The sequence below is a fragment of the Parasteatoda tepidariorum genome, chromosome 9 (genome assembly GCF_043381705.1).
Source record: "Parasteatoda tepidariorum isolate YZ-2023 chromosome 9, CAS_Ptep_4.0, whole genome shotgun sequence".
Taxonomy (NCBI): Eukaryota; Metazoa; Arthropoda; class Arachnida; order Araneae; family Theridiidae; genus Parasteatoda; species Parasteatoda tepidariorum.
The window spans coordinates 10,183,044-10,255,132 of record NC_092212.1 but is presented as its reverse complement, the minus strand read 5'-3'; the positions used below and the strand labels follow the sequence as shown (position 1 = coordinate 10,255,132).

General features: G+C 28.5%; 2 protein-coding genes across 5 annotated transcripts in view; one reads left to right on the top strand and one right to left on the bottom strand.

The window, feature by feature from the left end:
• The window catches only part of LOC107438370 (ankyrin-3), a 15,722-nt gene extending 6,385 nt beyond the window's left edge, over positions 1 to 9,337 (top strand). For all 3 annotated transcript variants that reach the window (XM_016050649.4, XM_016050648.4, XM_043051924.2), the window contains 3 exons: positions 1 to 119; positions 3,818 to 5,314; positions 8,002 to 9,337. The exon at positions 1 to 119 is cut by the window's left edge and continues 278 nt beyond it. In XM_016050649.4, the coding sequence (XP_015906135.1) occupies positions 1 to 119; positions 3,818 to 5,314; positions 8,002 to 8,337 (1,952 nt within the window). In that variant the 3' untranslated portion in view covers positions 8,338 to 9,337. The remainder of the gene's footprint in view (positions 120 to 3,817; positions 5,315 to 8,001) is intronic.
• Positions 9,338 to 21,181: 11,844 nt separating this feature from the next.
• On the bottom strand, positions 21,182 to 62,388 carry LOC107438368 (S1 RNA-binding domain-containing protein 1). 2 transcript variants are annotated; one of them, XM_043051927.2, is made up of 22 exons: positions 62,318 to 62,388; positions 59,096 to 59,225; positions 57,703 to 57,896; positions 54,780 to 54,920; positions 51,965 to 52,060; positions 50,751 to 50,953; positions 49,523 to 49,637; positions 48,920 to 49,064; positions 47,891 to 47,987; positions 44,941 to 45,097; positions 43,272 to 43,480; positions 41,683 to 41,840; positions 36,957 to 37,062; positions 34,181 to 34,288; positions 32,804 to 32,895; positions 31,481 to 31,563; positions 30,836 to 30,942; positions 30,114 to 30,287; positions 27,251 to 27,361; positions 26,484 to 26,569; positions 24,583 to 24,681; positions 21,182 to 23,472 (listed from the first exon to the last, which is right to left on the bottom strand). In XM_043051927.2, the coding sequence occupies exons 3-22, from the start codon at positions 57,871 to 57,873 to the stop codon at positions 23,222 to 23,224; spliced, it is 2,709 nt and encodes a 902-aa protein (XP_042907861.1). In that variant the 5' UTR covers positions 57,874 to 57,896; positions 59,096 to 59,225; positions 62,318 to 62,388; the 3' UTR covers positions 21,182 to 23,221. The 2 variants fall into 2 exon arrangements, with proteins under 2 accessions (XP_042907861.1, XP_042907860.1); XM_043051926.2 differs by lacking the exon at positions 62,318 to 62,388 and adding an exon at positions 61,970 to 62,134.
• Between the last annotated feature and the right edge of the window lie 9,701 nt (positions 62,389 to 72,089).

Here is a 72,089-nt window from a genome sequence, read left to right as displayed (position 1 = left end):
CTGGAACATCAGAGACCACTAAGAACATAGTGCTTGCCCTTCTTCAGGACATGAGGGAGAAAGAATTATCACATATTGAATGGTGCCACATCGAAACATATATTAGCAATATTCCTAAAGTGAGTAGTGTATGAGTTAGAATTTATTTATTTTAATTTAGGTACTTTAGTTTCCAATCGTGGTTTTTGCAATATTCCCTATTAGAGATGTTATTGATAAATAATCGAAAAGCTGAATGGATAAAGATTTTACGTGCCATTTTAGCGAGCTAAAGTTAATTAGCTTTGAAATTTATTTGAGTCATTCTCTATAAATGTGTAATTCACTCTCTATAAATGTGTAATTCGCTCCCCCATGTTAACAGCAAACTGAAAGAAAATTCCTTTTAATTCGTTTCTATATATTTGGCACTTTCTGAAGAGCAAAATAATATGCAGTTAACAGAGCTATATACTACCTACTTTTGTCCAGGCTAAATATATATAAATATATTATTACCTTACTCTGTCCCTTATTAGAATTTCGGTCTTTCATGATGTACTTCCTCTATATAAAAATTAAAATGGGTCAGGAAATTTTTTTTTATAATTGCTATGTGTATTAAACATGAAAAACTATATTTTTTATGTTTCACTGCAATTTAGAAATAGTTATGCTGTCAGAGTTAATCTTGTCTCTTGCATCATTACCATCCTATAGTTGTTATAGCCATTCACTGCCACTAAATGTCACTGGTGACTAGGACTGGGCGATATTAGAAATTATGTATGCATCGTCAGTTTTGCATCGCGATATAGCGATGCATCGCGATACAGTATTTTTGAATTTCATTTACTTGTAAGGCACAGAAAGTCATATTTCTATCAAAACTCCATACTCAGATTCAGGGCCCGATTAACCTCTGAAAATAGGGGAAGCATAATAGGATTTTGGGGCCCCCCTAACTTGAGCAAAAGAAACTTTTGATATTTTTCGCCCATAAACAATACATTTTAAAGAGGGAAGAACCATGTGAAAACTATTAGAACCTTGGAAAAGAATACAGAGATCCTATGCAATCATGTTGGACCCTTCTTTACGTGCTTTATAAAGCACGTAAAGAAGGGTCCAACATGTATAGTAGCCAACTATATATCGTAACAAAAACATGAGGGAGTAGCTAGCACATATGTTGACAAAATTGAAATTATTTCACTAAATTAAATTATAAAATTACTTGTTGTTATACGAAAGGTTCTTTGCAAGATGAGTCTCTTTTTTTATGCCAATTTTTTTACTAGCGGCAANTGCATCGTCAGTTTTGCATCGCAATATAGCGATGCATCGCAATATAGTATTTTTGAATTTCATTTACTTTTAAGGCACAGAAAGTCATATTTCTATCAAAACTCCATACTCAGATTGATTTAAATCAATTTATAAATTTGAAGTATATATGTTTTGCTCAAGAAAGATATTAAATAAATTGACTACAATGTACAAATCTTACTTAAAATAGTTATTGAAATATTTGTTTAGAAATTCATAATACGCTTAAAACAAAGTGTTAAAAACTGTTTTTTTATAGCGTTTTTTACAAATTAATATTTTCTTGTACTATTATGCGTAAATAATTACATAATTATTAAGTTCGATCGTAATGTTCAATTTCTAAATGAAAAAGTAAATGCAAGTTTTGTTACATTTTGTAAAAATGATCACTCAAATAAACGAAAGATTTCTTAATTTAAAAATAAATAATAAGAAAAATAAATAAAATTGAAATTTATCAATATATTTACCTAACAGTATAAAAAGAAAATTTAAAAAATAAGTTCGTTAAAAATTATTTGTATGTTTAAAACAAAGTGCTAAATAAATTTTAGAAAAAAAACGCTTTTAAAACACTATTTATTATTATTATTCCAGATAAATAATTAAATTAAATTGAATAATGACCGAATTATGAACGAAAAACAAAGTAACGTTTAATTTCTTAAAATTAAAAACAAAAGAATTGTGATATTCGATAATATATTTAGCTAATTAACAAATAATATAAAAAGAATATTTTTGAAAAAACAAACTTTTCTACGAAAACAAAGTGCTTAATGATTTAAAAAAAATGAATAAAATACGCAAACATTTCAAATTTTTTTGAATTAAACAATGTTGGTTGACTTATGTCCAAATCCAAATGACAAAAAATAAGTTTTGTTTTAACTTTATTTCTAAAAATAAAAACAAGATTTATAAATTTAAAATCAGTAATAAAAACCTATTAAATTATTAGAAGTTTTATCCAAAAAGTTTTTAATAAATTAAAAGAAAGTAAAAAAATAACCTAACAAATTTAATTCTTTATGGGCGCCTTAAATTAGATTTCCGATAATTTTCACATTTAAAAATAAAAAAAAGTTTTGTTAAAAAAAACTTATCTAATTAATGAAGAAACTTTTATTTATATATTCTTTTCAATAATAGATTGCCTTCAGAACAAGGTAACATTCGCGATCACGAAGTTAGTCCCACTGAAAGTAATTTACAAGAAACGATATCAAGTTGCAACAAGGAAAAAAAACTAAGAGGTGCGAAAACGAACATGCGATATTACGATATATGTTCTCAAAACTCTGATTCTACAGCTCACCAATCAAGGCCATTTCAACGTTACGAAACGAACATCGTCTTCCACAGCGCTAGTCGACATCGGAACGTAAGAGAAGAGTCTTATATCGATTATTGTTATCTTATATCCTTGCGTGTCTTATATCGCTATATCGTTTTGCGCTCGTTGTCTTTACTCGACGGCTTAAATCAGATTTCTGTTGCATCGCCTGGAATGAAAGTCGCTGTATCGTCTTGTCGATATATGCGTTAAATTGATATGTCTCGATACATCAATTTATAGCCCAGTCCTGCTGGTGACCCAAATAACATTTATTCTTAGTAGCAGCCAATTTAGGGTCAGGGATGTGAACGAAATTTTTGTATGGAACTGAGGATTATGTTTAGTATTGAATAATACAGTAAATTGAAAATTTTTATTTGCTTTCATTGTCAACCTTACTTATATAATTGTTCATTTTTGTTTTTTTATAAGTTTATGTTAGATAAATCTTTGTTTTCCTGCGAAATAAAGTAAAAGCACGTCCATCTGAAACTTTATAAACGTGTGAAGGATAATGACAGGCTGGCGACAAGGCCTGCAAATAAAATAATAAATTGTATTTTTTTTCTATTTTGCAATTTAAATTTGGTGCAATGAATTGTGTAGGAGTCATGGTGGCTTAGAGAATAGAGTGCTCGCCTCTCAATGAGGCGAGCCTGGTTCGAATCCAAGCGTTGGCTGATCAATTCGATTTGTATACCCAGTTTGCACTCACCACCACAGTGCTGGCTTAAAATATCCTCATTGGTAGACGTATCCTGGTTTAAAGAGCCCTTGCCATCAGACTAACTGTGGTAAGTTTTCGTGGTTAATTAATTAGTATCTTAAATTGTTTCCATTTTATAGTGTGCAATCTTGGTGTGCAATCATTTTGTTCCAAACTTTAGGAAGCACAACAAAAGCAGCTATTTCTTTTTTTATAAATAAACTTCAACGGCAAAATTCTCAGTTAAGTATTACAGTTTAATTCGTATTTTTTTCCTTCTAATTTCAGTTTTTTACCATGTTATTTACTGTTTACTTAAACTTAACAACAATATCTAGTTTTAGACTATCGCTAAACGTAATGTCCCACATTGTTAAAAGATAAGTAATAGTGTATACTGTATATATAGTTGCTCTTTAAGTTTTAAAGCACACTAAACTCATTTGTTTTGCATTTCTTAGGGTGAAAACATTCTCTCTGTTCAAAGTGCAGATGGATATAACTTGCTTCAACGCGCTATAGGATTCAATTGCGTTGAGCTTGTTAAATGGATCTTGAACAGAGGCTGTGATGTTAACAGAGGAGCTTGTAGCTTACCTTTGCATATTGCTGCATTTCATGGAACAGAAGAAATTGTTGAGCTTCTGTTGAAACATGGCGCCAGAGTGGATCTGGAAGCAAGAATGTGTTTTCCGGGTCCTCATAATCAAAATTGTGAGTTAAGATTTTATGTTGTTCCCGGTATGGGAATTGAAGACCGGACGTCCGATCGGCTACAGTCTGCTGAGTATTATGCCATTGACGGTGACCAAGCTGAAATTTTGGAGCTTCTTTTGGCCCAAGGGGAAGATAATTGGCTACCTTGGCAACAAAAGCGACCCTTGCTGCATCTAGCTTGTGAACGGGGGGCGTGGAATTGTGTACGATATTTAGTCTCTGAACGCTCTGATGAAATCAACCAGTGCTATGATGAGTATTATCCTATTCATCAAGCTGCTATTCAAAATCTAAAGTTTCTTGGATTGTTGATTCAATGCGGGGCTGATATGATGGTTCGAACCGCCACACAGCAAATGACTTTGCTTCATGTGGTTTTGTTGTCAGGAAGAAAGTCTGCAGAAGAAACATTAAACACATTAAAAATGCTCCTCGACCACGGTTGCCGAGAACTCATGAACGAACCAGATACTCTGGGCAACACTCCCTTGCATGCTTTAATAGTGCGATATGCTTTAGAAGAATCACATTATGGCTACAACCAGGAGCCTAGGCCTTGGAACAAGTGGGACATGCTTCATTTAATGCGATACTTACTTCAAAATGGTGCTCTTCCCAGCATAAATCATCCAGGAAACAGTGCTTTAGCTTGTGTCCTGAGACATATCAGGGACTGGGAATTCCGCTATGAACTGTTAGAGATGCTTCTTCAGAACGGAGGCAATCCCAACTCCGTAGGTAGAGATGGTTCTGTACCCCTTATGGTTTGTCTAGTACCCCTTATCAACAAGGATCCTTTGCACTATCTGACTCACACAAAAAAAGTTTTTTATCTTAATTGTGTCCGCTTACTATGCAAGTATGGTGCTAATCCTAATTGTTCTTCTCGCAGTAATCTGACGCCTCTGCATGTCCTGATCTTTACTGCTAGTGAGTATATCAATCTGAGTAATAAGGAGGAAAAAGACAACGCTCTGTCTTTTGTGAGACAGCTACTAGTCATACTTTTGCAGCATGGACTTGATCCGAATGTGAGATTCTCCCAAAGAACTCAGCATACCCTTTTAGCTTTGATGGATATGGTGCAGAATGCCCGTGTGCCATGGGACTTGGATTATGTTTATGATTTGACTCTTGTCTTGCTTCAATACGGAGCAAATCCAAATACTAGTATTAGTAGTACTGAACCTATGATATATCATTCTCAGAGCTCTGTTTATATTAAGAAACCATCTAATTGGGTGAGGACATTTATTAATATTTTCATCTCTTGTATCTGACTTAAAATCTTTCATACATTATTTATTTTACAGTGGCATCTACAAATGTTTTTGAGTTGTAGCTAGGTGTTGTTCATCGTAAAAGTAATGAAATATTTTTAATATATATATATCAAAAGTCGTTGCCGAGAGGAAGGATGAAATCAGGGCTTAGGCAGGGGAAGAGGACCCTATATTTATTTAATTATTATTAGAAAGAGAAAACAACAATCATCCAAGTGACACAAAATTAAGCTCTCAATTAAAAGTTAGAGATAATCTTGCAAAATCCTTAAATTATTTCAATTAAAATAAGGGAAACATTAATAATTATAATTGGTCTTTTTAATAGGTCAAGGGAAAAAGTCTTTCTCACGGTTCAAAAAAAGGGAAAAATCAAAAATGTTAATTGATGCATAACTTGAAGTCAAAAATAGATTTAATGACAGCATGCGAATATTAAAGTGTTAGAAAGCATTTAGTTTTGAATATTAAACTAAGGAAAAGATTTAATTAAAGAAATAACATAAAAAGATTACTTGAAACTTTTTATGTTATATCCCCCTCCCCAAAAATGTTTTAATTACCATCTAAAAATTTAACAAAAATTATCTATTTTACGATGCTTTCCGTATGATAAACATAAAAAGATTACTTGAAACTTTTTATGTTATATCTCCCTCCCCAAAAATTTTTTAATTACCATCTAAAAATTTAGCAAAAATTATCTATTTACGATGCTTTCCCTATGCTAAACATAAAAAGATTACTTGAAACTTTTTATGTTATATCCCCCTCCCCAAAAATGTTTTAATTACCATCTAAAAATTTAACAAAAATTATCTTTTTAAGATGCTTTCCCTATTATAAACATAAAAAGATTAGTAGAAGCTTTTTATGTTGGATATATACCCAGTGGCAGAATTACAGCGACACGGCGACATTGTCGCAGAACGTTACACAGTTCTTGCAGAAAGATTTTGCAAGTAAAAAATTTTAGTTTTCTTTTTGTGATGATTATTTATGAATTGCGAAGACGGAAATAAATAGTCTATTTTCCCCTCAACAAAGTGCATGAATATCTCCCTTAATGTAAGAATAAAATTTTTTTACTTGTTCAATTAAAAATTTTTTAAATTTTTTGTTGTTGTAAACACAGTGCTTTTGTTACTTTAAATGAGTAACATATATATTTGTTATTATTAAAAGTATCTTGCAGAAAGATATTAGTGATAGAATTTTGTCGCAGATAGCTCGAAAAAATTCTGCAACGGGCATATATATATATATACAGTGCAGAACCTCTTAGGGGCCGTTCAAGAAGTACGTACACAAAAATGGATACATTTTAACCCCCTCCCCCTTTGTACATTACCGTTAATAAGGTCTTACTCCCCCCTCCCCTTAGAGTACGTACATTTTATTAGTCTACCCCCCTTTTTTATAAAAATTAAATTAATTATGTTTTAAATAAAATAAAATATTTATTTAAAATAATTTATTCATTTAAATTATTTAAACAATGTTTTCACCCGGTACCAGAAAAAGTTTCCAGGAAAGTTTGGTGTTAGCAATTTTTTATTTTGCGAGACAACTTTTTTTGAGAACTGATTTACTCATTCTAACAAGTGGTCGCCGTGTGAAAAAAAATACAAGAACAAACATATGTATAATACATGTGTAGGAAACAGTCAAATTTAAATTTGGTGTATGCTTATAATGTACATACTTTGTATAATACCTCCCCATCGTACAAAATGATACAAAATAGCAAATCCCCTCTCCCCTATCGGGATGTACATACTTTTTGAACGGCCCCTTAACTGAAAATCAGAAAACCAGAACGAAATTCGATACATTTCCCTTCCGTTTTTTAGAAAAATAGGGTTTTTTTCCCTCATAAGATTTTTTTTTTCTTTGTTAAAAGATGTTTACTTTACCATAATTTCAGAAATAATCATTAGTTCTCTGCACTGTTAAGAGAAGTAAGAGTCTTGTACTATAAATATCATCAATCATTCTCTTTCTCACCCCCTACATAGTTGTTTCTTTTCAATCATAGCTCAGTGAGAAAGGGTGACTCATTGAACACCTGTTTTCTTATCATCTGGCCCTTAAGCAGGGAGAGTTTTTTTTTTGCACTTTCATTCTGTAAGCTTCTTTTTTGTTTGAATTTTTATCACACCTCCCAATATTTATGTATATATCTATATTGATAAATTAATTATAGTGAAAAATGGAAAAAGTTTTTTGAAAAAATTTATCAGTTTTTTTAGTTTTAAATGATTAAAAGTAATTAATTTTTTGCAAATATATTATTAACTTTACTGATAAAAAATATCTGATGCTTAGAACACTAATGTTTAGATAAAAATCATTATATTTGCCGCTTACATGACTAAATATACGTGCAGCCCTTCGTTAATCTATGTGCTGTGCAAGTGGCCCTTCACTCAAAAAAGTTGTGCACCCCTAGTTTAATGTTTTATCGTATTGTTTGCTAAAAATCTTTTTCTATGTTAAAAATGAGTCTTAAATTATGTTTGCTTAGCATTTTCTTCTATGTACTTGTATTAAACTCATATGTAGTAACTGTTTTTGTAGTTAATTTTTTTAATCAGTGTTTTTCAATAATCAGTTAATAATTCTTTTCTTTTTTCACCTTTCAGGTTTTGTATCATTATATTAAATTGATTATTAGGAAAGAAGAACTTCTAAATGATGAAGAGCAAACATTTACAAAATTAATATGGCTCTACTATTTCTCAATGAGTCATAAAGAACTGTACAAGTGCTTTAAAATTTTGAGCACTCAAACAACACTCATACCGATGAATGGGGCTGTCAGTACGCTGCTGCGCCAGATGCGTTCGCAACCTAGGACTTTGAAGCAGATGACGCGCGTCATCATTTACAACGCGGTGGACAACAGGGTTGCCCAGAACATTAATAAATTGCCTTTACCCCAACTTTTAAAAGAATATCTTTTAGACTGGAAACCTTAAATGTTTTGAAAAATGTATTTAATAGAGCATTTTCAATGTGAAGTCATTTTTTTTTTGTGAAATATTCTAAGAACTGTTGAGCTTTAATGGTGTAAAAAATAAGGAATTTATGACTGTGAGTTTTTCAACATATCTCAATTGATTATATTCTTCTGATTTTGTTTTGTTTTTATAAAAAAGTGAAAAATAAGGGAGTTCTTTAACACAGAGCCTGTGGAGCACCCTCAGAATCTTATCAACTTGTTCCCTAACAATTTTATAGTTCATAGTTTTTACTTAGCAACAAAACTCTTTTTCTGCTAAATTTTACTTATAAAGTAAAGTTTGGTATATTGCATATTACGAGATGTCCACTATTAAGACAAGTTTCCTAGTCGTCATTAAAAAGCTAATATTAACAATGCGAAAAATAATAAATGCAATGTGCTTATAATGAATTAAAAATTATTAACCTCCTGCTATTACTAAAAAATTTTTTTGTTGATAAAAGTACCTTTGCTTTGCACGAATTAGATTCTCTGTTCGAAAAGCGCTCCACTGGTTCTGTGCTGCATAACTTATCCGTTGATTTATTAGAAATAAATGTTCTAGATGTTAATTCACTACAGTTAATAGTGACTTATAAACTATATAAATAGTCTTGACTATTGTATGTTAGTTTGTTTTCAAATCTTTTTCCTCTTTTTAATCCATCGTTATTGCTTGTTAAAGTCATTTATGTTTTTAAAACTCAATAATAGATGTATATGATGAACTATAATACAATTCATTTGAATGCATTGAAATAATATTTTTACGGATCCTTAAAATTATTAATAAACGATTGTAATTTAAGGTGGGAATTTTAAAATGATACTGAAAAATTATGACCATAAGCAATAAAGTAAAGACAAAGAAACGTGTCTGGTATTGAAAAGAGCAACCTCAATCCTTAATTTTTTTTTTTAAAGAGCCCGGCTTATGCAATTAAATGAATTTTTAATCTATCAAAAGAAAAAAAGCTAAGTTTTTAAAACGAATATTATGTGTCAATTATTATTGCTGAAATGATTTGAGTGATCATTATTATTATTGTTTAATTACAGATTTGAAAACTAATCTGTTTCTGGTGCCATATTAGTTGACAAATTCTGAATGGATTTTGTTAATAAACCATAATATATGGATGTAACATCTTTCTTGTGACAATTTATGATTTATAAATTTAAATCACTTCTATTGCTATTCAGTTTTTTTTAACATCCGGACAAAACATCCTTATTGGCACAACAGACCGAGGTGGGCCTTAGTCTTCTCTAAAACATTATTTCTCCTTCTAGGTTTTGTTAGTTCAATACCCTGATTGTTTTGAAATCTGCATTAATAAAGTCCAACAATCAAAGTTTCGGATGTCCTCTAGCTTTACTTCTAATTGGTTTGTGCTTGATTATATTTTTTTTTCATACAATATAATATTTTGGACACTGATGTAAGGAAATTTATGAAGTTTTACAAATTAAGATTTACAGGATATATATGCTATTTAAAAATATTCCCAGGGAAACAGAAACCTAAATCAATGCTTGTTTTAGATTATCCAAATTTGAGTTTGCTGGCAAACCCACTCTGAACCAGCGGATTTCAGAGTGGGTTTGCCAGCCTAATACCTGTATATTTTTTACATTCATAAAAAGGTCTGAGTGAATAACAACATTTACTAGTTTCAGTCTTCAGCAAGTATGTATTTACTAAAACTTCCGATTGTTTGTAAAAGACACAATATATTTAAATATATTTTGAATTTTTTAGTCATGTTTAGAGATTGAGTATTTTATAAATTAAAATCTTTTTTTTAAGATATTGTCTTTACCTAATACTGAGGTGATTGTGCTCCTGAAAAAGTCTGGATTTTTCGCTAACCGCGATCCGGAAATCCAAGGTCCAGAAGTTTCAAGAAATCATCAATCACATTTATATATAAAAATTCTTTTCTATTTGATTTAAAAATATTGGAACTAGAAGTTATACTTGGCATCTCTTTCATTTGTAAATATTTTTTCTAGCAGAATAATAAATGTGATTAAAGATAAAAATTAAACTTATAGCAAAATTATTAATTTAAATTACGCTGCACATAATTTATTTAATTGTCTTTTACATGTTGTGAAAATATCAACAATTTAAATTTATAAAGACATTAATTTTTTAAATGTGTCATTAATGATTTTACGCAAGAAACTTTTAGGATTTTTGAGTTGGGCTCACAATCACCCCTGCTAATATGTTCTTCTTAACATTGTGCTAGTAAGATATATGTGAATATTTTCACTGCAAACTTTCTCCCATTCATATTGTTAGTAACTTAGAGCAATTTTGTTAGAGAAATCATATTCACATGTAGTTGAATGAATTGTGCAATTAAAATCACTTTAATTTGAATTTTTAATTAGATATTATTTTTAAGTTCTTCAAAGACAAAAAAGATAAACAAATTATGCAGAAAAGATGCATATACCATATGTTTTATCAAGTGCAAGAAAGCGTTCAACAGAGAAAGAAAAAGAGATTCTTGAAAAAATTTTCGCATAAATTCTGGCTAACAGGAATTTAAAAAATAGAATTTAGAAAAAAAGTAAAAACAATAGCAACAGAAACATAGACTATTGCAAATATAGAAGACTGAAGCTGTATATGAATCAGATAAAATTTAATATCTTCATTTAAAGCAGCAGAGTTCTTCAACTTTATGTGTCATGGGATCATATTAATAAGTTTGGAAAAGTCCATGCATCACTCAGCTGTTAGATGGTATAATATAGTTATGGTGGTTCCCAAAAGGTGACAAAAAATTATAAAGATTGAGACTTTTTTTTCACCCAGTAATAATTTTTGAAACCTGTAATTATAATTAGATTCAATCAATAACGTTTTTAATTTTAATTAGTATTTCCCATTGCAATTTTCAAATCAAGGCTATCTTTAATTTTTTTTGTTATAAAGTCGGGGGTGCTCCGCCGAAAGGTCTATTTGGGGTTCCATAGATGAAACAATTTGGGAATTTGATTAGCAGGAGTGAGCTAGCCTTTAATTTTAGCCTAGATTATAAAGTTATGCAATTTATAACATGTTAGTATTTTCTTAAAAATTGAAATAAAACTAAAGTAGACTAAATTATTTTATCCATTTTTATTTCTGTCTGATTCAGGCAAATTATGTTTAACTGAGATACTTGATATATTTAAAGTACTATGCAAAAAAATAATTTAAATTTCTAAACAGATGAATACCATTTCTGACTTATATTTAAACTTGACATACAAAATATCTGAGCACTCCTAATGATAATTAAGTACTGAGAAATGAGAATGGCATTTGAAACTACTCTTATTAGAAAGGTATGGGGATGCTCAGGTTATGAGGGACATTCAGAAGAAAGCCTACCAAATAAATAAATAATAATAGAAAAGTCACAGTTCAACATTGTTTTCTAAATTCAGTATTGATGCAAATGTTATATATACAAGAACGAAAATTAACATTTTCCTATTTTAAATATTTGCTTTGTAACGTCTAATTCTACATGGATTCGCTAAAAAGTGAAAATGTTAAAAAACCTATAATTTCTTAAGCAATATCTTTTGTTCAATCTAATATATATTGAAACTAATTTATAAAAATATACGAAATTTTAATCTTCCAGCAATTTTTCTTTTACTAGCCATAAAATACCCCAATGATCTTTCCATCTCGATTGAATTTTAAATTGCTTATGCAGTTGAACCTCATTAATGCAAAATCACATATGTGTGGTTCGATAGTCAGCAATCAATTATTATTGTATATTACATGTTTAACATGAAATTTTCAAGCTGGTTATCGTTTAACATGAAAGGAATGCTATTTTTTTTTATCAACCTTTGATAGAAGTAGCAGATGGGCAAATAAATAAAATAGTTAAATTAAGTTAGGGATGCACAACCTATGGCCCGCGGGCCACATGTGACTCGCCTACTGTTGATGTACGCCTTCGGGAACTTCTGAGGCAATTTTTTTTTTTAAAAATTTGGTTCTAGTTTAAACATTATAAAATTTTCTTTAATTAAAATATTTAATTTAAATTTATATTATTCTATAAAATGCGTAGATTTTTTATTTTTCGCAGTTTTATTCTGTAAGCTTTTTGGTTAGAATTTATATCTCCACTCCCAATATATATATATATTTGATAAATTAATTATTGTGAAAAGAGGAGGAAAAATTTAAAAAAAAGTATAAGTTTCTTCAGGTTTAAATAATTAAAATTATTTAATTTTCAGCAAATATGTTATTAAGTTTACTGATAAAAATATTTAGCGCTAAGAACATTAATGTTTATATAAAAATTATCATATTTGCTGCTTACATGACTAAATATGAGTGCAGCCCTTCGTTAATCTACCTTCTGTGCAAGTGACCTTTCACCCGAAAAGAGTGCAACCCTAAATTAAGTTATTAAAATTTGTAAGCTTATTTTAATTTGTTTGGTACATACATGCAGTACATAATATGTATTAATAGTAGGTAATAAAATGTTCGCATAATGTATCTGATAAGATGAAATCTGGTTAACATAAATAATTATGATAGTCCTGCCAATTTTGTGTTAACGAGGTTCCACTGTATCAAGTATGTATTTATTGTTTAAGCTTCGTGCAGTGCAGTTGATTCTGGCTCACTATCCATTGAAATCTATATTCATCTTAATCCTTATCATTATTCAAATCTTTCAAGTAGTAGATTTATTAAAATGTATGTGTTTTTATTCTTTTTTTTTACATAACAATAAAAATATTCATAAAAGTTTTGAAATGCATCTAATGATTAAATATTTAAAAAAGTTCAATGTCTTTTTTTTTGTATGATTTTACTATTTGTAAATATTTTATTTTTCTCTCTTAATGATATTGTTATAAAAAGAGATATATCTTCAAGGTTAAGGAAACATTAGTGCCATTAATACCAGTATTACATGTAATGGAAAATGATTATATTTTTATAAATTAAGTTAATTAAAGCTCTCTCAGTCTGTCTGAAATATATATATATATATATATGTTGTGCCTGTTTGTATAAATTTATAAAATTAAAGAATATGTATTATAATCTGTTTTGAATTTATGAATATTTTGTTAAAAGGAAAAGCTCTTTTTCACAAATAGCCTTTAACACTTCAAAAAATTATTATTATTGATTAATCGTAATTCATTTTATTCCATTTGGTTCCCACTATTTAAAGTTCTTGTTGACAATTAGTGGACCAACTGTACTTTTTGGAATGTTAGTTTCATTTTTATGTTCATAGAAGTCATTTCTATCTTACAATGAAACCTCTCGGAAGCTACCACTGTCTGTTCTACTGTAAAATGGTCTTTAATGGAGGTTGGTCGTTCTTAGGGGTGACCTCCCTCATTGACTTCAAAATGATATTGAAAGTACATGATTTTTCACAAACAATTTTAATTGTAGTCAGTGTCATTTTCTTGGTGCAGAAATACCACTTGTGTTGTCATCATGAAAATCAAATCAAAGAATAAACTTGCAAAGCTTCAATAAAAATACTCCCTATTGATAGTAATATGTGTAAAAATAACTTTACCAATTATGAAATATAGAACTACTTTAAATAAACAATTACGTTTTTTGTTTATGTTAGCATTTAATTTTATATGATAAAAATTAGTTAATAAGCTTGTTTGTTTGAGATACTTAGTTTTATCTCAGATAACTTTTTTTTCTTCTAATTTAACTTTCAACTGTAAAAATAAATTTTTGACAGCGTCATCTTTAGTGCACTTTGACTGCAACATGAGGTTGTAGATCTCTTTCGGAGATAGTCAAAAAGAGCTCTCTAAATAAGAGCCTCATACAAAAATAGTTTAAATACATTTTAATCTACTTGCCTTGTTTTGTTAATATTTTTTCGTGCTTTCTTATCTGACCTTTTATGCATTTGGTGCAGAGGTTCTGATGGTCTCTTCTAAAGGTTTACTTCAACATGAAATGTATGGAAAAAATTCTGTGCCTCCCAAGCGTGGTCATAAATAGAGGGGGTCGCTACATAGAAGTGATTTTTCCTGGAGGTTTCACTGTGCTTTGAAACAGAAGACATTACAAATCATGCAAGATGGAAAAAAGAATACATCATTCATTAGACTTTTAATATAATAACCTACTTCGAATTTATAAACAAAAAGTATTTTTTTTTTAGTTCTTTGTAAATTATTTAATATTTACTCTAAAATAATTTATTATTCACTTTTTCTTTGCTAAGTGCTAATGCAAATTCAAATATTTTATATTCAAACAGCTGTATTTTGATTTTTCATGAAATGAGAAATTCTGTATATATAAATAGTTTATATTATATTTAGTATCTATGTTATAACATTGTATAAACAAGTCTATATTTGAATTTGAAATGCTATTGTTATATAATATGATCAATCAATTAAAAAAATGTTGAGTGTTAAAAATGTAATGACTGAGTAATATTTAAAGAAACCTTCCATAGGAGGGTAGTAGGAGTCAGAGCACAATAATGTCAAAAATTATAAAAATATTTTTTGAAAAAAAAAAAGTCTAATACTACTTATACACATATGGCCACTTTTTGACTCTCTAGTTTTGCAAAATGTTCAATAGAATGAAATAAAAATTTGTATAAAGGTATTATAATAAGCATGTGCTCAATAAAATTAGCATCCCGTGGCAGAATCGCAGCAACACAATGACATTGTCGCTGAGCATTACACAATTTTTACAGAAAGATTTTTCTTTTGTGAAGTAATAAAAAAAAACTTTTTTTTCTATAAAAATTACACCTAATATTTGAATTATGCATTTAGATAATCACATTTTGGCGCGCTTAATTAACGCTGATATTATTGTAAATAGATGTTATGTTTCGATTGTATTTTCGGCAGTTATTGATTTTCAAGTGGATTTTAAATTTCCTGATATATTTCAAACAATGTTGAAAATTCAAATTGTGCATTTGAGTATTTACTTTTCAAGGCAATAATTCTACTGATTTTTTGGCAGTCATTGGTAATGATTTCCCCATAGTTTTTAAATCGGATGTTTTTTTGTACGATATTATTTATTACAATTACCTAATCTCGAAACGAAACACGCATATGAGGAGTCCGATTCACGTGATTTCGTTTTCAGGCTTTTTCAGCAATTACTTATTCGAATTTTATGATTTTTTAATTAAATCTGGAGTTGGAAATTGGATCAAATCGTGGCGATGTTAGACAGAGATCCACGATAAAAACCACTGTGTTCTTTTCCATTGTCATCATAGTGTATTCAATAGAAGATTCAGCTAGTTGAATTTATGTGACAATAACTTTCCTGCCTTGCGTTGCCAATTTTAATTCTAAATATGGGATTTCAACCCAATTTTAATTTTTTTACATTAAAGATTTTGTTGGGAGGGAAAAAAGTAGCCGTTACCATTCAAAACTCTGTACTTGTAACCGAGATTCAGATAATAGTTTTTAATATTATTGAGTGCATATTTTATGTGTTTGCAAATGGTATACACAACATGGTGTAATATGTTAACAAAGTTATTTTATAACTGCTCTTGTCATGGATTTCTATCCTAGGCTATCTTAGTGCTACCTTTTATGAATTTAAATCCTGCACTATTTTGCTTTTGCAAGATGGAAGGAACTGTTATGAAAATGTTATTGCATAAATCTACTTTAATGATAAATAAAACTAAGCATATTCTGTGATAAAAGAAATAGTAACAGCTTTTAAAAATATTAATTCCCCCCCTTCAAAACTGTTCAGATATAATATTGTGAAGAAAAGAGATACAGATAAGATGTGGCAATCTTTTTTTTTTTCTAGAAGGAGGAATTTTTACTGTACTGATTAAAATTTAAGGCATTTACGTTTAAATGTATTATTAATTATATTTTTTGAAATTACGTATGAATCGTAGAGCTGTATGATAAAGAAAATATGCTTCTACATAACCACAAAGGCTGTTTTTTTAACTTACCATTTGAAGAGCAATTGCTGTGAGTATATTAACTTTAAATAGTTAAGTGTTAAAATGTGTAAGAATTAGACTTTTTTAGTTCCAAAAAAAAAAAAATGTTTTAACAATGGATAAAGAGCAACATGTTAACATTTTCCTGATAATTTGCATACAGTGGGACTTCATCCAAAATAATTAGGAATGGACCTACCTTCTGTGAAGTAGGTCCATCCTCTATAATCCAACTAAATCAAAATAGTTGGACGAACCTTGTTGTTAGGACATCATTCATTTTAAATAATTGGGAATAGACCTACTTCATGAAATCAAAATATTTGTATTGTGTGGCAGTATCAGATTTTAATTTATTTAAATTAGTAAACTGTAAAATTTACGACACTGGGTTATTTACATTCTGATAATTTACATGCAGTAGGACTTTGATTATTCAAAATAATTGGGAACAGACCTACTTCATATAATCAAAATATTTTTATTATAGAGGTATCAGTTTTTAATGTATTTTCTTCAATAAACTGTAAAATTCTTAATTTATTTTAAAGAATGCTGCTATATGATATTTATATTTAGCATAACTACATTAATGCCTTTTTGTCAAACAGGAATATCATTATTTTTATAAATTCACACTTACTCTATTATCCCAGGATAACAGTAATTTTAGCAACTTTTTTTTTTGAATAAGTCATTTGTACAAAGTAGTATGTAATCTGGAATATTTGGTAACTGACTTTTTTTACGTCAAAATTATACAGGTAACCTCATGTATTTTTGGTAAACTATAAAATTCCTAATTTCTTTCAAAGAATGCTGCTATATGATATTTATAATTTACATAACTACATGAAAGCCTTTTTATCAAACAGGATTGAATATATTTTTTTAAAATTCTCACACTTATATTATTCCAGGATAACAGTACTTACTTTTTGTTTTGAATAAGTCATTTGTATAAAGTAGTATGCAATCTGGAGTACTATTTGGTAACAGACTTTTTTCAGTAAGCTGTAAAATTTGATTTTTATTAAAAATAAAGCTCCTATTATTTATTAAATGCTTTTTTGACAAAAAGATATGTTTTTTTTTTAAAAAAGAAATTCACTTACACTATAATCCCAAATAACAGTACTTAAATATTATTTGAATAAGCCACTTGTGCAAAGCAGCATCCAATTTCGTATGTTTAGCTACTTCAACTAATTTTTGATATTTTATTGATTCAATAGCAAGCTTTTTCGTGATTTCAATAGCCCCAGTCCCGTATTGCACTGATCGTTAAGACACTGTTCCCAGCAGATCACCGAAGTCAAGCATCACTGGCTGCGGTCAGTGTGCGGGTGGGTGACCACTTGGATCAGTCAGCGTAGGGACCGAGGGTGTGCGGTATTGGTCCTCGTTAAACTGTTCTACCATAAAGTGCTTGAGTTCGGGTGCAGGTTACCGAAGCGGGGCTGCCATCCCCTCTGCACAGGATCAAAATTGCGATGGCGTGTCTTCGGATCCTCCTCAGGGATGTTTCCCAGACCGTCGCCAATAGCCCATTGTGCAGCTCTAGTGCGACGTAAATTAACTACAACAACAATTCAATAGCCCCAAGTTATTATATTTTCCTTGCATAGATACAACAGGTTTTCTTTCATTGGCGAAAGTGGAGGCATCTGTTACCAAAGTAAACTACACTAGTAACAATAAAAAGATTTATGAAACTAAAATTGCAGCTTTCATATTTCTTTAATAAAACCAAAACAACCAGCTATCAGTGATGCCCTCTTTACTCTGCTTTGTAGATAATGCTTTCCTAGTTGTACCATAATTTTTAATATAGATTGATTCTTAATTTAGAATAGAAAGTTTAAGCTCAAGTAATTTTTCTCACCACTAAATATAAAAATTGCCAAATTGAAGCAACAATGTTGTAGTGGGACTTAGTTAATCCAAATTTTCTTTATCAGTTAGCTCATCGTAATTTTTAACGCAAAGTTAATCTAGATTCTTCACGATTTAATTCTCTGCCACTTTTGAAAAATTTTTTTTTTCGTGGAAGGTGGAGCAGTTGGCATCCCTGACAAAGGGTTACTTGTTTTAAAAGGATTGATTATTTGTATTCGACCAATACCAAAAGTGTTTTTTATTTTAAAGGTTTTGCGTATTGCTAAATTTTGAGAGCCATATTATTTTAATTGAGAAAAGAGAAGTAAAATAACTTCGTAATCAACTTAGATTAACTTAACATAAGTATTTGAATAATCAAGGTTCCATTGTACTTGTAAAGAAAATATATATAAAGAAATTTCAATAATGCTAAAAAAAAACATTTTTTTATTAAATTATTAGCAGTGCAATTAGTAATTACTAATAAGCAATTAAACTAAGAAAAGATATAAATTTTTTTTTTCTGTTAAATATTTACTAGATGTCAACCTTTTACACTTTAAAATGTTGATGATGGCTGTTGTATACAATTTTTTTTTCTTTGCAATAACAGGCATAAAATTTCTTTCTACATTTATCAAGTCTTAAATGTTGTTATGCCATGTACACTTTTTCATTAACTGTTTGTATGCATAATATGCCACGTATTTTCAAATTAAAAATTCAGAGTAAACTTATTTTATTATCCAGACCTAAATTTATTATAATAATTCGAATAAATTTTTATAAACTTTGAATCAATATCTTACTTGAAAAACAAAATGTTTCATATATATTTATCATTTCCTAAATATATTCTAGTTTATATTGTGTTTTAAAAAGGAATGTTTAAAATTTTCTGCTACGAAATGATGTATGTACTATGTACTTTGTTTATAAAAATCAGAAATAAAATTTATCTCATTACTGAAATTTGTTTTGTTTTTAATACTCTTAGCTTATACTTCTTATTTGTAGAATAAGAAACAATCTGATTAACATTATGCTTAAGCTTGGACCAGAAAAAGGGGCAATTCAAATAATCCATAAATATGTCATTATTTCAGACTCATTCCCTTAGTCATCATAAAAAGTAAGTCATAGCTATTTTCTTCTTATGTAAGAAAATAGCTATACACTCTTCTGTTTTTTGTTTCAGTTTCGGCTTTTACTAAAGATAATCTAATTTTAGGATTAAATTCAAATAACAGTAGTAGCTAAGCATAAAATTAAAATAACATTTTAATTCATTTTATAACATTTTGAGTAAACTATTCTTCGGGAATTACTTCTATGGTTAATTGTCTTAACCTCTGAAACTATCTGTATTTAACACTTATCTAACCATACCAAAAGACCGGTAATTCTATGTCGTATCATAAAATGTTGGTATGTTTAATTGTAAAAAAAGTTTTTTACCAACTTTCCTTATCCCAAATTTAACTTTTATTTCAAATTTAGAATTTTTCCAAGTGCAATTTTCCACAAATTTTTTTTAATTTCTTGCATTTAAAAAAAATTTATGGGATTTTAATATTTTCCTAAGCATAGATATTACCCCTTTTCTCCTATCATAAGCAAATCAATAGCGTAATATTGGGAAGTAATAGGCTTTAGCATACTGAGCGTTTTATTAATATTCAAAGGGGTAAGCAAGTGTATGATTTAGTTTTAGTTAAATGTGAAATAACGTCAAAACCAAATAATATTTAATTCAATGTTGATTTACAAAGATTTAAAAAAAAAAAAGAACAAAAGGTGAAATTTTGTAACTTTTTTTTCTACAATTTCTCAATTGTAGAAAAAAAAATTTGCATTTATGACTGAGAACTATTTTGATTAATACAAGAACTGCTTACAAACATAAAGCTGTTTATGCCTATCAGCTTTTTAATTCTTTTGATAGCTGGACAATAGAAGCTTAAAGGTGGAGTAAGGGAAAATTTTAAAAACTCTAATAGGATGAGCCAAAATAAATTAAAGTGTCTTAAATCCTTTTAGAGGTAGTGCAAAAAAATATTTTTTGAGTGCTAGAAAAATCTGTGTGAGTTCTTAAATTAATAAATTCCATTTACGTTACCCACCAATACATTTAAGTAATTAGAATATTCATTTAACATGCTAAATTGTTCAAATAATATTGTAGTGAGCCTTCTAAAATATTGGCAAAAATAATTAAAATTATGTAACTTTTAGTTTTGATTCTATACCACTTTATAAAATCTTTTGCCGAAAGCGGAGTAGTTTGCATCACTGTATTCCTAGCGTGGAGACTTCACATCGTTTGCATGGTAATGGTAGCAACTTGCACTACCACTTAAAAGTTATCTTTTCTTAACAAGAATATTTGCATAAAACTTTTAGAATTATAACTTAGTATATTCTGCCACCTAATCAGCACTGAATTTTGGATCGTTCATTGAAGTGGCAGCATTATATCTTTTGAATTGCCCTTCCATTAAGGTGACCAGAAGATATCAAATTAGAGTTTAAGATTTGCCATACAATTTAATAATGATAGTTGACCACTCAACCACATTAAAATATTTAAGAAAATTCGTCTTTTATGGCCCACCCTGCAGTCAAATTTTAATTAAGTAAAGATTTTTTTTAATGGTGGGCACTTGGACTTTTTTCCCATCGACCCCACAAAAGCCAGAATTGCTACTCTCTCATCGTTATGGCACCTGTGGCCAACCCACAGAGGTGGAGTAGCCTTGCCCAAGTCATACAACCACAAGCCCGTTTATAGGGCAGGTTACATTCACACAGAAGAAAGGACATAAAACACAGAGAGAGAAAGTTACATCCATGCCTACAGTGGGATTCAAACCCACAACCAGTCCAGTACAGTAACCACTAGATTAGTAATCGGCTAATTAATTAAAGATCACGCAATTAAAGAGTGATGTTTTATTACAATGTAAGATTAATATATTCTTTGTTTAAATGCAAGTAATGATAGAAAACATACTTAAATTATGTACTAGAAAACATGTAATGAATTGGTTTACTGCATATTCTGCAGGGAAAAAAAAGTCTTCACGTCAATGTGAACACATTTTGAAGTTGAGCAAACAATAAAAATATTTTCCTTAGATTTTTGTAAGTAAAATATTTTTGTAACAGATAAACTCCTATAAGTACATAATGAAACTTATACAATAAGTAAACAAGTGTAAAATAAACTATAACAGCAAAAAATAATAAGGTAGGGTCCTGACTATCTGGTTTAATGTGGCGGAAAGGCAGCAATTTTAACACTCGCTCCTATATAATTAACAACACATGTTACGCAACTTAAGATAAATGATTAATGCAAAAATATCCACTAATTATTATTAAATCACACAAATCTAATAAATTATAACTAGTAAAAGTCAAACTTCACAGTGTTGCATACGGTAGGCTGATTAGTAAGGGGTTTGTAGCAGAGCACCACTTTATTGTTTCTCATTTTTTATTAGATCGGATAGTACGGAGGTAGGATAGTCACAAGCCAGATACTCAAGACGTAACAATTGCGTAACAATAACATCACACAAAATGTCACTAATTTTATCTTATAATTTTTGTTGATAGTAAAATAAACATAATTAATCACAAAATAATTTAAAAAAAGTAAAAATTAAATAAAAGTTGGATATTTTTAGAAATTTAATACAACTTTCATATTATTTTTAAAACATAAATATCTTTACACATATTCTGTGCCCAGGTGTCAAATCATAAAGTATATGAAATAAACAAGTTTTACATAAAATACTTTCGATATTTTACTTTCAATAGATTTGACAGCACTATTAAAAGAGTACACAGATGGCAAAATTTAAATATATATTTTAGAAGTATATATTTTAGACAATATATTTTTTATAATGCAGCAATACTTCAGAGGTCAATCCAGGATTTCTTGCCAGCATCCAGAGTTTGGAAATTTGAGAAAAACATTTGTTAAAAAACAACATTCTCTCAAATGTATATGTCATACATTTAAAAGAATACAATATTCATAATGTTCATTTAAGACTGTATAGCAAGATATTAATTGGCTAAGATATTACAATTAATTAGAAAGCTGTTAGATCAATTAGCTGTTAGAAAAATTAGTTCAAATTTTTCGTCTGTTAGTTTTTCTGGTGTATGAAAATAAATTTTTAGTTATTAGAATTTTAACAAAATTCGATTTTAATAATACGTTATAGAAAAACGGGTTTTGTGAAAAAATGGTTTTTGAAGTTTAAAACTTCATGAAAGATGCCTCTCAGTAATTTAGAATTTCGTCAAAGGCCCTTTTTAAAAATTTTGGATTCTTCTAAAGAATTTTTAAACAAACCCAATTCTCTTTTTATATTCACACTTTCAAAACTTTTGAATATATTTGCCATAAATAATAATAAGGCTCAGCAAAACAATTTTTTTTCAGTATTAGAGCATTAATAAGCATTTTTTTTTAAGAATAAGGCTCATTTTTTAAAATTCGAATTAAATAAATGCACTAAAAATGTATTAAAATAGTTTTTTATTTTTTATTTTAGAACAATAACATTTAAATCAAATGGAATATGTGGTGAAGAGTTTTAATTTTCTAATTATTCTTACATTAAAATAATGCCTACACTTGAAAGTATTAATTCATAATTAGTCATCACACTTATCGTTTAAAAAGAACAGAATTTACGAATTATCCTTTAATCAAAATAATGCCATATTAATAATATTTGATATTATTAACATATCATATCATTAAAAAAATTAATTATGCAATTAGATTAATACTCTTTATTTGAGAATTGTAGCATTTAAAAAGAAAAGAATTTTTGATTAAATATTTTAACTTATTAATTATTCTCTAGTTAAAACAATGCCTGCATTTATTAATATATAATTAATCTCACTGTATCATTTAAAAAATTAATAAAATATTTAGAGAGTATATCACAGTTTTATTTCCAGCCCAATTCTCTTTTTCTGAGCATTGACTTCAAGTACTTTAACTGTAACTCTATCACCCACATTTAGTTTTTGTCCTTTCATTTTACTAACATGAATTAACCCATTACGTTCTACTCCAACATCAACAAATGCTCCAAATCCCGTCACGTTAGTCACTCGACCAGTAAGCTCTTGATTAGTTGCAAGGTCCGAAAATGTTCTGATTGCAGTACGAAATAATGGTTGATCAAATTCTGAAAGTGAAATAAAAAATATATTTGTTAAAATATTACAGAAAGATAATTTCATTGAATTAGGAAAGTAAAGTGAAATAGAACAAAAGAAATATAAATGCAATACATTCAAGTAGGAGCCTTTCTGTTATTAAATTAAAGAAAAATTTTGGATTTATGCTGCTTTAGCAATTTCCAAATTTGAGTTTGATTTTTTTTTACCAGATTTTTATCTGATAAAAAATATATTACTCGTGTAAGCTATTCTGTAATGATTTCTTTAATCTATAATTTTAGAAATCTTCAGTCAAAAAGGAAATTAACAAAGCATACACATTTGGGGTGGAAAATTAATGTTTAATTAGGAATCAGAAACAATTCCAAATTTGCTGATAAAGGAAGGCGGGATGAAAAACATCAAAATAACTTTTTTTTCCATGGAGGTGCATCGAATTGTCACCTTTTAACTCTTCTCTGCTTCCTTTGGCAATTAAATTGGCCAAAATGTTTTCAGTCACAGCTTTCTAAGTAGTGATATTAAAAGTATTTTTGCCTTTTCCCTGCTTCAATATTAATTTGTAATTCTTAATCAGACTTTTAAGTTCTTTTGCCATGCTTTTTGACAAGGATAAAAAACAAGAATATTAAAGAACAGCTTGTATAGTAACACCATCATTTTTCCCCCAGGTACAGTAGAGAACCATTTATCCGGTATCCAGATAACCGGGAGAAATTTTGCTCGATTTTCCCGCCATTTTTAAACTAGAACGATTTTAAACTAGAACGAAAAAAGCGGAAATNACTTTTAAGTTCTTTTGCCATGCTTTTTGACAAGGATAAAAAACAAGAATATTAAGGAACAGCTTGTATAGTGACACCATCATTTTTTCCCCAGGTATTTGGCAAAAAGTTCTTTATTTTCCCTCATATTTTTTATCCTAAATTCCAAGTTTTTTACTGAAGAGTATAAACCCTGCTTTGCAAAAAAATAAAAAATAAATAAAAAACATCTTTAAGAAAACTGTAAAACTAAGTTTCACTATAAAACAAATAACAAAAGGGCATTATTATTATATTCATTACATTATTATCAACATAGGGAAAAAGTGATAAAATCCAGAAATCACTTGCCTGCTCTGATATCATAGTCTTGAAGCTGTTTCAAAGCATCAACAATTAGCTGCATAACAGTCACTGGGACTGAATATTTTGTAGCTACATCCTCAATACCTAAAATGCATTCAAATATCTTTTTTAATAGTGTTTCATATATTATGCAATAATAATAAAAAAAATAGATAAAAGTCAGTGAAATAAATCACTACTTTTTTTTAAACGTTTTTGTTAATTACCATTGATTTAAATCTGTAAACTTAAAAAATAATGATTAAGAAAATTCATTAGACTCATAAAAGTCTGAACAAAAATATAATTATAATAAAGTAAAAAAAAATAGCTAAAATGTTTTTAAATAAGCTTATACAACATTTTAATATATCTCTGAAAAACAAGATAAAAATAGGCAGACATTGGCTGTTTGTTATATCTTATCATTTTTACATTAGAACAAATTCGTAAGGCAAATTTTTTTTCACTTCTTATAAGTATACATGAGTGTTTCATATCATAACAGAGTAAAATATAATTAAACTAGGAATTGGGTAATACAGTCGAATTTTGGCATCATGAACTTAGATTTGTTCATTAAAAAAATCTGAATTCCCTGCTTGTTTGATAGAAAATATGATTAACANAAAAAAAAAAAAAAAAAAAAAAAAAATTTGTATATATATATATATCTTTTTACATTTCTTGGCAGTGTTATCCAAAATATAATTTTTCAGATAGTAACTTCAATACTCCAATAATTTTTGAAGAGTGACATTAAAAATAGATAATTTCAAAAGAGAGGTTATAGTTGTAAATTACAGCCTTTTTAAAATGCAGATTATATTGTGACTAACAAATAAATTATATAAGGTTTAATTATTTGTTATCTAGAATTATTGCTACCTCTAAAAATATTAAAACTAAAATTATTATTTTTTTCTCACCATTTAAAATTTTTAAATATAATAATTAGTAAAATATATGGAATTTAATTTTTTTGCACATTTCTTTGGTTCTATCATTGATCAGCATGTTTAAAATTCATGTCACTTAGTTGCACTTTACCGTTGCACTAGAGCTGCACATTGGGCTATTGGAGATGGTCTGAGAAACATCCCTGAGGATGATCCAAAGACATGCCATCACAGTTTTGATCTTTTGTGAATGGGAAGGCTTTCCCACTTTGGTAGCCTGATAATCGAACACATTTTAATAAGGACCAATACTGCATTTCCTTGGTCTCTTTGCAGGCTAATCTAAGTGGTCACCCATCTGCTCACTGACTGCAGCCAGCGATGTGTAACTTCTGTTCTTTGCTATTTAAACGATAATCAATAAAGCATTTGGTTAGTTATCCTAGCAGAATATTTGCCATCTGCTTAATAGCAGAGCAAATTAATAAGTTCATGAGGGCTTTTCTAAAAATTGCTAAAAAGCTCTTTAGGGGTCAGATTTTTTCCAGAATGAAAGTTTCTTATAATTTTATGGTTGAAAGTAAAATTTGTAGAAATCATAAGTCCCGCAGTGGACTGATTGTTAAGACACGGTTCCCAGCAGATCACCGAAGTCAAGCATTACTGGCTGCGGTCAGCGTGCGGGTGGGTGACCACTTGGATCAGTCTGCATAGGGACCGAGGGTGTGCGTTATTGGTCCTCGTTAAACTATTCTACCGTAAAGTGCTCGACTTCGCGTGCAGGTCGTCGGGCTACCAAAGCGGGGGTGCCATCCCCTCTGCAGAGGATCAAAATTGTGATGGCATGTCTTCGGATCATCATCACGAATGTTTCCCAGACCATTGCCAATAGCCCATTGTGCAGCTCTAATGTGACGTAAATAACTAGAACTACAACAAATCATAACATATTACATTACTTAATTATAAACCAATATAGTTAGTTTGTGACCCTAAATTTATACTCACTTGCAAATCTCATGTAAGAATTCACTTTATCAATTAAAGATTGCTGTCCTATTGAGCAAGGATCTGCTCCTAAGTCTTGCAAAAATCTAAATACAAAGGAGTAACACACAGTATAAATAATCCATTATAGATAATAACTATCCAAAACACTAATTAGCTTAGACATTAGGAAAGTAGTGATAATAAAAGTCTAATTATATTTAAAAAGAAAAAAAAGTTATCATTAGTTAAATTTTTTGTAATTTTTAAAGGAAGGAGTAGCATAAAATGAAATTCAATTTACTTTCTAAAGTTGCTATTTATAATTATTATTACTAAAGTGTAGGATTAAATTTTCACTTTCAAATACAAACATAAAAAGTAGCATTTGTTTTAAAAAAATTAAAATTTAAAAAAATAAATTAGGAAACGGCAGTCAATAAAAAAAAGCATATTTAAATAATAAAGTTAAATTTTTTTAAATCCTAATCAGTTTTAAAACATAAAAAAAGTATGAAAAATAACTTCAAACAAACCAAATAAAATAAATATAAAAATAAATATACATAATTTTTAATGAAAATAAAAAATTCTGAACAATAATTTCAATTGTGAAAAAGAGCTTAAATTTAATTTAGATAGAAATAAAATGTTTTGCATAAATGGTTAAATTAATTTATATTTTAAAAAGAAAACAATACAGTTCATATTTTCAACACATTATTATAAGCATAAAAATAAAACATTACACGTAATTTAAGTATTTTATAATAAAGAAACTCCAATACTTGTCAGCTGCATTATATGATTCAGGGTGAATGATTGTTCTGTCTAATGGATTGGGAGCATTTGAAACATCTTTCTTAGTTTTGGCTACTTTCTTCTCAGCTCCAGCAACTCTAAGAAAATATTCATTATTACTAAAAGGTTTAAAAGTAAATATTGTATTTTTCAGAAAACCTAACCCAAACAAATAATTTTTAAAAATTTTTCAATTTTAATTAATGTTTGAACTATCCTGTCTTTCAAAAACTTTAAGTCATCTAGAGTTCAAAATTTTGATGCTGGATAGTTAAAAACCATTTGGTATTTGAGCACAACATATGAAGATGGTATTCAAGACATTATTCAAATTTTTAAATTCTTTGTGACAAAGAAAATATAGTAGTAATCAGAATTGGTAATAAATGTAAAAAAAAAGTTTAAGAAAGAATATTCCTTATGACATAATTTCAGTTAATTTAAATTTAAGTTCACAATTTTAAATTTCAGAACACAACAATTTCAAGCCCTTTATACTAATATAAACTTGTAAAATGCAAAAGAACAAAAGGAAAAAGTAAGAAAATGGAAGGGAAAAAAAAGCATAGGTGGCCGACGTAAGGTAAAGTGCATCTCACTTGCATTAATTATGAAACATAATTAAAACTAAAATATGACTCTTAATTATTAATCAACCAACATTAAATTAATGAGCATATTTGAAACTAACTTATAGAACAATTTGTTAACAAAGTTTGTTTTCTTTTAATCTTTCATTTCTTCCCAAATCAGAGCTCAGTCTGTTTCAGATTTTTAAAACCCATATGATATACGAAGTTTCATTCATTAATAAGTAATCATGTATATTTAAGTGTTCATGATTATGACTTTCAATCCTATGACATTTTAGTTCTTATTTACAAATGACTAAAAGAAATATCTGTTTTTTAATAATCTCCCTGATCAACTTTTGATCCAATAATCAAGATTTTATGCACTAGGACAAAATCTTAATGATTAGAGGGGATGGCCACAACTTTTACATCATGTTGAAAGAGATAAATTTACAAGGTAAAATACAAATTTTGAATGGAATTGGTTGAATAGTTCCTGAGAAACCAAATTTTAGATGTATGACATTTTAAAATTTAATTTCTCATGAGCTAGTAGACCAATTTCATTCAAACTTTGTTTTATTCTTTTACACTCTTTAACATAATGTATACATTTGTATACCACACAATTTAAAAAATTTTCGACTATTTGTAAATAAAAAAAATTATAAAATAATAAATGCCTAGTGAAAATTATTTTTTGCAGAAAAATATCTTTGGATAAATAAATTTTGTAAAAGTGAGCAAAAAGTTTTTTGATTTGCTTAAAAAATTCTCGAGACATGGTGAAATACACCAGAGAAGTAAAGTTAATATTTAAAGGTCCAAGGTTCGTACCACTCTCCTGACCAAACTGATGGATATTTTCCAGATTGCAGCTACCCTTTCATTTAGAAAATTATTAATATTTTATCTTAGGGTCAGAATTTTAAATCCAACAGAAAAGTTATGTTTATTCAGAGACAGTACCATTGAGTGCCTAATTTCATAATTTAAAATTTAGTCTGCACTAATTAATTAGGATATGTAAGGTCACCCTCTCATATCATTAAGATTGAGTCCTAGTACATGAAAATCTGATCACTAGATCAAAAGTTATTCAGCTAGATTTTTTTTACACATTGTATATACAGAAACATGGATTTCTATTTATAGTGGAACCAGAGTTTAACATTTTCCATTTCAAACGTTATCCTGCTACCATTTTTTGCTGGTCAGTAAGAATTGCTTATACTGTTAATATTAAATTATCCCGGATGTTACTTTATTCAAGAAAATCCCGCTTCATATGTTTTTGTAACAGATTTAAATAATTTTTTTCCTACAAAGCTGGCACAAACATTTTCGAGTTTGTTCTTTCTTTTAAAAACAAAGAGAGACTTGTTTGGAGCTGCTCTATTCTTTCTATTCTATTTTGTCTGTGAGAAGAGATTATTCCTTGAGTCAAAATCAGAAAGGCGGTGGGATGGAAAAGGCACAGGAAGGGTGGTTAAAGGAAGTATAGGAGCTTAACTTGTAAAATTTGTGAGAAGAATTTTTTTCAGCTAACTTCAACCTTTGAATCTGGGAATAATTCCAGAATTTAAAAAAAATTACACTAAACAACTTCCGGAATCAAGAAAATTAAACAGTTTCTTGATACTGGTAAACTGTAAGATGCTTCTAAAGCACTGATAAATGTTTTGGAAGCACTGAATCGGATTTTTACAGAGATAGACAGTATCAACAAAAATGCATTTAAAATGGGCTTAATAAAGCCATTTTCTCGGTATTCAAAAACATTGGCCTTTTAGGATAGAATTGGAGTGACTGAAGATCTTTTGAAGTCGATGATGCATTTCGACTTCATCACACATCCCCATTACTTTTCAATTCGTTTAATATCTGATTCAACACCTGCTTCCGATGATGGTGATGAAAACGAGTAAAAAATATCACAAGATATACCCAAAACTAATCAAGAATTTCAAAAGCATACAAAACTCTTGAACAATATTTATTTGCAAACGTATACCAAAAAGCAAACAATAGTAAGTATTGAGACGGAAATTGTATTTAAAAACAAAATAAAAGTAAAGATTACACATTTTTTCAAGTAGTTCATCTCTGGTAAATTTTTGGAAAATATTCTTATATCTTTTTACCCCAATTTTACGGTTTCCCGTTTCGAGCTCTTCTTTAATGCTAGTCTGATGGAAAACACAAAATTGGGGTTCCAGCGTAATAAGATTCTTTAAAAAAAGAGAAAAACATTCATAAACAGAAAAAGGTATACTTTGCACAAGAGCTAGTCTCTGGTAAAATTTTAACAAATCCTGCACACTGTTCAAATGATTTTTGTCCCAGGCCTTTAACGAGCAACAATTGCTGCCTATTCATGAAACAACCATTTAGAGTTCGCCATTCAACTATTTGCTTTGCTCTACTGGCAGACAGACCAGAAATTTTCCTATAACATACAAAAATAGTATCAGATGACAGCGCAAACTAAAATAACTTTGAAAGAAAAATGCATACACATGGAGAGAAAAAAAGAAGGTAATTTTAAGCTACAAAGTGAATTATATTTATGCAAGATGAATATTTTTAATTATTTAGTAGATAAATTTAAGAACTTTTAGCATAAATCACAATCGCAAATTATTATCATCACATATTATCACAATCACGAAATATTATCATTACAAATTATCACAATCACAAATTATCACCATTTATATCATTTTATCACAAATTATCATAAATAAGATTATAATTAGTTTATATTATAACTCAGCAATTTTGTGCCCAATGTCTGCGCATGAAGGAGAAAAAATAAGCAGATTCCACACTACAAAGTGAATAATATAAATGAGAGATGAATATATTTAATAATTTAGTAGAGAAATTTAGGAGGTTTTACAAATTATCATAAATCAGATCATAATTAGTTTATATCATGGTTAAGAAACATTTAACTTTACATTAAAGAAAAAAACAAACTATTATGTATATTACCTAAGCATAGTTTCTGGACATACATTTAAATCAACTCCCACAAAACTCACACATTCTTCTACTATGCTATCTAAGGCCTTTTTTAGTTGAGATTCTGCAACGTCATGCTAAAAATACAGTCAACTATTAGTAAGGAATACATATAAAATAATCTCAATAATTAACATATTCAATTTAAAATTTTTTTTAAGGAATAATAGATATTTAGCTTATTTTTTGTGAAGATTGACACTGTTGCATGTGTATGTGATGTTTTTATGTGATTGACATAATATTTTTAGTGGTTTTAAACATTCTAATGTTCAAGCAACATTAAGAAATAAAGCATGTATAAAGTATAATGATATCTAAACAATATTAGTGGTTTCGTTGAATTATAGCTACTCTAATGGTCAAGAGTCTGGAATTTATCCACAACCCTTTCTGGTCTAGTCTGGTTACACTTATTCCAAAAATATTACAGAAATGTAAAATTATTTACTTCTAAAATTGACCTTCTTTTAATAATCACTATCCTTTAAATAATTGAGAATCCAAGATCGCAGTTGTTAATGTATTGGCCTAAATTTTTCAAATGAAACTTACTGTTCCAGAAAGGGTTTATTCTGATACAATTTAAGTACAAGTAAGTATTCTACAGTATACCTGATACATTCCAACTCCTAAGTGCTTGGGTTCTACTTTTACATACTCTAATAGAGGATCTTGAAGTCTTCGTGCTATAGAAACTGAAATACAAATGCTAACTTTAGCTAGTAAATAATGATTTTACATGAAAAAATGCTCAGAGAAATCAATATTGAAACTCTGAAAACGAGAAGACAATTCCAATATTACGTAAAAATGGAGTTAAAAAGATTTTTTCTCATCCTTAGCCTATCATCCAAGGAGAATCAGCCATCTTATTTCAAAGAAGTTAAATTTTATATTATCAAATTTTACGAAAGTAATATTTTTCCTTCCTTGCTTATTATCTTTCTCATAATTGTTCGTTTGTGTCAGTTTATGAAATAATATAATTCTTCACATTAAAAATCGAATTTTTAAATGAAATTACAAACATTTTAATAATTTACAATTATTTTTTTTATTTATTATAAGTGATTTTTCAAATTAAGTTGGATGCATTACTACTTTAATAAATGTGCAATAGTTTGTGGATATATGTTACAAAATAGGAAGAAAAAAAAACTCAAATACTTAAATAATTTTAATCTAATGAAATTTTCATTTTAAAGCAAAACATTTTAATTGTTAGAATGGTAAACCTTAAAAATGCTAATTAATTACAACAGTCTATATACATGGTAAAAATGAGTTTTTTAATATTATAAATTTTCATTAATTTTCTATTTGAAATTAAACTTTCTTTTTCATTAACCCTTTGCTTACCTAACCTTGATCCTATAAGTGAACCAGTTAAGTAAAATAAAGCATTTTTGAGCCACGGGGGTTAGGGAGGTTAAGGCTCCACGATTGCACGATCAACTGCATGATAGAGGCAATGTGGTCAGTATTGCACACAGGCTACTTTTGCTTCCCAGGCAAGATTGTACCTGAAGCTGGGTGGGCTTCAAGCTGCCATTGGGGATTGAACCCTGATTCTTCACCTTGTACCTTAGACACTTAAGTGCATTAACAGCAGAGCCATCATGACTCAAATACACCAGAATTACAGGTTTTACCAAGCCAAGCAACATACATAAAATGTTAAATTTCACACTTAAAAAAAAAAAAAAAAAAAAAATTTTGTGGTCCCTGTGTTTCCTTANAAAAAAAAGAAAAAAAAAAAGAAGAATACTCCAAACAATGTTCCAAGATCTCTTATAATTTGTAATTTAGTTTTAGAAGAATCTAAGAGCATAACTAATAAAAATTGATAGGAAAAAAAACATATAGTTTTTGACGATTATTTTTATCCAGTTATTTTTATAACAATCAAAGAAATAGTTGAAACAAGTACAATACCTGCACTTCTTAGATTTGGATCCATTCCAGGTAGTTCTGCTTCAGCCTCTTTAGTCACACTGTAAATGGACACTCCATTTTCATTGACAATGCTGGAAGGGAAAAAAAAAACATATACATCAATATTTTAAAAAAAATTTTACAGTACTAAGTAATCACCACTGATGAATCTGTCATCTTAATACAATATTATAATAATTATTATAACCGTTGTTGAACAGTCGACTACTAATGTTCAACTACATAGCCTTGTAATTTTGAACCCAATCCAGAAGACAAGGAAACTCTCGGATCAAGTATTGTCAAGTAGTCTTCAGCATTCACAATTTTGAGTATAATAAATTATGCAGTGCAATAAAGATAAGAAATAACTTTCGGGATGCAGAGGGCCTTAGAGTAAGATTAAGTACAAACAATCTATAGAGTAAGACAACTTATGAGATGCCTACCATTCATGTCAGCACTCTTCTAACATCTTAAAAAAGAAACAGTGAAGAGAGTCAACAAGTTCGAGATGATATGAAATTCATTGTAAATAGTCATGTCCAATCAGCATTCAGAACGATGAAACTCTGGCAGATGTATAAAAATTTTCTTACCAACCAGAAACCTGCTTATTTTTAAAAGTAGCTTGGCGAATATAAATTTCTTGCTTGATTTGAAGCTTAACGTTTTGCAGATTGGCGGGTGGCAAGTGGTTATTTTCAGGTCTATTAAGTACATAATTTTTTTTCAATTACAATGCTTGCATACATTTTCAAATCGTTATTTGATAATTTATATTGACCCACATTTGTCGTTTTCCCTTATGTATCATTCACAATCAATGATTCCTTGAGAAATCATCAATTGAGGCTTTACTGTATTTTGAAACATTTCAAAAAATCAGTTTAGAAAGAAAATTAATATTATGTTTGACTTCCATCTAGAAACCTGAACTTCATGGTTTTAACATAGAAATAACTCTTTTTAAACACAAACATAATTTGATAGGTAGGTATTTTATTTACATCCCACTAGAGTTGCACAATGGGCCATTGGAGAAGGTCTATGAAGCATCCTTGAGGATGATCCAAAGACCTGGTCAAAAAATTTGGACTCGCTACAGAGGGAATGGCTTTGGTGGCCCAACCACCTGTGCGCAAAGTAGGGCACTTCACGATAGAGCAGTTTAACGAGGGTGGAAACCATGCACCCTCGGCCCCTACGCAGGCTTATCAAAGTGGTCACCCACCCACTTACTGACAGCAGCCAGAGACGCTTGACTTCAATGTTCTACTAGGAACCATGTCTTTACGATCAGTCCACTGCAGGACAAACATAATTTGAAATTCAAACTTTTAAATGCAAATAATTAAGTGAATAAAACTAACAAACCAGTATTTAACTTCAAATGGGTGGAAAAAACCTGCTTTTATTAGATTTGACAACCAGACTTCAGTTTCCCTGCAGGCTGTTCCATTTCCTATAGCGAGAATTTCAGCCCTTGAAGAAAAAAGATCATTTAGATAAAATTTCTAATACATTTAAAACGTTTTTTTCACACCAGTCAACAATTCTTATCGATAGAAAATAATATTATCATCACTCATTCCAAAATTTAAAAAAGAGATAATCAATAGTTCAATTTTGCAACAGAAGAAATAGTTTATAGATAGTATATAGGTTATTTATAGATAAAAGTAAAATATGATTGATTTGCTAACATTGTTTTAAGTTATATGAGGGTAATAATTTTTTTATGTTAATCCAGTAATGAAAGAAGAGTTTAAATATTTAAAAAAAATGTGACAATATAAAGTGTATTACAAAGTAAAGAAATTTGTGCAAAAATTGTTTTGTTCATGACTCATTTAAAAAATTTGTATTTATTTGAGTTGAAAAATTTTTAAAACGAATGAAAGATGCTAAACTAATCATAACTTCCACCAAAAAAATACACAAATTCAAAGATTTTGGGGATATTTTGGAGATATCATTTTGGAGATTTTGGAGATATCATTTTAAAATATTTAAATTAGAAATGAACAAATATACTGAAAAAAAAAACAACAACAACATAAGTTTTGCGTCTGTAAACTAACAATTGCTGACTCAATTAGAAAAAAGTTTGGAAATAATTAACATATGATACATGTTCAATGAAGAATTATATTCAAAACACTGTATACAGAAGTTTAAAAATTAACAATAGTAAAATGTTTGCTTTAATTAAAAAAAAAAATGGTTTTTAAAGGTTCAAGGCAAGTTCTTCTGATTTTAAGTGTTCTCAAAAGTTGAAATCAAATTCAAGTATTTTCCAAAGTTATGGGAAATGGAATGCTGTGGGTGCTTATGGGAATGCTGTGAAATGTAACTGGATTATAGCAGAAGATTTATGTAACACAATTCTATAAACTGAAATTCTCAGTAAACCACATAGACTTTGTAAGTGTAAACAATGAAAATTAAAGTTAAGAAATTGTTGTAACTAAGAGCTATAAATTTTTGAAATAATTTGTTTAATTATTTGCAAATAGTTCACAATTTCAATAGCTAAGCAAACCAAAATTGCTAAATGTAAGTGTTATTAGTTTGATGTCTTTTTCTGTAAATAAGAAAAACTTAGGTGCTTATTTTTGTGCTTTTTAAGTATTTTTAACAATAAATTATTTGAAAGCATTTTAGATTGATTAGTTCCAGACCAATACTGCCACGAACAAATATTATCGGACTAATATTGCCTTGATATCAAAAAATTGATACCAACATATCAATTTATATACCAGTCATGTTTCATATTTAACATAATTTTTTGAACTAGCATTTACAATTACCTTACCTACTAATGAAGAACATCACACATTTATAGTAACTAATTCAAGAATAAACTTTTTACAAGAAACACGCTATTGTATTTTAAAATTGCGTGAATATGAATAGCAATATTGGATTAAAAAATCACGTGAATATGGATCACAGTATTGGATAATAAAAACGCGAAAATACAAATTGAGATATCGAAATTTTAAATCACGTAAATACGAATCATGAATAGCTTTTTAAATCGCGCATAAACACGAAAATCGATGCTTGATATTAAAGCCATGTGAATACGAATCACGACATTAGATTTTAAAAACGTGCAAATTCAAATTGCAATATTGGATTTTTAATTCCCGAAATAACAATCGCGATGAATGATTTTTAAAACGCGTGAATACGAATCACAACGCCTAACTTTTAAATCAGGTAAATATGAAAATCTAAGTTTGATATTAAAATCGAGTGAATAAGAATCGAGATGTTAGCAGATTCCGGTGCAACCGCAAAAATCCAAATCAAATTGGTCGAAGAATCACATTTATGTAAATGTTTTAATAACAGGGTGTAGGGCAAGTTTTAAAATTTTGTTGAATAATAAAATTTTAATTCACAGAAGTATGCAAACCAATGGCTTTGACATACGCTGAATACTACGAAGATTCGTGAGAAAATCACAGGCCCCAGTTCTAGTTTTTTAAAACCAATGAAGTCCAGAATTCCAGGGTTCACCCCTAAATGGTCTATATAACACAATATTCTATAAGCCACAATATTTATGACATAAAAATTTTTTACAATCATGCCATGAGTACCAAGTCGGAAATATCATTTAAGAGGACTGAAGAAAATCACTAAGAAACCAAGATGACAAATAATAATCAAATCATAATTCTAAATTATAGAGAAATAAAGAAGTACTAAAAACTTAAACACAAATTTACAAGTACACAAATTTATACTCATAAAATTATTATGAAAATCCCTAATGTTTGCAGTCATTCAAAAGATATGAATGGTTAATTTACATTTAAAAATCGATACAAGCGAATAAAATAAGTAAAAATAAGGCATAAGCTATCAATTGACACAATAATCACAATAACTCACATTAACAATTCATGGGGTGCAATGGTTTAGAGTAATTGTAATTGTAACTACAAATATGAACATTATTGCTTTTTTGTTGTACAGTAAGAAACCAAAGAATTATTTAATAAAAAAGGCAAAAGAAAATATTCAATTTTTGTTTAGTAAATTTTAAAAGCAATTTATATGCATAGAATGAAGAATAGCATTTTCTTTCTCATCTTATTTAATCTATATAGTTTTAAAACTAATTTAAACGTACCTATAGTTAGAAATTAAGCCTAAAATTTTTTCACCATTTGGGTCAGGAAATTTTGTCATCTTACTCTTGGTATGTGGATAGATTACGTCAGTACATAACACCTCACCTAAGCAAAAACATAAAAAGTAAATGATAAGTTTTAAATTTTCTATGAATACAGTACATCTATACGATTCACAACTACTTGTACTCCTTTGATTAAAAGTAAGTATCATCAAAAGGTACTGAGAAAAATGCTGATTAAAATGCATAAACAACTAATGGTGCATTTCATATTAAAACTTCGGTCAATAAATTTTTTATGATGTTCCATGATTCAGGATTTTTTCATGCGGTATTGAAATAAAAGTATATTGTATAATTTATAATTTTAGAAGCAAATTTAGATTCAATAGTTCATTTTCATTTTGAGGTAAAATAACACTAACTTTTTTTTCCTCAATTCTTTGTTATTCAAAGTGAGAAACAGTTTAATTTCTTATTTTTAATAACAAAGTTTCTGTGGCTAATTTTATCCTAGTTCCGGTCCCAGCGCCATTGTGGTAACGTCTACATACTTCCTTACTGAGAGCCCTGATAAGGGCTGGAGTGAAATGTCAGACTCTGGAACATTAAGTTCCAAAACCGGGAAGCCCGACAACCCGGGGGACTTGCCCCCATGGAACTCGGAACATGTGGTAGAGGAACTTTGTCTGTGACTCATTGTACTCATGCTAATAAGCTTAGGACAGCCTTCTCCAATGAAGTGAGGAACCAAAGTGACTGATTTGGCGACGATTGTTTAAGATATAAGTTTAAAGTTGATGCCGGTAAGCTGGAGTAGCGGTTTTTTAAAGGTATTTTGTGTAGTCCCAGGGTTCTGTGGAAGAATAGCAGGGGTTTCGATAGTAAGGATTTTTTTAACCAGTAATAACCTTTTTTTTAACCTTTTTTTTCAAAAACAATATATGAAATAAATTATGTAAAGGATATGCATTTATAAAAACATTCTGAAAGTATACTTTATTGAACATTTCAAATCAAAATGAAATAACCAGTCATAACATAACTGTTATTGTTTATAATAGTTCTTTTTTTGAAAACCATAATTTAGCCTATTAATTTATTCATTTTCAGCACATGTATACAGCAAAAATTCATGATCATGTAGAGCTCCATAGCTGAAAAAGCTGTTGCGCTAGAAACCTGATGTGAAGGGATTAACTCATAGATTACAATAGTAGAATGCAGAATACTTATTTCTTAAAAAAATATAGATACAGATTTTTCCTGTGCATCTAACATCAGAGAAAAACAGACTTAATGAAGTATTCAAATATAATTAATAATGAGCTGGATATTCATACCTTTGGAAGAAACAACACCAATTTTACAGCCATGAGTGAAGCCAGGGTCAATACCAATCACAGTTTTGCCTCGAACAGGAGGAGTTAGAAGCAAGCTTCTGACATTAGATCCAAAAACAGATATAGATTCCCTCTCAGCCTTTTTCGTTAGTTCACCTCTGAAACAAATGCAGTGCATAAGATGTAATTAATTTCAGTAAACTCCTGATTATCCATGGAATTGAGTGGCCCACAAAGCNTAGTTTAAATAAAAGCAATAATCATCAAAAGGTACTTCGAAAAATGTTTATTAAAATGCATAAACAAATAATGGTGCATATGATAATAAAACCTTGGATATTCATTTATGATGTTCCTGTATTTAGGATTTATCCATACAATATTAAAAGAGAAGCATATTATTTAAAACTATATAATTAAAATTACATATTAAAGTATATAATTAAAAGTATATATTGTATATACTAAAAATATATAAAGGTATATAACTTATAATTTTTGAAGCAAATTTAGATTGAATTGATCATTTTCATTTTCAGGTAAAATAACATGTTTACTTTTTTAAAATTTTTTTGTCATTTAAAGGGAGAAACAGTTTAATACCTTATTTTTCATAACCAAGTTTCCATGGCTAATTTGATCCTATATATAGGTACAATTCTTGAAGAAAAAAAAAAAGACATTTGAAATAAACTTCAGATAATAATCATGAATAGGCAAGATGTAATTAGTCAATAACAGTTTTGCCTTATAACATATTTAGTCTTTTATTTATTATAAGGCATCATAGAAAGTCATCATAAATTTAAATATGTCAAAAACAAAAATATAAATCAAGGAATCTTTGCAAATTTCAATAAAGGTTTCAATTTCATGTATCATATTCTGTCTAACTTTTCCCATATGAATTTAAATAAGAACTTAAAACTTTTTTTTTATTAACAATTTATGAACTCAAAAAATATTGAAAATTAAAATAGCTTAAAAACTAAATTGTAAAAAAAAAGGTGACATTAGCCACAAAATTCAAAATAATGAAAAATATAAAATAGAAGAAATATTGAATAAAACTTTCTTTAATGAGACAAAATTTTTAAAAAAAAATTTATAATTTTTAGACTACAAAACAAAAATAAAATAAAACAAAGCAGTAAAAATGTTTAAGTTAGTTATAACAAAACAAAACACACAAGTTGAGTAAAATAAGGTATTTTTTTAATACATAAATATACCAATAATAAATAAAAATACCTGAGTACATAATACATAAATATTCAAAATACATAAATATATAAGAAAATAAATTTATAAATAAATAACTTAATATAAAAACAAAACAATGTTGAATGAACTTTGCTTTACATGGAGAGGAAGAGAGACATAGAGAACCTATCACGGCTAGCCTGGTGGCATAAAGGCCTCTAGCTCTACTGTCTACCATGATCCGTCTACCACCGAGGATATTTCATGTCAATGTGGAATTCATATAGACCAGCCATCGCTGGGAATTGAACCCAGTTCACTTCATTGGAAGGCGTACTCTCAATCCCCTGAGCCATTGGGACTCAATAAATATAATTTAAAATCTTTAAAAAACAATGAAAAAAGCACTTAATTTTTTTTAACGAATACGCTATTTTAAACACATGCTGCTATAATTGTAATAGGCTGGATCTGAGATGGCCTTCCATACAAAATTAAAGCTCCATATGTGTACCAAGTTTTATGCTTCTATCAGTAAAGGCATGGTGATGGAGTGGTAGAATTTGAAGCCCACCTAACATGTATATTAAATTAATGTTTCTTTTCAAAAATAAATGTATGATTTTTTATAAAAAGAAAAGAATTAAATTTTCAACTTCATGCTATTGCCAATCAGAGAATAAAAAACAATAATGTAAAAAAAAGGTAGGGTAATTGTGACACTAAGTGAAAAACCCTGAAAATTTTATATACCATACATGTTTAATATTTAATATAATTTTTTTAAAATAATATTTATAATTAAATTACCTACCAATGATGAATATCCCACCTTTATAGTAACTAGCTTAAGAAAAATCTTAGTTCTTACAAGAATCCTAATGTTGTATTTTTAAAATCATGTGAATATGTATTGCGATGTTGGATTTTTAAACCACGTGAATATGAATCTTAACATGTAACTTTTAAATTAGATAGTAATTAATAAAATCACTGCTTGATATTTAAACCGCATGAATAGGAATAGTGATATTAGCGGATTCTGGCATTGTTTTAACTATTCAAAACGTCGAAAATCTGACAAATCCAAATAATCAATTGGTGGAAGAATCAAATATATGTAATTGCGTCGTTAGCGGAAATTAACGAAAGTCTCAAAATTTGAATTTTAGACTGAGGAATTCTGAGAAAATTTCGTCAGATTATAAGTTTTTGATTAGTGAAAGTCAGAGAACCAATGGTCTTGAGAAACGCAGAATTCCGCGATATTCTTAGAAAAATCCTATGCTTACTCCTAATTTTTTGACGGAGTTAAAGATACTTCAAAAAACTCGGAACTCCGGCAAAGCCCCAGAATACAATCACCCTTGAATAAGAATTTAGGTTGTCAAATAAATAAAAAATCTACTGATTTTACTAATATTGTTTAAGATATAAGTTTAAAGTTGATGTCTGGTAATCTAGAGTAACGGTTCTTAAAGATATTCTGTGTAGCCCCGAGGTTCTGTGGAAGAATAGCAGGGGTTTTGATGATTAGGACTTTTTTAATGGGTGATAATGGCAATAATATCCAATACATAATTTATTTAATAATGTCGTTATTTATAAGAAATTTTCAAAGTAAAATAAAAAAAAATAGAAATTTTTTTTTTTAAAACAATATGAGAAATAAATTATGTAAATGATATGCATTTATAAAAAAATTCTAAAAGTATACCTTATCGAAATTTACAAATCAAAATAAAATAACCATTCATAACATAGCTGTTATTGTTTATAATAGTTCTTCTTTTGAAAAAAAAAAGAATGCAACACATTAATTTATTCATTTTCAGCATATGTATACAGCAAAAATGAATTCAAATTGATAAAAGGATGGAACTATTTAAATCATCACAAAAAATATTTCTAAAACAGCTAGTTTGGATAGCTAAATCACAACTGTTCACTCATATTTCTTTAAGTCTGGGTTTGACCGAAAGAAGCTTTATCATTTTGAGCTCCATAGCTAAAAAGATGTCTGCTGCGCTAAAGAACGGATTAACTCATTATTATAGTAGAATACAAATTTCTTATAAAATATATATACACAGATTTTTCCTGTGCATCTAACACCAGAGAAAAACAGACTTAATGAAGTATTCAAATATAAATAATAATGAACTGGGTATTCATACCTTTGGAAGAAACAACACCAATTTTACAGCCGTGACTGAAGCCAGGGTCAATACCAATCACAGTTTTGCCTCGAACAGGAGGAGTTAGAAGCAAGCTTCTGACATTAGATCCAAAAACAGATATAGATTCCCTCTCAGCCTTTTTCGTTAGTTCACCTCTGAAACAAATGCAGTGCATAAGATGTAATTAATTTCAGTAAACTCCTGATTATCCATGGAATTGAGTGGTCCACAAAGCACAGGTAAGCCAATTTGCGGACAATCCACAAAACGCTTTACACATCATCAATTTTTTAATATAAACGATACATTTAAATATCTATTATTGGGGATAATTTCCTAATGTGAATTATCCCCAATTCAAGCAGAAGAAACTGCTTGATGGGTGCCAAATCTATTTATAGAAATTTGAACTTCCTCCTGCATTAGCAGTTTGACAGCTGTAAATCATGAATCACATTGTCTTGCTCCTTATGAATGCTTCACCATTTTCATCCTTTCAATGCTGGTTTTTACTTAATTTTCCGTATTGCACTTGAAGTTGCAATGCTTAAATGTAGACCCATAACTTGATTAACTGAGCACCCGGGCTATAAACTAGATAGTATGTTGTTCTTAAAATAGTTCCATCTCTATTAATTTACTTATTTTCAGTTCTAAACGCTCTGTTGTTTATCATTACAAAAAAAAAGTAAAGCTCAGATGATCAGTAGTTACTGTATAAAAAACCTTTTTTTTAAAAAAGTCAAAAACAATTAACAGTTTATAGGTTCATTTTATATTCTACTAAAGTGTATACATGAAAAGTAAAAAAAGAAAATATTTATAATATTCCAATAACATAGAGCAGTGTTTCCCAAAGTGTGGTATGCATACCCCAAGGGGTACAGGAACAGTTTAGCGGGGGTACACGTTCTTATGCAAAATATCTTTCAACAAACGAAAATTTCAAAAATTTTATTTAAAAACAAAGCTAGCCATGAAAATTTACGATTACATATTTTTCTATTGGTTATTTTTTGAAAAGTTAACAGTTAATAATTATTGGTGTCAACAGCCAGTTGTGATTTGAACTTTTGTGCAATTTTTTATAGTAAAAAATACCTTCATTTTTTATTAGTGGTACACAGCGTTAGGAAAAATTTAGAAAAGGTACAAAAAAGTCATAAGTTTGGGAAACACTAACGTAGAGCATTTCAAAATATATAACCAGACATTTACAAAGACAGCATGTTTTGAATGAATGTAATTCTTTTTCATTAGATCAAGAAAGATAATGCAACAGAGATCTTTGCCACATAACACAATATAGATTCAATAACATTCCATAAGAACAGATTCCATAACATTGTAAGGAAGAGACAGAGAATTATAACTAAGAAGAAAGAACTGGGTAACTTTTCAGATGTGCCTTCTATATACAGTCAAACTAGAAGGTTTCTGGCAGGACTAAACAATTAATCAACTCAGTTCAGTTTTTAAAATGAATGTTTATCTGCGCACAAAATTCATGCTTTTTTAATTAATATGTTAACACAACAACAAAAATAAAAAACATTGAAACAATAGCTATTTATAAACTTTCATACCTTATTTGTCGAGTGATATAAGGTTCAATAAGACGTTCATATGCATCGTCAATGCAATTTTTTAAAAAGCCATTGGTCTCCACATCCCAGTATTTTCTGTCAAAAAAGCATTTCCAAATAAAATCTGTTATTTTCGAAGCTAAATATTTTGGAATTTCAATTTTTATTTTTAATACTTTTTGTTTTTCTCCTCTATTTAAAGCCATAACCTGAAAAGAAAATGAATGGGAAATTTTAAGATACACATAAAAATACAGCTGCATTATACATAATACACAAAATTTAAAGCTGATCAAAAATTTTATATAAAATTAGATATAACTAGATTCAATCCATAGCTGTAGAATCAATAATTGAAATTGGGACTAGAAATTGGAACTTCGGATTTTCCTGAAAGCTCTACTCCTAATTATATTCAAATTCTATGAAAGTACTAATATCATATTTGCGTTAGCTCTTAAACTAAATACTAACTATCTTTGTTATATTATGCAATAATTATAACTGAGCAATAATACCTCCCATTATTATAAATAATAGCCCCAGATACTTCTGACCAGCATATTTTTATTCAATTATCTTTACACAGCTTAATGTAGAACAAATTTTACAAAGAGTTAACAGTTTCGTTCGTTGGTATGCGCAAAAATAATACACAAGTTTTATAAAAAAAATCTGTTGTTTCCGATTCTTACTTAATAATCTAGGGTCAGCTAAACGTTATCCTTGACTCCGTGTACCCTGGTGAAATCAAGCATCAAAAATAGGATGTAAGTAGATGCCCATTATCCCAAATCAAGAACATGAATTTGACACAAATTGGCAAGATCATCATTTTATTGGCCACTGAAGAGTCAAGAGGTATTTGCTTGATTAGTTGCTCCCTTAAATTGTAGAACAAAAGATGCTTGTCCTTTTTTTTTCTTACCAGGAACACTTGTCTCTGCAGGGACCCTTTTCGGAGAAATTACCAGCAGCCTTAGTGGGACAACAATGTGAGAGAAAATTTTTAAGCTATTTCATTATTTTCTATAAGTTATACTTTTTGTTCTCATCTCTCAAATTTTTTTATTTTTACTATTTATAAGTGTGACAGAGTGCCACAATGACTTAGGGGATAGAGCATTCGCCTTCCAATGATGTGAACCAGGTTCAAATCCCAGCGATCGCTAGTCAATATTAATCTGCATCGACCACAGTACTGAAGTGAAATATCCTCAATGGTAGACGGATCATGGGTTAGAGTCCCTTTGCCGACAGGCTCGAGACTCTCCTCTCCATATAACGCAAATGCGGGTTAGTTTCGTCAAAAAGTCCTCCAAGAAGGCAGATTTCTCTCAATACTTGATCCAGAAGTTCCCTTGTCTTCTGGATTGGGTTCAAAATTACAAGACTACGGAGTTGAACATTAGTAGTCGTAAACCCAAAATCAGGTCAACTGTTCAACGATGGTTATAAGTATACATATAAGTGTGACAGTTTAATCCAATTTGTAAAAAAATTTTTAAGTGATTAATAAATTATTTCTTTGAAGCAAACAAAGGATAAAAATTCTGATTTAATATTGCTTAATTTTAACAATTTGATTTGAATCACAATGTGTCAAAGTTTAACATTCAAATAATAAAGGAAATAAATGCAATTTAAGTAATATTCTTTAAAAGATTACCTGATGAGCTGCAATATTTCTAATCAGAATATTTTGGTCAAAATAATTTTCATATTTAAAATTCTGCGTATTCTTTCCCTCAACAAAAGCTGCTCTGTCTGCTTTCTCTGCACTTGCTGATTTAGTACTGATAATACGAATTTGATTGTGATGACTCCTAAATTGAGAAAGAAATTCTTCAAATATGTATAAGAAAAAGATAAAAAAAAGTAAATAATAATGCAAGTGGAATATAAAAACACTGATAACAACCTTAAAAATGAACTGCTAAAATTATTTATGAATAGTTTTAAACTTCGATACATTTTATTCACTTTCATTACAATATAATATTTATAAGGTTTACCATAAGGTACATTCAGCTTATTATATTAACAGACTTGCCAAAGTTTTGAGACGGTCACCTTCCCGAAAATTGATCTATAAGGTATTCTAATCTTGATTATCTGACATATTCAATGTAATTTTATAATTGTATAAACATATTTGAGTAAAATAACTCAAATTAATTATCCACTAAATTAAACACTTTTCATAAGAAATAATGATGTATCACCATCAAACATATCATTGCTAAAAGGAAAAGAAAAACTTGGATACATTTTTCCATTTAATTGTCCCTTTTTATAAGACAAATTTCTGATTTGCTGTCACAGCTGTAATTGAATTTAATGGGGGTTTAGTGGCACAATATCTAAAAAAAAAAAACAATGTTAATTGGGTAAAAGCTGCAGAAATAATGAGGAAAACTGCTAGAAAGTTTATAATGTCATTAGAAGGGAAATACAATAATCAAAATATCGTATAACCAAACATTGGATTTTTAGAGTTCTATGCTAGAAAGTTCAGGGTTCCCACTCAATTTCAGGAAAAAAGATTCCCTGACTTTTCCAGGTGTATCAGGAAAATTTCAATGAAAACCCAAACCATATTTTATCTATATCATGCAATTTCTCATCAGACAACTTTGGTTTTTTATTTGTAATGTCAAATATTAGATATTATAATAGTAAACAAAACAAAAATAACAGCTAACCTCGCACACTTTTAACACCAATCTATGAATAATAAACCACAATTTTTTTGGAGCCATTCATTCATATCTCATTCATCAATATTTTGTTCTAGCCCTATCAATTAAATTTTTTTCAAAATAATCTAATGTAACTTTGCCAAGCATTCCAAAGGAGGTGGGGAAATGCTATCATCAAATAATAAAAATTTAAACAAAATATTGCAATTATCAGGGGGTGGGGAAATGCTATCTTAAGCGAATTCAGATTAAGCAATACCAATTTTGTTTGTACAAAAAGATGTTGAAATCAGTCAAGCTCATTCTTTTAGTACGTCTTGTGTGACATTTTAACTTGATAATTTTGCAATAATTATGAAAAATAACAATGTTTTCCTTAAAAAGTAATTTTCAGTGATTTATTGCAATAGAAAATATTTGTTACATTTTTAAGAATAAAAAAGTGGAAAATTTGATTTATTGAAAAACAAACAAATAAAAATTATTCAGGGAATTGAAATTTTTTTCAAGACTGATTTCACTCCTCAGGACGGAAGAGTGGCACTCATGTTAACAAATGCAGCTAACATATCAAAGTTATGACTTACATTTCAATATGTCATTATTTTTTCTAATCTCAAGTGAAATAATTATTTACTAAACGAATCCAAAGATTGAATACTCTGTCTATGAGAATGCAAATTGATTGGCATTTTTTTTAAAAATCAGAACTTAATACTTTTAGTTAAAAGTGTTTCACCATTTTCAAACGCAAATAATCATTTCTTAAACAATTTCATGTACTCTGCAGTTCACCATTTTGTAAATTAGAATTCATTAATGGAATTAAATCATTTTCAATAAACTGTATCAAAGATCAGTTTGAATTTTTGTGAATTAATCAACAAAACACAAGTTTGATTTAAGTATTTAAGAGTTGTAAAAAAATTAATGACTTCAGATTCTTAACAATACAATTTTATGATAGGAAAAACTATTCAATCAAGTGTTTTCCTTTATAATATCATTTAAAAATGCAAAAAAATTGTTTAAAATAGATAAGATACTTAGCCACTTTTGAGCAATTTATGGATGGTCTCCCAGTTCAATACATAACAATCTTGCAATGTTAGAATTATTAAGTCTTATTAAAGAAATACTATATGCCTTTCAGTTTTGTAATGTTCTTCAGTACTGATATAATTGTTTTTTTTTATTCATCCCGTACGAAGAACAGGTATTCAGCTAGTATATATATATATTATTCATATCTTAGTTTCCTATGTTTTAGAAGAAAGACTTTAAAATGTTATATATTCTAAAAAGTAGAGATGTAACGAATATTTGGCCACTATTTGGTATCCCACCCTTTTACCGAATATTCGGTTGACTGAATGTTTGGCCAAATATTCGGCAATGTATTTTTTTGAAAAATATTTTTTTGAAAATCATATTTTTTACTATACATTATTATANTATTGAATTTCCACAGATTAAAGCAACTTTTTCCAAGTAACATACATGATGAATTTTATAAAAGATTATTAAGAACAGTAAAATCAAAGCTCACCATTTCTTGGAGCCAGTAGAATTTTTAGGAGCTAACATATAATGTAAGAGAAAGTGACAGAAGCATGTTTCACTTTTATAAAACTACATTAGGACTATTACAAATTTTACTGTCATATTATATGAAACTAAATGAACAAAGTTGTCAAAGTGTTTATGATTTGAACATACCATAAAAATTTACTGTTTCGATGAAAAATCAACTATAATTTGTAAATTACTGCACTTTCTTACTTCAGCTACATCAACAATAACTTGATACATTGAGTTACATAGACTTGAACTGAATACAAAAGACAAGCAATAAAACCAAATTTAAACGACCCTATCACTTTAATAATATAACACAATATTTAAGTATATACATACATTTCTACAATAAAATCTAATACCCGACGATCTTTTGAAATTATGTCAGCAATAATATGCTGAATACCAGTTATGATGTCCTTCTGGTTCTCAAGTCCTATAAAAAGACAATGACGTATTTATCATGCAGTCAGAACTAAAATGAATATTAATAAGAAATGTGAAAATTTAAAAGCTCAAATACAGTCAGTTTATATTAAAAATAAAATTTCTATCAGTGCTGTGATGCGAAATATTTTCATACACAAATGAAAAGTTTTCATGGTTAGAGGGAAGGAGACCCAAAGACATTTTTATAAGGTTCAATTGGTCAATAGTGAACTGACTGTGGAACTAGCAATAAGTACACTATATCCACAATCTTTGAAAAAATAATTTTTTTCCATATTGCAATAAAAAGTACATTATTTGCTTTATGAATTATTAACTAAAGCAATATGTAGGGTACCTCTACAACGAAGTTTTCTTCCCGTGAGCTTCTAGCAAGAAATTTTTTAATCATATCGTAAATTTTTAATCGCGGGAGGGAGACCAAAAGACACTTTTATACAGATGAATTTTGCTATGTGGAACTAGCAATAAGTTCACTATATCCATAATCTTTGAAAAAATATTTCTTAGCATATTACTGGTAAAAGTTAATGCATTAGTGCAAAATTTGCTTTATAAATTATTAACTGACGTAATATCAATGGTACCTCTACAACGAAGTTTAATTTTCACTCATTTCTTGCAAGGAAGTTTTAATTCATATCGCTAAATAACATTTCAAGTATTCACTTAATAACGAAGTTTCATTACCTTATTAAAAAAATTTTCAGTGTTACTATTTTAAATTTTTACTTTACCATCACATTCTGGTTTTATTACACCCTTGGTTTTAAAAACTTTAATAAAAAATTAATGAAATTTTATTAATTTTTTTTCAAAACAAGATTTAAACAAATATGTTACAAATGCATAAATTGTAAAAGAATGGTTCAAAACATCGCTTTTTGTTATTATGAGATAACTGCAATCAAATATCACCTTTTTGTGGCTTAATTAAGGAATTGAAATCAATCTTGTTAATTAGCATTCGTCCATCAATTATCTGTAATGCCAATGGTTCAAGTCCCAATTGTTTTGATCTTTCAGCTAAAGTTCTTTTGCTACCAGGCTTAAATGGTGCATACTATAAAAAAAATTGAATAAATAAAGTAATCTAAGGCAGTCCTTTACACACTTAAAATAGTGAATAATTAAAATACAACACATTAAAAAAATCCCAATAGTGCTTGGAAAATCAACGCAATACAAATTTTATGATATAATAATTCATAAATTAAAAGTTTACATGATGATAATGTCATACAATAATGAATAAGATAGTACATACCCAACAACTTTAAAAATTATAAAAAATTTCCTTCAAAAATATAAAAAATTCACACATAACTAGCACTTACAATGATTAAAGATAAAGCAAATAACTATATAAAGAACAAATTGAAATAAGAATTTTAAAGTAAAACATTTGATCTCTTAGATTTGAATGGAAAAAAAACTAATAACTGAAACATTTAACATAAAAATCAAGATTGAATCAGTAAAATCATAAGAATCAGTATTAAAAAAAGAAATAATGCTTACTAATAACTCCACTTCATCTAAAGTTTTAGCAGAAAGGAAGGCAGTTGCTACCTTTTCATCAAACTTTTCATGCTTAACTGTCTTCAAAATATTTTCTACTTTTTTATGAACATGCCTAAAAAGAAACAAAAAGACTAGAATTTATTTTAATCGGGAAAAAAACACTATTCATTAAAAATTGAACAAATAAAATAAATCAACATAGTTGTGACATCTGGTCACTGAATAACAATTTGCAATTTTTACACTTTTTCTTTTCAAGGCTCACGCCTTGCAAATTCTCAGTCTACCAGTCACCGCTGCACCTGTTTGTCAGCTTCTTGGATCGACGCATGTGATTTTATAATGTGATATTGGGTCACTATAGTGGAACAAGTACAAAACTAAAGAAAAGGGAATAAGGTCTAAAAACAAGTTTCTCCATTTCAAAAAGAAAACGATAGCAAAATTAAACCTTAAAAATAAATCAATAAAGTAAAACAAATTAATTTTCGTTCCTAGAAAAAAAATATAAGATAAGAAGATAAATACTAAAGCAAGAAACAGAATATTTGAGGACAAATTTAAAACAATTATGTTAATTTCAGCTCAGACTGCTGTCACTAGGGAATATCAAGTCTTAGCATTGTCACTGAAGAATATTAAGTTGTAGCACTGCGTGACTGAATAATATTAAATCATGTAATTGTCACTGAATGATATTAAGTCATAGTACTGTGTCACCAAACAATATTAAGTCATGTTATTGTCACTGAATAATATTAAGTCATTGCTGTCACTGAAGAATAACAAATCCTAGTGTTGTCACTAAAATATACTAAGTCAGAGTGCTATCACTAAATAATATTAAGACATAGTGTTGCCACTGAAGAATATTAAGTCAGAATGCTGTCACTGAAGATTGTCAATTCATAGTGTTTCACTGAGGAATATAAATGGGAGATCTGTATTAATTTAAATAGTTCTGTTGTAATGTTCTATTTCAATTTACTTTTTTAATTCAATTTAATTATAATTCCCTAATATTTTATATAAAATTTATTTGATGGCTTATGCTGCTTTGGCACTTTCTCAAACCCAAATTTTACTTTAATTTTATTTAATTAGTTTCAAGTTACATCCTCAAACTGATTTTTCAACCAGATGATTCAAGAATATGATCGTATTTCAGTCAAAAATGTTTGACCTTAATCCAACGAAATGCACGAAAGAAAAGCCCGATGCTTACTTTACTTCTTCATATGAATCTTGTACTTCTCGTAATTTCTCAGCAGAAAGACCTCCTATTAACTGTTTTCGATATCTAACTATAAAAGGAATGGTGCATTCTTGATTCAGTAAATTTATAACATTTCTGGCGATTTCAATTGGCACATCACTAGTTTGAGCAACAACTTCCTCATCTCCCCAAGGATGGTAAGTCCTCTTGGCCTAAACAAAATAAAAAAAAAGAGACATTTTATCTACTTCTAAATTTCACAGGTTATCACCTTAATTTCAGAAACTTCCAGATTACATTTTTGGTATGCATAGCAATATTTCATAAAAAAACATAATTTTTCTTTTAATAAGTACAAGAACTCACTTTTTGATACAAAATATGAGATCAAGGGAGAAAAAAGGTTTATGTACACGAAAGTGTACAATGGTGCAATGGTTATGTACAATGGTGCAATTGGATATTAGAAACAATATGGAACACCAGTTTTGAATTTTTAAGCTGGTAAGTTTGAGAACAAAAAAACAGCTTTAAACTTTAGAAGTTTTAAGAACAATAATTTAAAACTCTATTATAATAATCAATTTCCCAACTTTTACAACCAAACATATTTTTATTATTTTCAACAAATCTTATAATTTTATATTAAATATCTGACAATAAAAAGATTTAGCACAATTAAAATAATGGAAACACTTTTATACTAACACATTTTTTGATCTTTCTAAAAAATTACTTAATATGTTGTGAAGGTAGAGGTTGTTCCCTCTATGGCATGAGGTATATTTTGTCATGAAATTTTCATTGTTTTTTCTTAAATGCTTTCAAAATAATTTTTAATACTAAAGAGGCAAGTTCCAGAAAGTTAGAATTTCTCCAGGAATTGAAACAAAGCTATTGTTAGGGAATTAGCTATATATTTAAAACTGTTTGAACACTACACTATACAGCGGAATCTATGTTAAATACTGTATTTAAAATACATATACTGAATTACAAAAAATGCATAATTTTAATTTACTTAATATGTGCTACAGGTTTGTAACCCTAATCCATAAACATAAAAATAAATGTAAATACATAAAAATAAATACATAAAAATCAATATATAAAAATGAATACATAAAACTCAATCTATCAAAATACATTTAAATGAATCAAAACATACTCCTAACAAAACAAAAATTGTTCATAGACAGATAGGAATTAAAATATAAACCAACTTCAGAAATAGACTTGGCCACCAATTTCTCAATGTCTGCATTACTCATAGAAGGCTCTTGGTTTACATTTGAAATAGCATTCAAATCTCCATCAATCTTTAAAAAAAAAAATACATAAATAAATAAAAAAAATCAACATTTAAGAATTTTTAATCTGCTAATAAATAGATAATTTACTTGAAGAAATTTTTATAGATAAATATTTCATTTCCTCATACATAATCGTTCCCACTCAAATTAAAAAAAATAAATAAAAAATTCTAGGTCTTTTCAAGACTTTCATGGACATCAGGGATGAGAGTAGACAGAAAGTAAAAAAGAGGAAAACCAAGAATAAATATATATATAAACAAAAATTTGACAAAAGTGCGATTTTTAAACTTGTAAACCATGTGATTATAAATCTCTATCTGAGGCTTTTAAATCACGTGAATATGAAACTACATCAAATTTAAAAAATGCGAAAATACAAACCATGATGCATAATTTTTAGATCAAGATGCATAATTTTAAAATCGCGCGATATTACAACCGCAAAAACGAATCACGACATTGGATTTTAAGCTCGCGTAGCTACATAGGGTTTTAAAAGCTCGTAAATACAAATCGCGATATTGGTTTTTTAAATCTCGTAAATAAGAATCGCAATGTACAATATTTAAATGGCCTGAATAAGAATCGCAACGTTCAACTTTTAAATCAGGTAAATACGAAAATCGATGTTTGATAATAAAATCGCGATTTTAAAAATGCAAAAATACAAAACACGATATTAGATTTTTAAATCTCGTAAATACGAGTCATAATGTACGATATTTAAAAAGCGTAAATAAGAATTGCAATGCACAACTTTTAAATCAGGTAAATACGAAAATCGATGATTGATATTAAAATCGCGTGAATAAAAATCGAGATATTTGCAGAGTCTGGACTTGGGATTTCTAAAAGGCTTGTTTGAATTGTTTTTTGTTTACACAATAAATAAAAATTTACAAGATTAATTGAATGAGCAAATAAATATTTTCACCGCAAATTCACCTCTATTTTTTTTCGCTTTTTTTGTTTGCTTTCACTCCAGAATACAAGAAGCAGCGACGTCTAAATTACGAAAATACGAGCTATCCCGCTGACGGATAAAAAATACGGAAAATCTTATTTTCTGTCAGTGAAATCGGAGAAAATAGCTAATATAAGTAAACATGCGGAAGGGTTAGCAGCTAGGACGTAGTTTGAATTTTCTGTTTTTCTTTGAAAATCGTAAATAAATATAATTATTTGACTTCAACGACTGAATTTTTTTAAAAAAGAAAACGGGATATTTATAAATAAATAAATAATAATAATAAAAAAAAAACGAAATTTTTAGAGAATTTGAGTTTTTGATAAAAGGGCTGAAATTCGAGAGACAAAGGCGAAAAAAATCTCATCCCTGTATAAAGGTCAATCAGTTTTATCCGAAGGAAATGATTTTTAGAGAAACTTCAGAGGGAGGAATGAGGACTTCAATAATTTCGCTCTGCGGAAAATTAAATTCCTCATAAAATATTTTAACTTGTGCAAAAAAAATTTCAGCGGAAATTAGCGGGAAAAATGGAAAAATCTGAGAAAAAGTGGAAATCCGCAAATCCGCGGAAGAATCTCATCCCTGATGGACATACTCAGTAATAGTTATCATGCTAAAATACATGTCAAACAGATTTTTATTACATTGAAGTATATATAAAGTTTATCAATTTTACATAGTTTAATAGTTGTGGCTATTTTTTAATGTGTAGCCCACAGCTACCAATACAGATGGTCTGATGGTTACATTGTTGTTTAAATCAATTTGAAGAGTAACAAAAAATTTCCAATTGATATTAGCATACTTGCTAACTTTTAAAAACTGGCACAAGTATAACTTTTCATGAAAAATTTATTGAGGCATACTAGAATTAATTGAAAAATAATATTTAGCATGTCTGTTTCAATTTCAAAAACACATAATCAGTGGTCTGTTCTGGGCTAATTTACTACTGTTTAGCAGTACCTTCACAATTTAACTTTTGGAAAAACAGTAGTTTCACAAAATAATTGTTTATTTAGAGAAAGTACATTTTTGTGGCTGATTTCATAACTTAAAATATCATCTGCACTAGTTAATTAGCATATTTGAGGTCACTCCTTCAAACCACTAAGATTGAGTCCCAGAACATGAAGATTCAATCATTAGAACAAAAGTTATTCAGGATGGTTAATTTTTTTGATGCACTGTACATTAAATATTATAAAATTAATTTGTACACATAAAAAGCTAAAAACTTTCTATAACAAACGGTGCAAAAATGCATGCTCTTTAAAATCAAAGATATTACTTTTCTTTTGATTTTAAGACAAATTGATATTATTCTAATAACACTTAGGCAAAATTAAATTACATTCAATTTATCTAAATATTGAATTCATTAAAAACAAAATTCTTTTGTCTACGGCCCTCTTTAGAAAAAAGAAGCACATCCCTTTTTGAAAGCCTAATTTGGTACATTCAGATTATGTCAAAAATAAGTATTATAAAAAAATATATAAAATTATAACACTAGGCTATCAAGAGAATTTATTTTGTAGTAACAATAAAATTCGATAAGTAAATTATATCGACAACTTGTTTATTTAATAAATTTTTTTATTTTAAATATCTAAAAAAAAATAATGAACACAATTTTTTCAAAAATATTTTTTACATTTCAGGACATCATATTTGGTTTGTCAAAAACATTCAATAAATATTTTTTTGCCAAAAACACTTGAAATTCATATTTTATTTCATGCCACTTACTTCATGTTTTATTAATATTTTTTGAGTTTTGAGTGTATCTCCAGATTCATTTTTCACAACAGTTTTCTTTCCCTTTGGAGCAGCCCTCACTTTTTTCACTTTTGGAGGCTTTTCAACTTTAATCTTCACAGGCTTTTCTTTCTAAATGCAAATAGAAAACATTTTTACACATATATACGAAAGTGATACTAAATTTTAAAAAGTCAACTTTGTTTCAATGTGAAAAAATAAATAGGCATGCTAAGTAATAACAAAAGTGAAGTAAATAAGCTTTCTTGATTTAAATGTTAATTTTTTTTTATTCAACATGCAATTTAAGAGATGAAACTATTTATCATTCAAATCATTACTATTTAAGCTTAGAAAAATTTTAAGTTTTTGTTATGTTAAACTGTAACGGATAGTTAATTCGTAGCACCAGATGGCGCTACCCCTCTATCTGCAAAAACAATAACAATAGTCCTATTCTGACTTTATATGAGATGACGCAAGACGAGCTCTGAGAACCATCCTGGTTCCCCTTTTTCCACTCATTTGAGTAAAACTTTAAAGTTCTTATTATGTTAGTTAATGTTACGTTATTACCCTTTATTGTTAAATGCTTAATGTGAATGTATAATTAAAATACTGAGCTCTTTATGATGGTGTACTTCTTCCATCGTCTTGCATCCTTACAAAACAATATTAAAAGAAAAAACTTTTTTCGTCCTTTACAATCACTTTTTTTTTCGTGTGAAAATGAAAATAAAAAAATAGAATTTAATTTTTAAATCGTTGTACAACTGAGACAAACTAATGCAAAAATTTTTTTTTTCGTCAACACAAGTTCTTTAAAGTTTCTTTTCTTCAATCCGCAACTACAATTGAAAAAGAGCCATAAATGAAAAATAAAGTAATTTTTTAATTACAACTTAATTCAAATAAATTTAAACAAGCATTTCTCTGCCAATAAAAATCGTTTACTGAATTTTTTAGCAATTATAATTGATAGAAAACAATAAAAATAATGCAATTGAATTCTTTAATTTTGTACAACCAAGTCAAATTTAAATAAAAATATTGCATCAAAACAAGTTTTTCATAGAATTTCTATAGATAAAACATTCTGTTTAAGACAAGTATTAAAACCAGTCCACTGGGTTGACATTTAAAATATTTTGAAATAATCTTTTATAATTAAATTAAAATATTTAAAATGTTTAAAGAAAATAACTTGATTATGATTCATATATAATTGTGTCATTAGGTAAACATACTAATTTCTTGATTAAAACAAAATAATACATAAAAAAATTAATAACAAACAGCAAATATAATGAATGTACAAGAAATAACATTAAAATTTTTATTTTAATAAATGAGTAACTTTTGTAATAAAAAAAATCTTAGAATAAATTAATTTTAATTATGCTAATACAAATGAACATTTAAGTTTTAATAATAGTTATTTTTTCTTAAATAAGGTGCTTAAATTTAAAAAAAAAGTATTTTCTGAATTTTCATTTAAACAAGCTTTGAATTTTTCAAGAGCACTACTATGAATTGAAAAAAAAAATGAATTTCAGTTATAAAAAAATTTTATCATTTTGTGAATTTCAACTTTAGATTTATTGTATATTTTATATTACAAAAAGGAGTAATAATTCACTCAATTATTCTTCACTGCAATACTGATTTGAAATATAATTTCAGATAACACATATAGGAATATGATTTAACATGTATGTGTATATTAGTTGTTTAGAACACATTATGTCAAAAGGTAATCTGTCTTTGTATTGTTTAATGGTGTTTATGTTGCTTTTGTGTTATTATAAACCAACACAAAGCCAACTGAAAGCACAAAACTAAGTTATTGGACACACATATGAAAAAACGGATTAAGACATGTTAAGAAACTAGCTTAGTCATTTTTACAACCACAGAAAAACTACCAACAAGAAACTTGGTACTCGAAGAGGAAAGTTTTATGCAAACTGTGCACAGGGTTTCTGATCAGATATTTAAAAGAAAAAAGCCTCAGGTCCTGAGATTGGACACAAAAGCCTGAGACTCAAGGCCTAATGCCTAAGAGTTGAAAAGGTCAGTTAAAAAAAAAAAAAAAATGAGCTACTCTCCATCCATTTCGCAGGTAAATACAAATTTTATGGGGTTAAAAAACAAATATTTATTTTACAATACTGAATATACTTTAAAGAAATTTGTTTATTATTCATAATTCTATTTTTAGAAAAGTTATATTACGTAATGTGCTTATGAATTATTTTGATAGCATAATTCAAATATTTTTTATAAACATAAGAGCTATCATAGAATATTATTCAGTTCTATCATACATTATATGCCTTAATGTAATATTATCATGCAAATTTACATATTTGTAACTTTCTTAAGGTATTTAGAATAATTTTCATTTACTTTTTTATACAAACATAAGTTTCTAATATAGAAATAAGCAGTTTGCCTTTCCCTAAATATAATGAGCATTTTCTCAATTACCAAAAGGTAACTACAAATACTTTCATATTTTGTAAAACAAGGAAAAAAGTTGGTATATTTATACATTAAAACTTTTTAGTGTTTTCTGCACAAGCAATTTTATGAATTTTTTTTAAATCCAATTTCCTTATTTGATAACATAAAAATAATTTATTAAGTTATAAAACAGGCAGGCCATATATTTGCAGAATTTTCAGACAGTTAAATTTGAAGGATCGTTAAGTCATAGAAGAGAAAAATAAAATGTCTGTTTAAGTTTGTTAGAATTACTATTTATCAATATAGGTATTTTAACAACAATAAGTACATATATAAGCTGTGCAGTAAGTGCACAAATAATATAATGCTGAACTATATTTTAATATCTAAATAAACATAATGGTTTCATTAATTTACCATGTAAAACATAAAAATACATTAATACCTTTATTTTAGCAGGTTTAGGTACTTTTTCAACAGCTTTAACAGTTTTCTTTTTCTTAGGCATAGGCAAAAAATCATCATCTTTTTCATCTTCACTAGTTGCATCCTCTTCATCTTCAAAACTTTCTATCTTAATGACAGCATTTCTCTTTCTTTTTTGTGGAAGTTCCATAATTTAATTTGATACAAATATGACTACACAAAAATAAAAAAGCTAATTTAGTTAAGCTAAAATGCTTAAAATAAACACATAAGTAAATCTTTGAAACATATAAGGACATTGTATTACATATTAGGACATTGCATTACGTATTAGGACATTGTATTATATAACGAATTAGGATTGTATCGGCTATAGGGATATTTTGTTTCGTTCTCGCTCCAAAGCAATAAAAAGATTTCAAACTTGCGAAAATTTTCTTTTTTTAATGTATTGAAATTTGCCTGAGGTGGATATAATTTATAGAAAATTGAGTTGATGCTCTTCTAGGATATTTAGTTTCTAACAGGCCACTGCCCAGAAGTGGCAAAAACTTGGCAATTATTTCGTGGAGGATACCAATATAGAAATTATCCCACAATAACAAATTTATCCATTACTTTGTTTTTAAAATTGCAATTTTAGCAACCAACATGGATATAAAAAGTCAAGCCAGTACCATGTGCAAACTTAATGCAAAATTAGAAAAGAAAAAAACTGTTTCTCTTTTTCTTTTCAATGAATATTTATTTGTTTGTGCTACTTGCTAGAAAAATAATAAAACAGGTAGCCACACTTAAAAACACTTTAACTTATGGTAAAATACCTAATGAAATTGCAAAATTTAGTGCAACACACTTTTATATAAATTAAGGGATAACAATATGATATATCATATAATTGCTAATAAACTAAACAGACTTATTCCCTTTTTATCTCAGAAAAAGTTTTCATTTCAATGAAAACTATCAGCTGTTTTATTTCTTCCATCAATGTTTTTTTTAAAAAAAAGATGAAAGAAAAAGGAAGCAAAATACTACATTTTTCTTAAAGGACACTGAAAAGCATTGGAAGAAACTGGACGAAATAGAGGAAACTGAAATTAAAAAAAAAAAATAAATAAATAAAAAGTCCTAAACAAATGTGTAAAAGCATTAAAACAAAAACATGGATTTTAACAAATTAAATTATTATTCAGTAATAACTATAAAATAATTTTAGAATAATAACTAAACAAGTAAAATATTATTGAATTATTATTTAAAATTAAAATGCTTAATTTAAACATATAAACAAATGTTTCAAACATATAAGGGATAATACAGGTATATTTTGACAAAGAGATTTTAAACTACCAAACATTATTTATTTATTTATTATTATTATTTTTTGAAAACAATTTATTGAGATTTGCCTGGGGTTGGTATAAGTTATATCCTTTGAGTTGATCCTCTTCTAGGATTTTGAAGTTCTTGCAGGCCAATGTCCAAAAGTAACAAAAACTTGGCTATTATTTTCTGACAGATATCAATACGAAAATAATCCTAAAAAAAACAAATTCATCCATTACTTTCTATTTAAAATTTTAATTTTAACAATCAATTTGGACATAAAAAGACAAGCCAACACTACAAAGAAATTAAATACAGTTTATATATAAAAAAAAATTTGAATATTTGTTCATGCTACCTGTTAGAAACTACGTTACCTGTTAGGAACTTCACTTAATACTTTAATTCATGGTAAAATACTTAATGAAATCACAAAATTTAGTGCAAAAAAAACTTTTTCCCATGTCTAGTTTTTAGTCCTGAAAAGTTTTCATTTTGAATAAAAACTATCATATAAAGCTTCAGTTGTCCTTTTTTTTACATCCATTTTTAAAAAAAGAGAAGAAAAGGAAGCTAAATACTATAATTCTTAATGGACACTGAAAAACATTGGATGAAATAGAGGAAACTATAAAAAAAAGACCTGAACAAATGTATAGAAGCATTGAAAGAAGAGCATGAATTTTAACAAATAAAATTTAACTAGGAGGTTTCACCCCCTGCTCGCTGGCGCTCGCCAACCCCCGGAACTGCTTTCGCAGTTCATTTCGGATTGCTGCGCAATCCGATGCTCGCTCATTAGGTACATTCTTAATGTTTAGCTTTTGTATACTTTTTTGAACACTGAAGTTCCGAAAACTTTTCACTGTAGAAAATTCTAAACCTGTGCATTTAGTGGTGTCGATAAAATGGTGTGCCGACGAAATGACCCTGTCGATGAAACGATCATATCGATGAAATGACCCTGTCGACAAAATGACCCTGTCGACAAAATGACTTGTCGATGAAATGATTCTGTCGACTAAGTGACTTATAGACGAAATTACCCTGTCGATGAAATGACCTGTCGACGAAATGACCCTGTCTACGAAATGATCCTGTCAATGAAAAGACCCTGTCGANGAAATATCATCGGTTTTATTGATACATACGTATTAGCGTTTTATATAATATAGATATAGTACCAGAAAGTTATAAGTTTTTCAAATCTATTTTAAATAACTTGTATAAATAGTTTAAATAGCTTTCATAACTGCTTTTTATTAGCGTATATATTTAGTATAAGCTTTTTTTTTATTTAGTAATATTAATAAATATGAATATGTTATTTTAATAGTTCGTCATTCAACTGTAAATTTAGATTATTATTATACTCATTTACACATATTTCAAAATTAGATATTTTAATTTCTTAAGAAAATCACTAAATATATATTTTTTAATTATTGGTTTTTTCTCATTAATTTAAAAATTATACAATTAAATAGTTTGGAAATTAAAACTACTATTTAAACTAGATTGCAATTTCAAACTGCTTACAAAAATCTGCCTCGGTATTTGATATTTTCCTTCTGGAAAAATGTTTTTTCCATTTAGGTCAGAAAAACCCTACATCTTTCAGGCAATATTTTCAACTGAGGAAGAAACTTACTATTCTTTTGTAAAATAATTTTAAAAACAAAAATAGAAAGTCTATGCAGTGACTTGAAAAAAACAATGTTTTACTCATCGCAGAATTATAATTTTGCTTTAAAAAAACATGAGAAACATATTTTTGTAAAAAAGGCGTTGAGCTTTCTTAGGTTAAAACTATGTTTTACTCATTGCAGAATTACAATTTTATTTTCAAAAAACACGAGAAACATATTTTTTTATAAAAAGTATTGAGCTTTTTTAGGTTAAAACTAAAATGATTTCACTGTATTTTTAAAATTTACTCCATGTGAACAGTGCTGTAGTTGGAAAAAAATATTTCGGGGAACTCATCTTCTTATAAAGTATAGTTGACTGATTCTTGTTAGGCCAAAAAACGACTAATTCAAATAACTTGGCCAGCTTTAATTTTAAAAAAATGCAAATATTTATTTTCTTAAAAAAAAAAGGGACGATGCTACCAATTTGCATTATTTATTCATCATCTTTAGTTTATTTATCATAAAAGCTATTGATAAAATAATTACATAATATAATAAACTATGTAAATGTCTATTAAATATTACTGAGTGCGTACACAATTCTTCAATAGCACTTTAAAAGTACTACGCCCTTTATATTTGCAAAACACATTGTCTTGATAGTTGGAAGGTAGAAAATACATGTAAGCATATACACAAGAAAAGATACAGATTTGTTTTGTTAGAGTTTAACAGTAAGAGAAGTTCACATTTGTAATAACTTATGTTACTTGCTTTAAAATTTGTGTCTTTATGCAAATAAAAATTGAGTGAATTTAATGAGCCATACTTTTTTTATCATTTGAATGTAATTATTGCTCTTAGATTAGCTACCTTGTTCACCAGATTACAAAATATGTACAATAAAAAAAGCAGAAATTTCTGTTTCGTAAAAAAAAAAAATTCATGAATAAAAAAAAAAAAAGAAAGAAGAAAAAGAACAAAAACTGTTTTGAACTATTTAAAGTCTTTCTTACTACAGCAAACCAAATATCTCGGACAACAGCGTTCCCCAACCCCAAAAATAATACTGCATGCAACACATATTTTATTATTGCTTGAAATTCTTTAATATGAGTTGAATAATTCAAGTCTATAACTAACTGTGGCATGGGAAAAATACTTTCATAAGATAATAGTATTTATATAATTAGCAAATTTAGTAAAGAAAACAAGGTTAATGCAGCAACTTTTTTGTTCTAAAAATTTATCAAAAGTTTACATACAACAAGCATGTAGAGAAACAGATAAAAAAATTAAACAGTTGAAGATAAAAAAAATTACTTTTCTCCATTTAGTTATTAAGTGCTAATTAATGGTTTGTAAGGAATTGTTAAAAATAGACTAAATAACTAAAGTTATAACATTTTTTTCTCAATAAATAAATTACACGATTTAATTCAAAATAGAATTTCGCCGAATTCTGCAAAATAACTTTGGAAACATTTCTTTGGATGTGAGTAAGTGCTTAACCTAAACTACAATGGAAGAAGAATGTGGTTGGCTTGACTCCTATCAAAAAGCGTTGACGCAATTTCAACTACCGTCGAAGAAAATATATACTTTCACATCTGCGATTCAAAATCCTGCATTCAAATTCTTAACCACTGTCTGAAAAACTAGAGTACTCACAAATTTCTAATAGATTTTCATTTCTTCAGAAGTCAACCGAATCTTTATTATTATTGGGACTTAATTGTTCTGAAAATTTTTGATACGAAGAACTCGCAGAAATAGGCAGCTAAAAGTCTCAGATTTAGCGTTTGGATTTAACGAATTAATTTCAACGATTAATAAATAAAATTTTAGTATATATCTTGCGTTAATTGTCAATAATCTAATGACAATTATAAACTCGCTCTGAAGAAAAAATCAATTTATAGTTTGATTCTATATTTCATCGTTTTTTTTTTCAAGCTCTTTTTGTCTCATCGTCTTTTTAAATGAATCCAATAAATTGTTTCTAGCTTGTTGTTAATTCGTGTTTTCTGTGAACATTTGTTTGATACACTTCCTTATTCTTTACAGTTCTCAAAACTGATCACTTATCCAGATTTCCATCGTTAAAGTTAACTAAGACGTTAGTTTAATATGTCTTTCTTTAAGCAACAAGGACGAAAAAGTGTTGATAATAAAAACTGTTTAAACTTAGATGACCAAGATCTAAGTTTAAATTTAGGTGAAACTAAGTTAATTTTTCATGATGGTTCCTGGATAATGAACGAGAAGCAGAACAATGATCTGCTCTCTGAAACTCTTCAGCCCATTACAGAGTCTGATTTAAAGACACAAATTACCAAACTTAAAGAAGAAAATAATTTTTTAAAATTGAAAGTTGAAGTTTTGTTAAATATGTTGGCAGAACGAGAATGTAGAATTAAAAATATTGAATCTGTTATTAAGGATTAAAGGCAACAGTACTGATTAGTAAGTTATTTTAGAAGTGTAGCATGAAGAGGATGTTCTTATGGTAATGTGTGCATTGTTAGTGAGAAAACTGCCATCATTAGATTGTCATGACAGAGGACATTTCCTAATTTTTGCATCTACCACTGGATGCAATGAGGAACCTGTGTGATATTTTTATTTTAAGAAAAACTTTGTGCCATTTTATGAGGATAGACAACAATTTTAATTCTGTGAGTTTACTAGTTATTTTGTAATTAATATTTAAAATCATTCAATTAACTCCACCCCTTAATACACGGATATTTTTTCTATCTCCGCTGATAAGTAGAAGATTTATAAAAATTCTCATGAATAACTCCAAGCACTTACCACAAGTATTTTATTGTGCTACGTTACTCAACATTTAATAAATCAACATTTAATTGATCAACATTTAATAAACCAAATGAACTACTTTATAGTGTTCCAAAAGGAGAATAAAGTCAAGGTTGGTGCAATGCCATCAAACATAATGAGAAAAAAAAAGGCTTTAACTGTCTGGAACTTCTGTATTATTTTATTATGAAGATTATTTTATAGTACTTTATATTTTAATTTATAAGATTGTTTTTCTTTCGATAAACTTCTGTGAATGAAACATGCATCAAACTGAATTAAAATTTTTATGATTTCTCCTTTAGATCACTCATTTTTTAATTCCTCGATTGTTTTATTTTATTTTTTGAGGATAAACCTGTTCAGGCTCTTTTTTTAAGCATTTATTTTTGCCACTTATCAATTTATTTAATTTTGTTCTACTATAGCTTCTGCTTCCAAAAACAACTTAAGATTTATTTTTCACTTTATTGAAATCAAAATTTTAAAGTTAAAAAAATAATTTATTTTATTTTTGTGTTTGTTGGCAGATGAAAAAAGTTATTAAAATAAGAAATAAAAAAAAGCTTAGGATTATTTGCATTTGCTTCTAAAAAAATTTAAATAAAATAATTTAGAAGTGGATAATCATAAACAATTTTTTTCCTAAAATATTTTAATTCTATCTCATTATACATTCATCAATTCATTAAGTAAACATTTTTAAAACAGTTCATTTTTTGATGTGTAGACTGATATATTATTGGTAAAAAATAACGAATGTTAATTTAAAAAAAATTGATTTCAAAAGTTATTGAAAAAAGAACAAAAAACTAGAAAAGTAGTTTTCATCTTCTTTTTTTTTTTCTTTCCAATTTATAACTTGATTTTTTTCTTTTTTGACAAAGGTGCCCAGAGATATTTTTTCAGGAATCTGAGAATTCCTGATATTATTTCAGAAAATTGCGAAATTTGAACAGTTCAACCAAAAAAAAAAAACAAATTCTTTTAAAAATATTTTAAGTCATGTTTAAAATTTTTTCGGTAATTTTTCAAATTTTGAATACAATTTTAATACTTTACTTATTGTCATTAAACCAGCAAATTTCAAAACAAGATTCGTAATTTTACCAATATTTAAATGTAAGAAAGAAAAATTTAAAAATCATACTGCATTTAAATTTTTTAAGTAGTAGCAGTTTTTTATTTGTGCGGCACTTTAAATTCTTTAAATTACATATAGTAGTATATAAAAGGAGAAGAAAAACAATTTGTTTGTTTGTTTAATTTTATATTATTCTTATTTTGTTAAATGCATCTTGTAAACACATTTAAACTAATAACATAAAATATGAAAAATTATTTATTTTTTGTAGTTTTTCCGAAGTGAAAATTTTTCAGAATTAAAAATAAATAATAAAAAGTTAAGAATTATTTGCATTTCTAGTACGAAATTAAGAATTCCGAATCTTAAATATTTCCATTTCCTATCTGGAATTTCTAAACTGTTTTTATTTCTATGTAGAGTCCAGTTTACTTATAAAATTTTATAATAACAAAATGGATATTTTTGACTTAATATCAATTCTCAAATCTAATTTCCCTTTCTGCCTGCATTATTCCAAAAATTAAAAAAAAATTTCCAAATATATAAGATTAAGATAAAATACTTTGGTGTAAGCAAAAACACTTAACCCTAGTTTTAGTTAGGCCCTTTCCATTTATCCAAGAAATGGATCTCATAAGCAATCCTCTCCTCTTTTTGAGTTGCATAAAGTTATTTTTGTGTTGAGCTAATTTTAAGATATAATTTTAAAAAATTCAGTTAAATTTTGAACATGCTGAGTTGATTTTTGAGAGTTTTAAGTGATAGACTATTCAAAATAATCGACGTTATGTGATTACCCAACACATGGGTATTTATTATATGTTTGTGTTTTTGCTCAAGACAACTGTAATCGCCTTGTAATCATTTACTTGTTATAAATTGAAAGAAATAGCAAATTATACCCTTCAAGTTTTTCCTGCTCTGTTTTTGTTTTGTTGTTTATTTTGTGTGTGCCACTGTTTGGTTGTCGTCAAAATTTAATGTCCTCTATTTAGTAAGTACTAATATAAAAGTCTTCCCTGCAAGATTGGCATAATTTAAATTACTCAATTTAAAAAAGAAAAGAAAACTTTTTTTAATCTTCTGATCTGATCAGATCATTTAAGTAGAAAGCTTTTTTATTCAGTACAATTAATTTAAGTCTTTATGGTTGTGATTTTTTTAAAAGTCTGATTTCATTGATGTTGAAGATTTTAACCAGAAAAATAACAAGAGTAGTGTATTTAATTATTATTATTATTATTTTTTTGATATTCAAAATACTGTAACAAATCTCAACGATATTAAAAAGAACTAGAACTAAATGTCGATAAAAGTTCCTAATACTTCTAAGGTTATAATTTTACATTAGCTGTTTGATGAATTTCAGTAATGCCCATTTACTTTTATATTCATTTAAAGGCAAGTACTTTTAAAACTTATGAAATATTTAGGTAGTTTAAGTATATAAATAATGAAGTATTTATTCTGCAAAGAGTAATTTAGGATAAATTAATTTCTTTTTAAATGTTTCTGATCTAAATCAGTTTAATTTTTATTTAATATCTGACTGACAAGCAGGTCATTAGTCATTTACAAATTTATGAGAGTGTTGAGCTTGCATAAAAATGACTATGAGTTTATTTATTCAGTTATTGGTTCGTAATATTTACAAAAATATATATACAGTAAAACCTGTCTATAACGATACTGTAGGGACCTAAATAAAATATTGTTATAGGCAGGTTATCGTTATAGACAGGTTTGAAATTTAAAAGTATACGTTTAAAACTAATGATAAATTAAACTTCTTTTATAGGCTCCAAATGAAAATTTTACTTAGAATTATGAAACAGCACACAAGAAAAATTTACTTACAATTTTATGAATCAAAACAGAAATTATTTAGAAAAATAATCGGTTAGTTTTGTTTGGTTATTTTTGGAAGCAATTGCCATTTCCATGCTCATAGATTTCAGTCCATCTAATGAATTCAAATGAACATCAGTTACATTTGGAAATGTTGCAACAAAATCTTGCAAAGTGTTAATTAGCAATATGGCATTCTCGGGTGAAATTTGAGTCCTGTTTTGAGAATAGTCAGCTGCTTCTTCCTCATCACTTTGATCACCCGGGATAACTTCTGCTAAAATCTCTGAAAACCAACACATCATTATCTAAATTTAAAAATTCATCTGCGTTAAATANGATCACCCGGGATAACTTCTGCTAAAATCTCTTCATCACTTGCACCACTGAAAACCAACACATCATTATCTAAATTAAAAAATTCATCTGCGTTAAATAGAAATGATGTATTAGATGATCTTTGGAAATCACTGACAATCGAATTGAGGCCTGCCAAACATTTTTCTTCTTCATCAGTGATTTCAGTAAGCTCAGTTTCTGCGTTTCCGTTGTTTTTTTCCTCAAAGAAAGAAGCTTTCTTCCAACAATTTTGGATGGTGGATTGTGCCAATGAATTCCACCCTCCGGAAATCCAATCACATGCATTTTTCACATCAACTGCATAAGGATTTGGGAGTTTATTATCCAGATTATAAACAACGTTCTGAATTAATCTTGTTGTTCGATAGTATCCTTTGAAACATTTTATTATTCCCAAATCTAATGGCAGTAGACTCGACGTGCAATTTGGGGGAAAATAAAACAATTTTATATTTTTCAAACTTGGAGGATTGTTGTGAGGAGTGCAGTTGTCAACTAAGAGAGCTATTTTCTTCTTCTTTCTTTTCATCTCCTTATCCACATCAAGCAGCCAGTTTGTTAAATATTTCTTCTGTCATACAGGCTCTTTTGTTTGCCTTGTAGTCAACTGGTAAACTTTTCACATTCTTAAAACATCTAGGTTTAGCGTATTTGCCTATAACGAACGGCTTCAGTTTATCTGTTCCAGTACTGTTCGCACAAAGTAGAACAGTTAACCTCTGTTTTGATTTTTTACAATTTTCTCCCTTAAATGCCATTGTTTTATCTGGCATGAGCTGATAAAATAAGCCAGTTTCATCAGCATTTCTGACGAAGCTCCCTCCTACAATACCCCTTCACCCATTTATACTGCTCTAATTTCCCCTAAAAGTGGCATTTTTTCTCAGAAACAACGAAAGAATATTACATACAAAGGAGATGAAAAAAAAAAAAAACATTTTGTTATCTCACATTTAGGCTCGATGGGGAGTCGTTTTCCAACGGTAGAAAAATCGGAATAGAACTATCAACTATCAAAAGAGGAAAAATTATCGTTGTAGACATGTTTAACTGAAAAGTGGTTATCGCTATAAACAGGTTAAAAATACATTGAGTAAATAGGAATTTCACCGGGACCTCAAGGAAATATCGCTATAGACAGGTTTATCGTTATAGACAGTATCGTTATACACAGGTTTCACTGTATTTATATTTTAATCTTTTTAGCTTAAAATATTAAGTATTTTACTTAATATTAAAATTATTTATTTTAATTACAATAAAGACATTGGTGTGATCTTTATTAGATGTACACAGAGCAGAATAAAAGGGTGGTTGCTAACTTTGATTTTTAGGAGGGGCAAAACTCCGATTTTGCCGAATGAAGTTCCTATATAGACAATATTTACAAATATATATATATTTGTATTTTAATCTTTTTAGCTTAAAATATTAAGTATTTTACTTAGTATTAAAATTATTTATTTTAATTGCAATAAGGACATTGGTGTGATCTTTATTAGATGTACACAGAGCAGAATAAAAGGGGGGTTGCAAACTTTGATTTTTGGGTGGGGCAAAACTCCGATTTTGCCGAATGAAGTTCCTATTTTGACCGTATCATGAAAAAACATCCATTCTTTTGCTTTTTAATTTAATAAATTTGATATGAAATTTTCTTGGTCATCGTAAATACCTCATTAATTTCAACACATGAAAACTATCTGGTAATCATTGTTGGGGTTTTAAGTGCTGATAAAGTTTAACGTATTTAAGCTTACAGTTATTGTTGCAATTTTTATTTCTCTACCACTAGAAAAAAACTTATTAAAAAGGTGTGGCAGCTAAGAAATAAGTATGATTTGTCAAATATAGTATCAACTTACATGCATAGAGCTAATCTTTGAATCAAATTTACTAACTGCTAAGGAAATAGATTTGATACAACCAAAGTGAAATGATTTTAATTCATAAAAATAAATAGAACTTTTTACACTTTTGCTTATTTATTATCTGAAAAATGAACAATAAGATATTTAATGCAGCATAATAACTAACCACACTGTATCTACTTTTTCACTGTTACAGTTTTTGATTTTCTTTTCTTTTGCATAATAGAAGTGTAGTACTTGAAGATGAGCTAATTGGCGTTTTATCTCTGAATTTCTGATAAAACTGGTTCGTTTGTAATCGGAAAAAGGAGCTCCATGAGAACTGATTGAAAAATAAGCTTTCTAAAGGCAAGGTTTGGATTTTATTTATTGAGGAAAATATAAGAATTGTGGTATAAAATACGTGAAATGTTATTTTTGCATATTTTTATCCTCACTATTTAAAAGGTGCAATATTGACTAATTTTATTTGTGTTTTCTAAAAAAAGGGCGAAAAATGAAATTTTGCAAAAATGCCGAATGGCCAGACAAAATTTGCCGAATTCGCGATCGCAACGCTCGAATACGCCATCTAGGGAGATACCGGTTTCATGCTTTTGGCCCTTCTTCCTCCCCTCTCTTCAGTTGTATAGGAATGTACTACGATAATTTCTCTTTTCTCAATATTTTTCCTTTTTATTTAATAAAGAAATTTTGTAAAATTTCCGTGATGCTTTTCTTTAGAACTATGTTTAATGTAGTTTTCAGTTCCATATAGTTTTTCAACTAAAATTTTTTTAATTTATATGAAAATCGAGAGAGAAACTATAGCGTACTTCCTTCCTCTATGATTCTCCACACGCTAATGGGGAAAGCATGTGAAGAGTTGCCATAGGTAGAGAGTTCTGCTCAACGCCACCTGCAGCCCATTTCGATCGCCAATAGTGAAAATCGTTGGAAGATCCATCCATCCCGTCCGGCCAGCCTGAATAATGAAGGATTTTGTCAGACTACAATATAAAATGTGATTGTGAAAAAAAACTGTTAGTAAAAAAGAATATAAATGAATTCAATGTTATTAAAATCTTTATCCTGGTATCTCCACTAGTGAAATTTTATGATTAAATTTGAAAATGTTCTTTTTGACAGAAACTTTTGTTAAACACAAAGGGAGGGGAGGGTTTACTTTGTAATGTTCAATCAGTTTTCGTTTTTAATGAAAAAGACAGTTGGTACTTAATCCAAGTAAAGTAATTTCAATTTCACTACAGTCATCTTTTTCTTAATAGATGAGTCAGGAATTTAGGGATACGGTGAGTGAATCATTTGTTTACCACATTATTTTGCTACTGAGATCATAATTGTGGTTTGAAAACTTAAAGAAATAAAATACGAAAACCTTGTTATGGAGTAAAATGGTTGTTACAAAATATATTAATGATAGGGCTTTACCCATCTGTCCCAGATTTCGAAAACACCTTAAACCGACACTTGATCTGCACAAACTTTACTTTGCACTGATCCCTAGCAGCGAAATAACTTGAGCTCTCATTGGACTAATATTTACGAATTTTGGCTCAGTAAGGGTTCAAAGGGTCGTTATTTAACCGATATGGGCCCTATATAAAATTGTCCGATTCATCCGATATTTTACAGCCACTTTACAACCAATATCAACCCTATATTGACCCATATTGAGCCAATTTTGTGGCCAAGATAGAATTGTTGCTAGGGATGCTTCAAATGAAATAGGTTTCTTCTAAATGGAATTCAATGAGATTTATAATTTAAAAATTAATGTTAACTGTTACATCGTTATGCTTGCCAATTTGACGAAACATCATTAACAATTTGCTATCGAAAAATATATTTTTAATTAAAAAGAAAAAAAAATCGTTATAAATCGCCTATGCTTTTTTGGGACTTCAACTTTATGTGGTCCCGCAGTGGACTGATCGTTAAGACATGGTTCCCACCAGATCACCGAAGTCAAGCATCGCTGGCTGCGGTCAGTGTGCGGGTGGGTGACCACTTGTATCAGTCTGCGTAGGGACCGAGGGGTGCGGTATTGGTCCTCGTTACAGTGTTCTACCGTAAAGTGCTCGTCTTCGCGTGCAGGTCGTCGGGCTACCAAAGCAGGGGAGCCATCCCCTCTGCAGAGGATCAAAATTGTGATGGCATGTCTTCGGATCATCCTCAGGCCGTCCCAGACCGTCGCCAATAGCCTATTGTGCAGCTCGAGTGCGACGTAAATGAACTACAACAATCAACTTTATGTGACATTTTGTCTCAGTGCACTATAAATATTAACTTTCAAAACGTGGAATAATGGAGGGATGTAGAAACTGTACAGGTGAGCCTAAAAGAAAAGACCACCTTGAATAACTTGATCTTATGATCGGATTTTCACTTTTAGGGCTCATTCTTAATGATTTGAGAGGGTGACCTCAAATATGCTAATAAATTGGTGCATATGATATTTTAAGTTAGGAAATCGGACACAAAGTACTTTCTCTGAATAAGCATAATTATTTCTTTTTAACGGATTTAGATTTCTCACCCCCGAAATATAGAGGATAGCCGCAATCAGCAAATTATTAAGATGAAATAATTTTTAATGGTTCTAAAACATTAAGTTTTAAAATGTCTTGTAAATTTCTATCTAATGTTAAAAATCTACTGTATTTTTATAAACTTAAGAAATTTCTTATGTATCCCTTAAGAACTTGGGAAAATTGGCTACTGCGGGTATCCTTCTTAATCCAGACCTGATCCAGCGAATTTAGTACTCGATAGTTAAGTGTTAAAAATAAAATAGCACTCCATAATAGCAACTGATAATGTCGGCAAATTATTAGAAATCGTTTTCAATTTTTTTCCTTTTTGTAAATTTCGATAGCATAGTAGAGATATCGTCAAGTTCACAAATCATACCTTAAATACGTTGATTATTCCGAGATAGAATTCTTAGCCATTTTGTTTCCGCTCAATAAAGAGATTCGAAAAAGTTTCCTTAAATGAGGTTAATTTAATAGGAATGAATCAAAGAGAGTCATGTACTGGGTTACAAACATAACAAGGGTTGGGCCCACGATAACGAACAGTGGAGCACGCACAGCTCTTCCAATAAGAAGAATTTGATTGGCATTCGGATCGATTCCTTAGAGAAAATAATGGATTTATTCTTGGAAAAGACTGAGAAATCAGTAAAATTTCTTGCGGACATTGTTTAGGGAAAGGTTGTATAGGGGTAGAAAAATAAAATCGAAGGGTTTTAAATTTTTTAAAGTTACTGTGGAGAAGTTGTCAGCTACCATTATTAAGAAGTATCAAAAATCGAAAAAACTCTGAAATGATATCTTCTGCCGCCTGAATGAGCCAAAAGTTATGTTAATTCAATAAAAAAAAATGCTTAAAAAAAGATTAAAAAATATATAGAATAAATCGATAAATTTTGTTGATTGGAACTTGAACG

Bases quoted from the DNA above. Each gene is read 5' to 3' on its own strand.
- LOC107438368 (XM_043051927.2), bottom strand. From the start codon at position 57,873: ATGGAACTTCCACAAAAAAGAAAGAGAAATGCTGTCATTAAGATAGAA. The intron at 54,921-57,702 runs GTATTAATGTAT...ATTTGCATTTAG, and splicing joins CTAAACCTGCTAAAATAAAG to AAAGAAAAGCCTGTGAAGAT. The intron at 32,896-34,180 runs GTTTGTTAGTTT...TTTCCCTTCCAG, and splicing joins CCATTTGAAGTTAAATACTG to CATTGTCAATGAAAATGGAG.